Source organism: Mya arenaria, chromosome 11 (genome assembly GCF_026914265.1).
Source record: "Mya arenaria isolate MELC-2E11 chromosome 11, ASM2691426v1".
In the NCBI taxonomy this organism is placed as follows: Eukaryota; Metazoa; Mollusca; class Bivalvia; order Myida; family Myidae; genus Mya; species Mya arenaria.
The window spans coordinates 14,495,011-14,567,099 of record NC_069132.1 but is presented as its reverse complement, the minus strand read 5'-3'; the positions used below and the strand labels follow the sequence as shown (position 1 = coordinate 14,567,099).

At 34.9% G+C, this 72,089-nt stretch overlaps 2 protein-coding genes across 2 annotated transcripts in view; one reads left to right on the top strand and one right to left on the bottom strand.

Annotated features, from left to right (window-relative positions):
- LOC128209612 (uncharacterized) overlaps positions 1–7,635 on the bottom strand; it is a 29,232-nt gene extending 21,597 nt beyond the window's left edge. The window contains exon 1 of the mRNA XM_052913713.1: positions 7,101–7,635. Coding sequence (XP_052769673.1) covers positions 7,101–7,426 — 326 coding nt within the window. The 5' untranslated portion in view covers positions 7,427–7,635. The remainder of the gene's footprint in view (positions 1–7,100) is intronic.
- A 22,896-nt stretch (positions 7,636–30,531) lies between these two features.
- On the top strand, positions 30,532–54,708 carry LOC128207173 (neuroglobin-like). Its single transcript, XM_052909955.1, has 4 exons — positions 30,532–30,705; positions 38,358–39,113; positions 48,567–48,798; positions 52,808–54,708. The coding sequence occupies exons 2-4, from the start codon at positions 38,932–38,934 to the stop codon at positions 52,958–52,960; spliced, it is 567 nt and encodes a 188-aa protein (XP_052765915.1). The 5' UTR covers positions 30,532–30,705; positions 38,358–38,931; the 3' UTR covers positions 52,961–54,708.
- The last annotated feature ends 17,381 nt before the right edge of the window (positions 54,709–72,089 follow it).

Sequence of the window (72,089 nt, the reverse complement as noted above, 5' to 3'; positions counted from 1 at the left end):
AAATATCACATGAGCACGTTATTTTAATTTTTATTTTATCTCTTAAAGTTTCGGTGGTACGCCCTCATCAGTAGATAAATAAACAATCAAAGAAAGGTAAAATCATCGACGTCAAACACTGTTTAATGACGGCACGTCGTTTAGCGGCAAAACCAATGACGATGATAAAAACAGAAATATGTGAGAGACACATGCATATAAACATGACAGTATTTAAAATCACAAGTGATACAATAGCCTTTTAAAAATGCGTAATACATATAGTAATAGGCAAACATAATACAATGTGGAGTCTGACTAGTGTTGGGTTGGAAGTTGACAAGGATCCGTGGTATGAATGAGATTCCGAAAGATGTCAAAGTTAATGCATTACTTTGTCAAGATGTACCATTTACGTTTTTACTTTATTCGGGAATGTTGGGATAAGGGTGAGGTTGTGCACGCAAACTGGTTTAAACCCCAAGTAAATTTACATTTTACTGACTGTTCCAAGGCAGTAACTAACAATCCTTAATAAACACACCTACTTTTTATATAGTATATATGCACTGTGTTGTATGTGGAGTTTTATGTTGTTGTTTCATGTTTCTTGTTTGTGATTTTTTTTTGTTATATGTCTTTGGCGTTTACCCTGTGTCATTAAATGGGGTTTATGTTTAAACTTTTGGCTAGTGAGCTTGTTACTGTAGATTTTCATATAAGTTTTGGACCGAAGAATATAGAAACATATCAAACGCTCAGTTTGAATAACGTAAGAAGCTCTCAAGTTCGGATGCCGTTTTCTGTTTGAAAATTATCATATAGCACCTTTTCTTTAAAGGAAAACACCTATATGCAGCATGTATTGATATGTCCAAATGTTTGCCAGCGTAAATTGAAATGCTATGTGATACAAGGTTTATAAATAACTTGGTTTACTGGGTAAAATGTTAAGGATAATCAAGAACATCAAGAACATCAAGAACATGTATGAAATGGTATTAGTACAGGTCCAGCACTGTAATAGTTACTCTTTTTCTTTGACATAGCGACCGGATTGAAGCAGGGAGAAATATCATCACCCATGTTTACCGAAGCTTTAGAATAACGTTTTCAATCAAGTCCGAACTTATTTTTATTTCTATATGCCGACGACATGGTTATACAAGCAGAACTCTTCAACGAAGTTTGAACAGACTATCTGATTATTGCAATAGTTGTGGTTTACAAGTCAATGTCGGTGAAAGTAAAATCATGGTTTTCAGAAAACGAAAGTTGGACATTTTACGATAAAGTAGTAGAAGTCTTTGAACAATTCACTTACCTAGGAATAGTATAAAAAAATTAAAGGACTATGAATTTAACCCATAGATCCATTTTGACTTTTTTGACGCCTTTGTTGGTTCGATTTTAAGCTAGGTGTGTGAAATTTTGGGATACTCCAATTCTAAAGAGTTAGAAAGAGTAAATTTGAAGTTTTGCAAATGCATGATATGTGTCAAGATTTCAACTATTTAAGAAAAAACAGAGCAGACGTTCTATGGATGTTCATGGAATATTACCATTACATATTATATGACAGACTTGAACGGTGAAATATTGGTTTAAAATCATATATATTAATAACTGTGAAATTAAGACACTTTATGATGCATTTGTTGCTGACAACAAGATTAGATAGTAAGATAACTGGCCGTCAAGGGTAAAGTACCTTCTCTAAAATCAGGAAGTTTCGGGAATGTAGGAGAAATCCATCCACTATAAATCCTGACTGTTTTGCTCAATTATTAAAGCAGCGGCTTGCTGATAATTTAGTCAAGAATGGCACATTTGCCTGCGAAGTAATAGCATATTTTTGTCTTTATAAATATGTTAAACCAAATATTGGATATAAACAGTATTTTGGCGTTATAAACTCAAGGCGTTAACGACATGTGATGATTCAACTACGACTATAATCTCATAAACTCTGAATTGAGACTGGTCGTTACGGGAGAAAATGAGAAGAAAGACATGATCGAATATATGTATTTTGTGATGGCAGGGACCTTGAAGATAAGTTTCACTTCATTCAAGTGCGTTATAAATAATAAATTAACAAAAAGATACTTAAGTCGTTATTATTGGCAGACTCTTAGTATGTTTAAGCTCATAGGTATGTTACAAATTGAAAACAAAAATGAATTAAACAACCTTTTTTGTTGAATTAATTGCGCAATTAAAATGGAAAATAATTTGCTTTAAACCCTAGATAAAATACAGTATCCTTTTACGTTGAATATATATATGTTATAAGAATATTAAAATAAAAGGATAAATGGTTTTGAACTATTTATAAATACCATCCAAATGGATTTTCTTGTATTGTTGATTTTTTGTGTGCATGCGTGCGTGCGTGCGTACGTACATATGTATGTATGCATGTATGTATATGTGTTTATGTATGCATATATATGTATATATATTTGTAGTCTAAATCAAAATAAACGTCTGTTCTGTTTTGCTATATGGAGCAAGTCAATAAAGCCTGGTCAGAGTCAATGTCAATTCCAATTAAGAAAAAAAGACTATAGTGTCTTGAAAAGATTTAAACTTGTTCAATGTCATTTGTTTATTCGCCAGTTATTGTAAAACTACGGTTACTGTTTAAAGAACCATTATAATATATGGCGCGCGTGCATTTTTTTGTTCACCCTTTTTACGCATCTGGCATTATGGGCAAATCTTTGTAAGAACAAGACAAAAGAACTTTATATACTACAACTCCGTTGTAGATGATAATATTATTAAATTATTTATTTAACAAAACAACAACGAATATTCAAATATTGATTTTGACTTTTGAATACCAAACGTTCGATCGAATATTCAAATATTCGTTTGCAGGCCTAGTTTTAAATCATTGTCAAAATGGGGTTTGGAATTGAATTACGTTTTAATTATTAGTTAACTTTACACAATAAAGAATTGTTTCAAATTCACTTTGTATTATACGTAAAGGAACAAAACAGACACACATCAAATTAATCCTTATATGCCAATAGAAGGTAAAACATTGCACCGTCCATGCTATCGTCAGGGGTTTTCTTCCATTCTGTTTGTTATGTACATGAAGGGAATGGGGGGGGGGGGGCTATTGAAATAACTTGGCATAGATATTCTGATCAACACATGTAGCGTTCAAGAGTCGCATACCTAACTCAATGGTCAATGTCACTCCATGATTTTTGGAATGCTGTATGTATGCATATTAAGTGAAGGTCGTCGTGTTCCGACTGTAATTGCCTAGATTTTATCCTTACCTCGAATGTAAAGGCCATTCTTAGATGTCAATTTGTACGCAATGTTGTATATCTGCAAATAGGTTTATGAAACTTTGCACAGGATGTTCAGCATATAAATGCGACATGTGGCGTGCAACCCCGAAGTTTATGGTCGCACTTAAAAGGCTGATTTTATGCATATAGATAACATTAATAAATATAACAAAAACTAAATGCAGTTTATACTTTCTTTATGGCGAAAGTGTCAATACATATCTTCAAATATTAAACATTGTATTGTTACAAGTTTATATGAGGAATTGATAAATCCATACACACAATCATCATTTGTCCTCAGCAGTGTTTAAATATAATGTTAAATGACATTCTTTGTTTAGATTCGACTTCAGCCAAATCTCGTGATGGTCTTTAAAACCAATACTTTGAAGGATCTGACTATTCACAAGGATGAAAATGGAAACGAATATGTATCTTTTTCGGAATTGAAAATCAAAACGAATCGATATTGCCAAAACTTCTAGACAAGGGTTGTCTGAAACAGATGGAACAATAGAGTATGATTTAGATGCTGACTTTATTATTAAAGCCGCACTCTCACAGATTGAACGTTTTGACAACTTTTTTTATGTTTTGTATTAGAACGAGCCATTTTTTTGCGAAAATGCATGGAAACCATTTTATAAGACTGCTGACAAAAAAATTGATTGCAGATTTTTATATCTAAGTTCGAAAATTGATGTGTTATGCATTTTTCTTAAATCGTTAGTAACGGTTTAAGCCATAAAACATAAATTTTCGAACGGAAATATGAAAATCTGATCTTTTGTCAGCAATCTTTTATCATTGGTTTGCAGATAATTACGCAAGATGTTGCTCTTTCCAAGACATAAAAATAACGGTCTGTGAGAGTGCCGCTTTAAAGATATCCAAGAAGCTTTTCAAACAAGTAGAGAAATACCCATAAAGCTTAAACGTCACTCAAAAACAGAAAACAAGACGAGACGCCACATATAGTGGAAGAAATTTGAAATCAAAGGCATGAACGGGATTTATGTTTCTGCTTTCGACTACTGGACTTGTTTCTGTAGGCAAAACATCCCATGGACAAAACCTCCTACACCATTTTAACAGGGTTGACGAAACAGTCCATATTATTTTGAAACTTAAGGCCCATTTACAGTTAGGTAACAATCAATGACATTTATAAATCATTTAATAATTTGTGAAAAAAAACATCTTTGTTCTTTTGTTCATACTGACAAACATTTATGGACTCTTATATCCAGGATAGGGTATTGTGTCCATCATGTCAAAATGATCTGGGGTATATTGTTCAGCTTATCGAAATAATGTGGGATGTTTTGTCCTCCTTATCGAAATAATGTGGGAGGTTTTGTCCTCCTTATCGAAATAATGTGGGAGGTTTTGTCCATCTAGTCAAAATGACATTGGCATTGACATTTTGTACATGAGAGGTTTTGTCCTGTTTTTGTAGTGTTTCATATAAATGTCCGTCAACATAAAAGTAAGATTGGTGTTTATTGAATCATATACAAACTCTACTAATTATATCTATGTTATGCATGTACTTTGAATATTAATCCGTCAACTTCTGCATTGTAGTGCGGGAAATGGCATTCGGCTCACTAGCAGCCCAGGTTAAGCAGGTATGTCTTGTTTGTTATTTTTCTACCGGTAAGAGTGTGTGATAAATAAAAATCTGACACTCGTTCTTAATTAATGCAAAATTTTATTCGATTCGTCCAAGAAATAGGGTCGCTTACTAACTAATTTTCTGAACTCATTGAATAAAAGTGTGTATTAAATGACAACTTAAATCAGATCAATTATATTAATTATCACGACTTATAAACAATTCAGAACACAACTCCGTTAAACCAAAGGCTCGCTTACTTAAACATTTTCGGAACTCGTTGAATAAAAATTATGACGGCTTGTAACCGATCCTACACTTATATGAACTTCAGTACCATGACAAAATATACAAAGAATTTATAGGACATATTAACGCTGTAAAACAGCTTTATTGAACATCCATCTATTAATATAGCTTGGCATTTATAAACATTCAAGAAATATTACACACCACTGAGGGTCATATGACATTATAAGGATCACACAGTCAGCCCCCGAAGTTGTATATGGACCGAGGCGTTAGCCGAGGTCCATTCACCTTCGGTGGCTGACTGGCCGGTCCTTTTAATGCCATATTGCCCGAAGTGGTGTGTTTATTATACCGAACACTTTTTTACCACCTAATCGTTTTAAAGTGCCTTTGGTGTGTTTTATTGAACAACTCTAATAATGTTTACTTGCGAAATAAAATGTCGTTGTGAAAATTACTAGCAACACTCACCAGTTTTATGACGTCAGCGGTCCATATTGTATGACGTCAGCGGTCCATATTGTTTTTTGGCAAGGTCTGGACCGGCCAAAAACATATATGGACCACTGACGTCATAAAATTTTTATTAAAATACATTGGTATACGGACCGATCAACTTCATATAATCAAAGAAGGAACACATTTGTGTAAGGTATAATATAACTCAAATATTCTGAAAGTAAATGGATATGTTTTACATTATGAACGATCAGGCCGTCGTCCTTCTATATCTGAACGCCTTCTGTTAATCGGTGTCAGTCTGTTTGATTTGAAAATCTATCAGAACAACGTCCGTGTCACTGTTAGGACTTTCATAATTTTGGACGATTTCAGCTTTCGATTACTGTTATACTGCCGGCAGCAATGAGCACGGTCGGCACATCATTTATGTAACACTGTCGGTAAAGATGGGTTATGTAATACTGCCGGCAGAGGGTAGTTATCAAACAGCAGATACATAATACTGCCGAGAGAGGGCATTGCCGGCATATATCAGTTAAGAAACAATGTCGGCACGCAGTTGTACAATACAGCCGTCTTGCATTGGTGTATAAAAATGGAAGCTTTGAAAAGAGGGGAGGATGGGTGCTATAAATGTATCTTTTTGGTGAAACTGCCAAGATAAGTTCTCATATTGATAATTAATTAGGGATTTGTGTCTTGGTGTTTCAAGTGTGTTAATAAATATAATACATGTAGTAGAAGAAAATTATATTGTGTTTATTTCTTTATGTTTGTGAAGTTCTCTAAGTAAACCGCTAGTGATTTATCTTAAGAAATATTTGTGTCTGCGAACTACTTGAGCGAACAAGGAATCATGAAAGGGATCTCTGCTCCCAGATTGGTTCTTGTTGTAGCAGAGGCCGATTTTGTAACAGGATGTCAAATAATATATGACGCATATGATGTCTGCCTACGATGATCTGTAAAGCTATGGATTGTGAAAATAGGAATACGACTTGCAATGGACATAATTGGCAACTCCGCTCACCATGTTACAGCTTGGTGAATCCTGCGTAAACAGAAATAAATACGAAACCCCAAAACATGTAATACCACAGGCATTGCCTCTGTATCATGTTTTTATATTTGTATTAGGATAAAAAAGTTTCTCGTTTAGCATGGTCTTAAAGTCGTGTTTGTTTGCCGTAAATAGCTTTCTGTGGTATCTTTATCACAGTCAGTGCAATAACGACGACAAGTGGAAGGCTTAAAGTCAAAACAACATTTTAACAAGAAGCAAGAACACTCACATATCTAAAACATCGCATACTATCATTTCATTATATCCTCAGCCTTTTTTATGAAGCTCTAGCCTTTAATCTTTTGTGTTTCATTCAAGAGTTGTATGATCAGCAGTCCAACTATTAGAAACCACATATGGCATATTACCGGGTGTAAAGATTTTATAAGATAACGCTGACACTTACTTTGTATCCCGTAGGATGTTGCCAAGCAACACTGCGGTGAAAGCTTTCGTTAGGGATCCTATGCCGAACAGTGTGCTGATTGTCACGTGACGATTGGTATCTAGGTTGGCCAGCCCGAAACCTTTTGTCCACATCTCGCCGTTTTTGACCACTGCCAGTGTCAAACCAGGATTGTCTCGGCAACCCATAACATTACTTATAAAGTCGGTTATATCAGTTTCTTGTTCAAATGTAAAAAATGCCACGCTATATTTTTGACTGAAATTCATTGTCGTGAATATTACCACTATTAATAAATGTAGACATCTTGCTATTCTAGCCATCATTTTGTGATATTTTCCCCCATAAGATATCGCTTGTGCACAAAGATTGTCCGGTTTGCCTATTTATGAAATTTAATCCATTTTTTATGATTTGTGATATAATCACTTAATGTTTATATGTAATGATATATAATCTGATAATAATCCGACACTACATCAATTTCAAATGCATCTTAGCTCGCAATTAAACATAAATAAAGAAAGATCGTGATACAAGAGCCAGGTATAAACATTCTGTAGGAGCAATTATGTCTGGGTACCTGTCTGCCTATAAGAGCCATAGAGGTTGTTATTCATAGCCTCACGTTTTCAGGTGTTATTAGAAAGTTCATGATCAGAACAGAACAGAACATACGATTATTGAGACAAAAACTATACTTATAGTTTTGCTCTATGAAGGCATGTGCTATGAAGTAAGCAAAAAGTGAAATATACACAAACAAAAATCGAAGGTAATTACAAGGGGATATTTCAGAAATTTGCGATTGACAGACATGGATTCGAACTCGGGTTTTCTCACGTGCTAGTCCAGCGTCTAACCACTAGACTTACTATCAACCTTTTAACTATCAACCCTTCAACTATCAACCCAAGAGTGGATATACATTATTGCATAAAAATGTTAATGGTACTCGAAGAGTAAGATAAAATTCGTTTTACAAAAGGGATCGTTTTAACAGGGATTAAATTTTCACTTCCGCTTCCCTTCAAGATGTAATTTAAATACTAAATAGTTGTAATAGCATTAACAACAAAACGGCATCTTTTGTTCATTATAATTTCAATTAGTGTTTTATTATTACTATTAAAACTCGAAATAAATGCAAACAGATGATTGAGTTGAAAACAGTAATGGCATTTGTATAACATTCCTCTAGGAATACTAAACATGGTATGACCTCAACATTAAATGGACATAAAAGCAATTTTGCACTTTCTTTAGCAATTCCATATATTATATATACTATATTTCTATATAAACTATTACAATAATATTAGTTATATAACATAATTCATCATCGATGACCAATACTGCCACCTTTGCTAACACTTTTAATATTACACAGCTAGATTTTTACTTTAAGTATGTCCAGTTTTAATGGTTGAGTTCTTGGCAGTTAAGGACACAATGAGGCAGTCCTCAAGCTAAATTGGCTCTGCTATCACTTAATACTACGGTTTTCAGTTGTAATATAAAATGCGGTGCTCCAAACTTTACAAAAAAGACAAATCAATAATAGACGATGTTAACGAGTATTCTGGTTGCGAACTCTTCAATAATCAAATACTTACGAAACAAGTTACATTGACTGAAGTTCAAGAAGCACAGAAATCTCCTGGGGTTGACAATATCCCGAACGAGCACGTACTCAAGGGAGGACAAATCATCCAGGAAGCGCTAGTACGGTTATTTAACGCAATACTATTCCATGAAAATGTACCGGGAACTTGGAAAACAAGCATTTTAGTACCACTCTTCAAGGGAAAGGGAAAAGAAAAAAACAGATACAAGCAGCTATCGGCCGATTTCATTAATTCCGTGTTTTTGTAAATTGATTGAAAAGATGCTTCTTTCAAGGATAAATACAAACACCAATGTGCATAGTCAAAAATTTCCATCAGCTCAGCAGCAAGGCTTCCAAAAAGATCTCAGTTGCATAACTACCTCGTTTAACCTTCAAGAGACGATCTACCATCAAATTGAAAGTGGAAGCAATGTCTACGTTGCCTGCTAGGACCAGAAAGCTGCCTTTGATTCCGTTTGGCACATGGGACTCTTCTTCAAGTTAGGCAAATTGGGGTACACTGGGAAATTTCTGAGACTCTTAATAAGCTCGTACAAGGACCTGAAATGTGTAATAAGAGTGCAAGGACTTAAATCAGAGCCGTTTGACGGTCTGCGTTCTGTTAGGCAAGGAGGGGTCCTGTCAACATTTTTGTATTTGGTTTACGTCGACCAACTTCTCGTCGACCTTGAACGAAGTATGGTTATGTCAGTCAAGGGAGGTAATCCATCGTTTGCGGATGATATCTCACTAGTATCAGTCACTCCCCTTAATCTACAACGCCTAGTAGACATTGTATACACATATTGCCAGAGCTGGAAAATTGAAGTCAATGTCAAGAAATCAAACACGGTTGTCTTTACAAAACGACGAACTGCACCACCAATTGGAATACTTTATGGAAACATGTACATTGAAGAATCAAGCTACGTAATTCACCTTGGTATAAGGCAGGACTATAATTTAAGATAAACCACTCGCATTGAAGAGAGATTACAGAAGGCGAGAAACGCATTTTATTCCATGGCTGCGCAGGGAGTTAGTCCCCATGGAATCTACCCACTGATCTCTATAGATCTATATAAGAAAATTGTCAAACCAATAGCATTATATGGTTGTGAGCTTTGGTGTAACATGTCTACGACAAATGCTTACTTAGTCAATAGATTTCAACACTTTATTGTAAAAAAGATACTGGGGTTTACGATATTGACTAGATCTGATATGTGTGAAGCGATAGTTGGCTTGCATAAGCTTAGTTGCGACATTGAAATTAGAAAGCTTCTGTTTTTGCACAAACTCCTGAGCTTAAATGTCCACTGCATTAGCAGAAATCTGTTTATTCGTAGGTATCTATTATATTTATCACAAGTTGGAACTCACATGTATGGCTTTGTACCTGATATATGTTTTATCCTATGCAAATATGGTTAACAGTCAACTGTTACGATGTGATTGTTAATCCATCAAAGCTGCCATGCAAATCAAATTGGAAGAGCCACGTTAAGACCTTAGTTTACCAGTTTGAAGAGAGCAAGTGGAACTCGCGTGTGCTTTGTGATGACAGTTTTCAATATTTTAGGGTTCTTCACCCAAACGTCCGTCCATGTATTGTATACAAAGCGTGTTTTCACAGCGGATACAGATGTATAATGAACACTATTTCAAGACATTGGTGCCGCAGCGTCAAACTCCAGCATAATATGTGCGATCAATGTTCTTTTCCAATGACAGATGTGCTAGTACATAGTGTACATGTATGCGTTGCGACATCGACATTACGCACGTCATTTATTGTGTGACATTCATGTTTTTGGGACGCAATTCCTAGCAGACTTATTGCATCTAGATGGAACTTTCTTTTTACTAAGACTCCTCGGTGCTCCTATCTTACCACTGTTGAATGAAGAGGAAAACCTTGTTTTCCTCAAACGATCATTTAAGTTCATCTTCGACTGTGTTAAAGTTCCCCATTAGGGAAGGTAATGCGTAGGGCACGCAAGACATGTTGCTGACGTTTATAGAAATATATACATGTATACATATGTAAATGCATGTACCTGACCGACACGCAAAAGCTGTACACATATTGTGTTAACTACATGTATGCTGCATTGTACATCACCATGTTGTTTTTTCTGTGTGTTTTTTTATTATTTAAACATTATGTAACCCTTCCATTTATAATATGTTTATTGTAATAATTTGTACATAACTTGTATATCTTCAGTAATGGAGGAAATAAAGAAGAAGATTCAATCCACGTTGTACTCGTTTAATCCCAATCTACGTTATTCTCGTTAAGATTCAATCCACGTTATTCTCGTTAAGATTCAATCCACGTTATTCTCGTTTAGATTCAATCCACTTTATACTCGTTTAAACTCAATTAACGGTATACTCGTTTAAACTCAATCAACGTTATACGCATTTAAAATCAATTAACGTTTTACTCGTTTAAACCCAGTCTACGGTATACGCGTTTAAACCTAATGTATATTTTATCTGTTTAACTCAATCAACTTTATACTCGTTGAAACCCAATCCACGTTAAACTCGTTTAAAACCAATCAGCGTTATATTCGTTTAAACCCGGTCCAAGTTTTAACCGTTTAAACATAATTTATGTTGAACTCGTTTAAGCTCAATCACCGTTATACCCGTTGAAACCAAATCCACGTTAAACTCGTTTAAACCCAATCAGCGTTATACGCGTTGAAACCAAATCCACGTTAAACTCGTTTAAACCCAATCAACTTTATACCCGTTGAAACCAAATCCACGTTAAACTCGTTTAAACCCAATTAGCGGTATACCCGTTGAAACCAAATCCACGTTGAACTCGTTTAAGCTCAATCACCGTTAAACCCGTTGAAACCAAATCCACGTTAAACTCGTTTAAACCCAATCAACTTTATACCCGTTGAAACCAAATCCACGTTGAACTCGTTTAAGCTCAATCAGCGTTATACGCGTTGAAACCAAATCCACGTTAAACTCGTTTAAACCCAATCAACTTTATACCCGTTGAAACCAAATCCACGTTAAACTCGTTTAAACCCAATTAGCGTTATACCCGTTGAAACCAAATCCACGTTAAACTCGTTTAAAACCAATCAGCGTTATACCCGTTTAACCAGTCGTTTAACCAGTTCACGTTTCACCTGTATAAATGGAACCCATGTTATACCCGATCCACATTTTACAGGATAAACACAATTCATGTTATACATAATCTACGTTTTACCGTTAAAACCAATCCATCGTTATACCAAATTCATGTTTTACCCGTTAAAATTATTCTACTTTTTACCCGTTTAAACCCAGTCCACTTTATACCCAATTCACGTTACACCCGTTACAACCCGATACACGCTATACGCAATCCACGTTTTACCCGTTTAAAGTTAAATCCAATCCACGTTATACCCATTCCACGTTTACCCGTTTAAACAAAATCCATGTTTTACCCATTCCACGTTTACCCGTTAAACCAAATCCATGTTATACAGGGAGTCACCAATGTTTTTGTAACCAATAGATAATTTTCCCGAACATGCATATGTTGTTTTATAATTATTTTACTCTTTGATACCGAAATTCCAGAATGATATACAATTAAAGTATAAAATAAAATGTATTTAGTGGGGAGCGAACCCAAAACTGAACATTTACCACTCAGCTACAAGGACTGATAAAATTTGTGATGGATATTTTTTATTTTTTTTTGTAACATTGCGTGATAATATGATCAACCAATCACGCAATAACGTTTTAGCAAATCACGTAGCAAACGTTGTTAAAATTGTGGTCTTAAAAGATATCATTTGAGCAAATATAAAAATTTGATGACGTGTTCCAGCTGTCACTTATGTTTGAACAGACTATCCGATTATTACAATTGTTGGGGTTTACAAGTTAATGTCGGCAAACGTAAAATCATGGTAGACAGAAAAAGAACAATTCACTTACCTAGGAGTGTTATTTATTGATTATAACCCGTTTTAGAATGATATTGATATTTCTAGTCCATTAACATAAAACATTGAGGAGTGTTGTGTTATCAAGTCAAAATGTCATGTCATGTTATTGAAATTTGAAGTTACGTATTTTATATGCAGATTGGTATTTTTTGTCATATATCTCGAAATTTAAGAGTCGTTCATTAGCAATTTGCAATTAAAACTTGCATAAAAGAATTGAGTTGTGATGAGAAAAGTGTTAGTCATTAAATCTAGTCATGTTTACTTTAAAAATGTTTGAAATGTATTTTTTTTTACAAAGTAACGTATTCTACATGCACATTCATCAGCATATGTGATTGGTTTGCTGAATAATGTTTGTGGTTTGCCTTTGTGCCACGAAGAAGGATCATTCTATAGAAAGGTTTGCAAAATATCAACAATTGCTCACTGTACGCATTATTTGTTTAATATTTATAAACATGCAGCATAATTATGATGATACGTAATATATATAACTGAAGTTAAATGTTTAATTAGAGTTTGCTCCACAAATCGATGCAGATTTTTAATGCTTGTTTTTCATCATAAAATATTCAATATTATATTGCAAGTTTTGAAATAACGTAACAGTGTTGTTAGAATTGTTAGATGAAAAAAGATTGGTGTGTTTTATTACGTCATATAGTATTGAATTAAATCAGTTTTCTATACAGTTTCTCTTTTTAAATGGTAGTATTTTACAAGTGTAAACTATGTTCGAAAGTTGAAAATGATTTGTGAACGAAGTTTAAAATGGTGTTGTTTCCAAACGCCTCCAATGGCCAAGGCGTAAACATGTCTGAAAATGTGTATGATACAATTTCATAAAATCATAGTCTAGACCATTTCCACCTCATACTACAGAAATTTAAAGGACTTTGATTTCAAACCAAAGATTCACGCAGTGTGACCTTTTTGACGCCTTTGTTGGTTCAATTTTAAGCTACGGCTGTGAATTTTAGGAATACCTAAAGCTTAAAAATATGATTAGAGTAAATCTGAAGTTTCGCAAGTGTATGCTTTGTGTAAAGCTTTCAGCAAGTAATATATGTGTCCATGGTGAATTAGGACGCGACCCATAACATATGATGGTGAATATTGGTTTAAAGTCATAGATACTTATAACTGTGTAATCAAGACACTTAATGACGCATTCGTTGCTAACAACAAGATTTGAGACTTAGATAAGTGGTCGTCAAATGTAACGAACCTACTCTACCCTTACGGTTTCGGGAATGTATGGGAAATCCATCCACGAAAAATCCTGGCTGCTTTGCACAATTGTTTAAGTAGCGGCTTGTTGATAATTTAAGTCAATAATGGCACATTTCCCAACAAAATAATAAAGTACTTACTGTATGTTAAAACAATAAAACAATTATTGCATACCAGCAGTATCTTGACGTTATAAACTTAAAGCGTTATCGACATGTGATGATACAACTATGACTATCATCTCATAAACTCTGAATTGAGACTGTTCGTTATGGGAAAAAATGAGAAGAAAGACATGATCGAATATGTGTATTTTGTGATGGCAGGGACATGAGTATCACTTCATTTACAAGTGCGGTATATATATATAAAACTTAAGAAAACGATATATTATTCGGCATTACTGACAGAATCCTAGTACAGTTGTTTGGGGTATTCCGGATCTTGGTTAGTTCCGGAGCAAAGCAGGTGAAAACAATCAATTATGAAAATTGTAATAAAAATTGTCCTAAACAGTTAGTTGATATTGGAAGAGTAACCTTTTTAAAGAATTCAAACGATTATTTTTTTACAAATTGCGACTTTCATGACCTATTTTTTGGGGTCAGACTTTCGGACATGCGCACTCGCTCTTTAAAAAGTACGGGAAAATTATGGCGTTTCAATGAAAACATCGGAGACTTACCAGTAAGTATTGTTTAAATGCATCATATTTATACATCAAAATGTTCACAAATATGTCCTTTATGACCCAAAATAAGCCAATATTATATCGGCTGCCTGTGTAAATTGCCACATGTTATGATATGATATTGATCGTTCAGGTAGTTACGGATCACGTGACTCCCAAATTGATACTCAAAGGGGGATTTTCTCAAATGTATTTTGAGCTGTCAAACAGCTTTTATGTGTTGTATTTTTCAAAAGAAATTCAATATTTATGCTTATTTTCATGTTCAAGTGAATTATTTGAATGATCATTTTGACATATCCAGAATATATCTATGATAGTTTTGTTTAATGGAACTTTGGATTGAAAATTTTAAGCTTTAAAAAACAACTTATTTACTTGAACTAAGTATTGTGTCTTGAAATACATGTAATTTAGTTGAATTGTTATTTTCAGAAATGGGAAAACCAAAACATCAAAGCCCAGCTGTGAAGAGAGCTAAATGTATTAAAAAGAAATACCAAAGTGGATCCCCCGGGAAAGCCCTGAGATGTAGGCGAGCCATTATCGCAATCGAAAAAAAGAGATAAAGTCTATAAGAAAAGCTTCAGAACATTATGGTGTATCCTATGGTTATTTACCCAGACGGCTTTCTGGAGAAGTTGATTTAGTTGATGTTTCTAATAATTACCAGTACATCTTGCACATTATATTTTGTTCATCTGTAACTGCCTTGAAATTGATATACATGTACATTTGTAAATATAGTGAATCTTAAAAACAAATACACTTATCCTGTTTTGTGATATTCAAATTCAATTTCCTACTAAAACATAAAATTTAGTGAATATACCTAATTTAATATTGATCAATTAAATACTTTCTGTTTCAGGTAAAAACCAGTGAGCCAGTTCCTGGTCCTTCAGGCACAACTGATGCTACTCTGTTGAAGACCATTGTGTTGGAGAAAAGTGTTATTAAGGGATACCACGTCTACAAGACGAGACGCTACAAAAAGGGGAAGATAATTGAAATAAAAGGCTTCAACGGATGTTATGTTTAAATTTTCGATTACTGGACTTGTTTCTGTAGGACAACACATCCAATATCCAATGGACAAAACCTCACATGTCATTTTTGACCATGTGGACAAAACATTCCAGATCATTTTGACTATTGAAGTAACTAATTCATGGTTTGTAAATGCACTTTTTTAATAACGAAATAAAGTGTGGCAATAAAAGAAGTATTAAAACAAAAAACACAAAGCTAGAACCCTTCAGCAAATGCTGATAATTACTCAATTATCGTCTCTGAAAACAACATTTTTCAATCGCGTTAGTAACAGGTTAACTGTACAGAAGAAGAAGAAGAAGAAGAAGAAGAAGAAGAAGAAGAAGAAGAAGATTTTATTAACTATAAGTTTACAGCCCATCAGTTACATATAATATAAACATGTACAGTATATAAACATTTCCGATAGAACAACTTTCAAAATCAATCATAATGTATAAACAAAGTAAAGTTATATCACATTTGCTTTAAATACTGAAAAATAGTTAGTGGAGAAAAGTGTCTAATGTCTAAACTGACGCATTTCAAAGCCCTTATAGACAAAACAACATAGTTTTCTAATAGTAGTTACATTTTCGCTCGAAATCAGTTCGACAAATTTAGGAATATTTGGATTGCGCCAATAATATCGCTTGATGTATAAGATTCTTAATTCATGATATAAAGGACATTCTAAGAGAAAATGGAATTCATCTTCAAGTGTATTACAAAGTTGGCATTTTCGTTCATTTCTTGGAATTATCTGGGGCTTGTGCCATCTGCCCATTTCTATTTCTAATCTGTGTGATGCTACTCTTAGTCGTGTTAAAGCTGTTCTGAATTTATTGTTTTTTATGGTGTCTAAATATGACTGATAATTAAAATTTGCAAATAGTATGTATGTTGACGCTCTTGATGACTCTCGTAATTCTTCATTCCATTTTTGCATGAAACAGTCTCTAGCCCTCATCTTAAAGGTGTGTATAAAATATTTTGTATTTACAACCCCTTGGTTGAGCCAAACTTCAGCGAATCCCATAGATTCTAACAGATTTTTAACTTTAATTGCCCAATTTATTTCCGTTGCGTTGTTTTGTATATCAGTTAACATCGAGTTATATGTAAGTCGGATGAATTTTCTTTCATCCGTCATTGTTATTTTCAACCAAAAGCGGATGATTGATGTCAATCTATGGACATACAATGGGACTCTACCTAATTCTCCATATATAAAGTTGTTTTGCGTTGAAAGTCTAACGCCTAATAGTGTTTTTAAAAAATGGAGGTGGATTTTTTCAAGTCCATTTGCTTTCGAAAAACCCCATACTTCTGAACCATAATTAAGTATTGGAGTTATTAATTTATCGAATAATGATAAGACGTGGCTTACTTTCAAATTTGTAAATGTTGATAAGTATTTTTTAAGTTTAAATATGGCTTTGAGCGCTTGACCTCCAAGGGCTTCAAACGTTTTATTAAATGAGCCCCCAGTGGAAAAAGTTATTCCAAGGTATGTAAACTGATTTACTATTTCTATTTCTTTATTATCATAAAAGAATTTTAAATTATTTCTTTATCTGCCCCCTTTCCGAAACACCATAATCTTTGTGTTTTCAATATTAACAACTAATTTCCATTTCTGACAATAATTTTGTAAAATATTCAAGCCATTTTGTAGGTCTTCCTCTGAACTGGAAAATATAACGATATCATCGGCATACAATAATAGCAGTAGTTTGAGTGTGTTAATATTAAGACCTTGGAACCCTTTTAGTAAGAATTCTTCTTCTAAGTCATTAATATACATAGAAAATATAAATGGAGACAAGTAGTACACCGCGTCTCCCGCCATAAACAATCAAGCCGTGCAATTTCCTGCCATCTTACAAATTCATTTAATGTATCTATTAACTATCAGTTGAATAAGTTATGAAATAAATATTGGTGAATTTCAGTTGTCATAATGTTTATTAACCTTACCAATAGAACCGGTTCTCGCGCACACCTGATGCGAAGTGTGTGCTGGTCCCGTTTCTTATACTGTGTGTCCATCGATAACTGTATTTTCCCCTGCAACTTCTATATCATAAAGTAAAATAATGATAAAATAAGTGTTTTGAGATGCATTACTAGGAAAATTTTGGTCCAAAACATGAACGAGTCACTTAAAAGCCCATTTACAGTTATTATATAAAAATCATTTACATTAAGAAATAATTTGATAATTTGTGAAAAACCAACTTTGTCCTTGTGTTAAGTGTGTATACTGACGAACATTAATGGAATCCAATATCCAGGAAAGGATATTTTGTCCACCATGTCAAAATGATCTGTGATGTTTTGTCTACCTTATGTAAATCATGTTGGAGCTTTTGTCCACCTAGTCAAAATGACATGAGAGGTTTTGTACATGGAAGGTTTTGTCCTGTTTCTGTAGGTTCTCACATATATAGTCTTCGAACCAAAAGTAGGATTAATATTTATTGAATCATATAATCAAACTCAACTTATTATATTTATATTTTGCATGTACTTTGTTATTTTTTTACATTCCATGAATGCATGTAGCGCGAGAAATGACATTCGGCTAACTAGCAGCCCAGGTTAAGCAGGTATGTTTTGTTTGTCAGTTTTTACCGGGAAAAGTCCGTGAAAAAAATCTGGCACTCATTGAATAAAAGTGTGTAATACATGACGACTTATAAAAGATCCTATAAGTATATAAGTTATCACGATTACCAAACAATTCAGAACACAACATTGTGAAACCAAAGGCTCCCTTATTTACACATTTTCGGAACTCGTTAAAAAAAATGTGTGTTAGATGACGGCTTGTAACCGTCCTACACTCATATGAATTCCAGTACCATTTCAAATTTTTCAAACAAATCAGGACATATTAATGCTGCAAAACAGCTTGATTGAATTTGCATTTGTAATCTATAGAATATGGCAAACATAAAAGTAACTAAATAATGCATATATTAAAAGTATATGATGTATATTTTGAACGCTTAGGCTGTTGCTCTAATATATTTGAGCGCCTTCTGTAAATCGTTGTTAATCTGTTTGAATTACGAATTATCAGAAAAACGTTTGTGTTACTCTTAGGACTTCCATCATTTTGGACGATTTCAGCTTTCCGTTCCGTTAATGATACCGATAAATAGTTGTTCATTAAAAGTACATCTACACAAATATATTTTTTTTCTCAGCCATAAATACCATGTTATCACCTCTTGAAGTATTCGCTGAAACAATAACCATATCGCGAAATTAAAGACAAAAAATAAACATCTGTACTTTTTTCATTTATCTATAAAGTGCGCTGGTCCACTTGATCTGCGAATAACATTGCTCATAGGTGACAGCACTAAAAACATCTTCGTTTATTTTTTGTTTTGTTTTGTTATAAAATTGTTACGACATACTTTCGTGAAATACTTCCAGATTTTAAAAGCCCGAAAACTCATGTTCCACACGTTTTGTCCTTTGTCTATAGTATATATAACAAAATATTTACCAGTCGCACTCAAATTTGACGAGCCACCGCTGGTCGGGCAAACGGATTCGGCGCAGTCTGACGGCTTGGAACGGCGTTAAAAATGCAACGGAGGGACGTTTAAGATCTGAAGCTTTATTCGCAAAACAAATCTTGTTTACTGGCAAAAAAAAATCAACACTTTAAATAAGATTGTGTGACCTTGTCCTCTTATCACGAACTACGAAATAAGCATAACAAAGTAATGAGATGCCTATGCGAAATCATTTTGAATCTCCGATAGTATCATATATGTATGTATTCATATCATCAAATCCAGTCTCATTCATCTGAGGTTTGACAATGATTAATAACGCATAGCATCATCGCTCTGGTGTATGAGCATGAGCAAACTGTTACAGACTTCTCGAGTTGCTGCTAATATGATACAATGGAAGTTCCTTTCTTCCTGTTTTTTGTTGTAAATAAAGGAACGTGAGTTGCAATAACATAATTAGCAACTGTGCTCGCCATGTTACAGCTGGCTGAATCCTACGTAAACAGATTTTTTTTTTTTAAAACCCAAAGCACGTTACAGCACATGCATTGCCCCTGAATCAAATGTTTTGTATACTTGTATTGCTATCACACTTGATATTCCCTTTATCAACTGTTGTGCTTATAAGGAAAGGTTTCTCTTGAAAGAAAATGGTTATTACGTCGCGTTTTTATGCAGTAATAAGTTTTATTGAGTATCTTCATCTCAGACAATGCGATAACGACGACAGGCGGAAGGCATAACATCAAAACAACAAGTGAAAAAAGAAGCCAGAACACTCAAATATCTAGAGCAATGCCAGGTGCGTAGCTGCCAATATGCGAGTACGCGGCTGAATCCACATGATTCTGACAAAAACATCAAACAGTTGCAGTATGTGTACTTGGTTCCATGATTCTTACACTGTCCATTTTCCAGTACTAAATAAAGCACACCACAACGCCAAGATTGCACCATGGTTTTGTTTTTTTTCGATGGGGCATGCCCCCGGAACCCCTAGCACAATTATGAATCCACATGAATAAAGGGATAGCTACACCCGTGATCACGCATACTTACTTTTCATTATATCATCAGCCTTTTTATTAAGCTCTTGCCTTTGTATTGTATGTTTCATTCAAGATTTGTATGACCAGCCATCCAAAAATACTCTGATACTTACTTTGTATCCCGTAAGATGTTGCCAAGCAAAACTGTGGTGAAAGCTTTCGTTAAGGATCCTATGCCGAACAGTGTGCTGTTTTTCACGTGACGATTGGTATCTAGGTTGGCCAGCCCGAAACCCTTTGTCCACATTTCTCCGTTCTTGACCACTGACAGGGTCAAACCAGGATTGTCTCGGCAATCTATAACATTACTAATAAATTCGGTTATATCAGTTTCCTGTTCAAATGTAAAAAATGCCACACTATATTTTTGACTGAAGTTCATTGTCGCGAATATTACCACTATTAATAAATGTTGACATCTTGCTAATCTAGCCATCATTTTGTGTTATTATCCCTATACGATATCGCTTGTGCACAAAGGTTGTCCGGTAAGCCTATTGTTTGAAGTTGAACCATTTTTGATATGATTCGTGATGGAATAAATCACTTAATGCACATTTGATCATAATGTGTCAACGTATTATAATTGCGTGCGAACAGACTGACATTTTCCTATGAATGAGAACAATCTGACACTACTTTACTTTCTGATAATGTAGCTTAATTAACTCGCAATTAAACATAACTAGAGAAAGAGTGTGATACAAGAGCCATGTGAAACATTCTGAAGCAGAATAATGTTTGGGTACCTGTCTCGGCTTACAAATGCCATAGAGGTTATTATTCATAGCCTCACGTTTTCATGTCTTATTTAAACATTAAAGCTCTATTTGAATGTGTAATACCATTTCCATTTGTCTTAACATAAAAACAAATTATAGGTCAAAACTCAGATTAAGCAGCTGTTGCTGAAAAATTCACATTAACACGTTGCTTTGTTAATTTTTTTTATATCTAATAGCTTCGGTGTTAAGCCTTCATAACTTAACAATCAAAGAAGGGAAGAAACGCCAACGTCATAAACTGTTTAAAGACGGCACGTCGTTACCGGCAAAAACAATGACGTTGATAGAAACAGGAATATAGTATATACTCCTGCATATACACATAAAAGTATTATGGATCACACGTGACACAATAGCCTATTAGAAAGTGTGTAATAAAAACAGAGTAATAGGCAAACATAGTTATTTATGAGAAATATGTGAATCTTTAAATTGCATATACAAATGTAGATAGTTATTATATAGACCATTAAAGCCATGAGGACTTAATAATTGAGAAGATGCTAATGAGGAGTCTGATAAATGTTGTCAGTTTGACAAGGAACCGTGGTATGAATCAGATTCAAAGAGCTTTCTTGATTCTGTCACGGCCTGCAACCTCTGACATAAATGAAGCAATGCATGTATAGTAGTGTAATGTATTCTACAAGTGAACAGCACACGGCGACCACAACAGCAAACTTTGCTTCTACGTCTAGTCAATATTTGGACATGCTATTGATCTTGGAATATAACTAAAGTGGGTACAATAGGGATATGGCCAAACAGATGGTGAAATGTGCGTGTCCTACATCCAGTTTTTTGAGTACAATTTTGATAATGTTACTTTAGTGATTGAAGGACGTGGCCTTAGTACGAAAGATAATTTTTATGCACAAAGAAATACGGGAATCGTTACCACAGAAGTAGGGTTTACTGACACCGCTAAATTTTGTGTAATATAACGCAATTGAAATTGTACAAAAAGCAATTATTATAGTATCGGCGAGTTACAGAACGTTATAAAAAGCAGAATCCGCAAATAGTTTCAAAATGAACGCGTACTGAATCAAATAAATACATGTATTATATACCTGTGTTTAGATTTTGCTTTGGCCGACGACCGATAATATCTACATGTACATTGTAGTTAAGAATATAATGTGGGTCATCGCATTCGGACAGGTTTATTCCCCGGAAATAAACTCTGAGAAGGTGTTAAAACCCGGAATCATATGGATCGTATTATGATGCAATTAAATGCTAATTAGGCGTAAAATATCACTTCATATTGTTTTAAATGAAATTATAATACTTCATTTTATCCCACAATTAATTTTTGGGTGATAGTAGTTCATTCATAAGTATATTTTTAAATTGCCTAAATCGGCTAATACTTGACATTTTTTATTGCGATTGTTAGTTTTTACTTGTGTTTGTAAAATGTGTGTCGCATAAAACCACTCTCTTGTGTAAGTACATAATAACAACCTTTTAACCATTACTTAATGAATATTACATACTTTAATCATTCAAACCAAATCGCGTAAAGCGTTGACAGGCTATCGACCTTCTACAATTTGTGCCATAGTCATGTATGCCGAATGAAACGGAAAGTATGTGAATATTTCTCAGTTTGTCTCAGTAATTTCAGTCCAATATCTTGAGCATGTAGCATAATGCATATGCATATTTAAAAAACAACTGATATAAATCTGTTCATTTTGTCCACGAGGGACATACGCTGAGGGCATTATTAAGATACATGTACATCAAACATACAGGGAATAAATAGTATATGGGTGGTTCGATCCAGAGGTATTTGGTGTTGTAGAAAGAAACCTTAAACATAAACCTAATCAATATTGTCCAATGCATTTGGTTTAGCTGGCATACCCTGGTAGTAAATTTAATACGCCCAAGTCAAGGGGAGATTTTACTAAAAAATCCTTAATGCTTTATACGTGGCAGTGCATTGTTTATGAAACCAAAGCTCCAGATAAAGTTTTATATGATATTTAGAATTACTCCATAACTTATAAGTAACTATTTGGCGTATTCCACATTTCAAGTGACTTAAACTTCATCATCTCATTGAGAATTAACGTTAAACTCTAAACATTTTCGCGAAGGAAATTATGAGCGAGCATATACTATCTTTAGATGTGTATGTTAATAATTATGTTTTACAATTACATGACTATACTCACAAAACGTTGCAAGCCGAAAGCCATTCAACGCTTTAAGCGCTTTGATTTCTTATTGTCCACACATCTGTTCGGTGCTCCTTTTCAAGACGAACTGCGCTTTTAGTAGATGATAATGATCTTTTTGTTTTGTTGTGCCAGTCGACGTTCAGCCCAGACTGAAAATGAACCAAGAAACATCCTGTTGGGACATTCACAGATTGCAAAAACACTTTTATGAAGATGTGAGTAATGTCTATTTATATTTTCACTAAGTCAAAAGCTTATGGTTTTGGCAAAGTGATCGCACTGAAGTTCTTTGAAAAGAAGAAGCATTTTTGGCAAGCAGCATTTGGTGTGTTTTTCTCAGTCTAGATATGTATTGTAAAGAGTACATAATTCAGTCAAAGGAATAACCATTAGTTTGCATTTATGAAGTGGAGCAAGGGCAAAGTTTGATCATTGTATGCCTTTCTAAGTGTTCTGAAATGGTTGCAAAGACATTAATTTACGTTGACATAAATCAACTAATTCCGATGTCTGCTGCTGCTATGTACCACAGTTTGCGGTAATTTCTTCAACCTGCTACAATGGAGTTGGGAACTAGTGAGTAACAAGCTATATCCAGTGACAACTAAGAGCACCAGCCCTTGTTCACATTATGAAAGTTGTACAGCGCACTTGTCAAACTGGCTGCTGTACATTAATATTCAGCTGCAAGAAGGTTGGATTTAAATGTTGTTCGTCCTGCTCCAAATGCAAAGGAGTCAGTTGTGAAATTGCCTTGAGCCCAGACTTCGTAATTGACTTAACTTTATGCATATATTATGCTACGTCGAGGCACTGACATAGCTTCTCTAATAAACTAAATACGTACGTTTTTTAACCAATAATGCGTTTGTTACAATATATAAAATGTTTAAGTCCCTTCTTTTGAAAAAAAAAAAATGTATGTACAACTTCACTTTTATTATAGAACATGAAACATAAAAAAGTTACATATTTAGGGCTTGTATTAATTGTTTTTTATCAAAAGTTATGTGAAAACTGCAGAAACAAGCTCAGTAGCCAAAAGTAAAAACATGTAAACTAAAGACTACCGTTCTCAGTCTCTGTAAAATTATGACAACAATAAATGTCAGCGCGGGGCGACTTTTAAAACTCCGAACTCTGTTTACCTCAAAACCACATTTCTTGCTGATCTCATACCATTATGTTTCGTTGCGCAATTACATGCAGCTTATGTCATTTCTGTGACCCAAATTGTTCTATTTTTTATTTATTTATGTTTTGATGTTGTTTGTGATATTTATCGTTACATTCAGCAACAAAAGCTGTTTTTGTACTTTGCTTAATTTATCTTGCAATTAATCATACAATTAAAGTAACTTTTGTGAAAATTGTGTATGTAAATTGTACAGGATATTGGCAGATGCCATTTTTTTCAAATCTTTTTCTTTCTCAATTCTTTGATATTTTTTTGTTATGTTTTACCCAAAAATTCACATTTCACACACTAAGATGTTTCTTACCTTTAGGTAAGCTATACTGTAATATTATATCTATGAAATATATAAGTTCTGGTAATTTGATTGCAGTATTTGCAATTGGCAGCGTTATTGGCAAATCGCAGAAATTCACAATTTCCTTTAAATTTCCAAACATTTTACCTCAAGAATTAAATTTTGCTGCGTGTGATTGAACTATAAGTGTTATAAATGTGGTGCCTGAAATTACACGATTCCACCGAATTACCTTTGTGAGTTTTTCCCCCTTTTTTACTTTTCACGGGACTGTAATAATTGTTATAATACAATGTCCTTATTTGTACCTACTTCAATCAAAAGTAAGGGCGAGTCAGTAGAGTATTCATTTCTGCCGATACAAATGGTAGAGTGGATCTCGCTAAATATTTACTAACTAATTTAAATGGTCTCGGGAATGATTTAAACTCAGAAATCAACGATCGGCTTGCTTTAAATACGCTATTTCTAACATGCATTTGTTTTTTCAATACTAGTTTTCCGATGTATAAATGAGGACCAGTCTATCTCTAATATTTTAATTGGCATAGCTAAGATATATTGCTTTACATAGTTGTTTCCATTCATATAATAAATGCTTAAGCAAAGTGCTAATGCGTATGACGATCTCACATATGCTCTATTTGGCTTCAAGTATATTCATGGATTCAAAATGAAGTTTTAAAGAAACGGTAAATTGTTGCTTGTGGGACTTTAAAAAGGCGTATGACAGTGACAGGAGTAAACTATAGTGTAAGTTAATAAAACCAAGGGTAGTATTTATCGATGGTAAATTTCTGGCTCGTCTATTCAATGCTAATAAGTCAATGAATGGTTTACTTTCTATATTATAAGATACAGTTATTCCAGTTCAAGTGATGTTTAAACTTATGATGCAAATGTTATGTCTTGATGTATTAGAGGTTTGGATATCTGAAAAGTATGAGTGATTGTATTCAATATTGGCTCATATTGTTAACAAACAAAACTGATAATGTGTAGTGATAAACTGTATTCTAAGGACTATTCTAAGGACCATTGTCTGCAAAGAATTATGAGTAAAGGAAATTAATCCTGCCGCTAGAAATTGGGCCTCATAGGTTCGAAATGTTTTGCAATTTTTAGGATTTCAAAGTGTATGGTTAATTATTCACAGAATCGGTGTACATTTCTTCATTTGTACCTCTGCTGAGAAACAGATTAAGAAAGATTCATATTTAAGACAGGGAAGTGGAGTTCTATATAAGTGGAGTTTTATATCCTCGTAAGATGTCCATTGTGTGCTGAAGTTAGTAGAAATAATCAATTAAAAATCTAATACTCGTGATTGTAGACCTATAATAAACCACTTATTGTTAAACTAGAACTAGATTGTTTAAAAACCTTTAAAATAAGAAATGATTCTCTTAAAATTTGCTTTAGGTATGTATTTGTATCCAAGCTTATATAGAATGGAGATTTATATATTCATAAATGAATATGTCCTTTATAGTTACGCCATTGACTTTTTTATAGTGTCATTTCATAATGAGTTAATTGAATACTCTCATTTACATATACATTTTATTAAGGCATTATGCACGTTTTCTGTGTTTGTTTGTCCTATAAACATATATAGGTAAATGGGAAAAACTTTTTTATTGTTATATATTCTCATGTTTAACTTATTTGACTTATGTGGTTAAAACCTAAATAAGCATATGAATTAGGTACAGATTAAAAGATATTATGCTTTATTAATGTTTTTTAATAGATACGTAGCCATAAATTCCCCAGTTAAAAAGCGCCAAAATATTGCTAATATGTTCTACTTGTCATAATGCATGTACTTATCATGTTTATTATGTAAGCGCGCTTGTGTGTGTTCGTGCGTGTGTTCGGGCGTGTGTCCGGGCGTCTGTTTGTGCGTGCGTGTGTTCGTGCGTGCGTAACCGTGTTCGTGCCAACGTGCGTGTATTTTGCAGTTCAAGAACTGTGACGATGACCTATTTATGCTTGTGTTAAGATTGTTTTATTATGTCGATGGATGAACCGTGGACGGCAAGGCGAAAGAAGCAGACGTCTGTTGAGCAGTAGAGATTCAGCATTCCGTTAAATGTTTCACTAAAGTGTTGTCGTCAGAGTCGGAATATTCCTGCATTAAATATGAATAAATTATTATATCATACATACCTTCTTACATTCACACACACACACACGCGCACATATACACGCACACTCGCACTCGCACGAAAACGCATACGCGTGTCTGTGTGAGTATGCATGTGCATGTTAGTAGCAGAAAATATTCACATATATTTTCATGGTATGCAAAAAAAACATAGCTGATCTTATTAATTTCTGATTCGTCGTCAGACGTGTTGGTCAAAGGCTCTTACTGTCTCTGCATCACACCTTTGTTCTGTAAGTAACAGGTGACAATTGGAAGACCTCTTTACTTTAGGACAAGCACCGCTTTCCGCTGACTTGCGTGCTTCGAATTCGAGTTCTTCCAAATGTTCTTTAGTTTAAAGTGCCTGGGAGAACACCATGACTACAATTTGTAAATATATTGCAATTTATCATATTACCTGTAATAGGCTTCCAAATGTAACTCAAGTAATGATGAATGGGTATAACACATGGAATAATAAAAGTGAAAGCATAGTTTATGAATTATTATTGAAGGCCTCTATATGTAGAATTTGAATGGTCTGTTTACTCATAATTTAATGTTGAGGATATTTCCCTAGGGTACACGCATACATCTTTGAACGTATATACATATGTATGTGAATTACATATTTTAATTGACGAGACAAGTACACTGCTGTATTAAAAATCCTTATGATTGGTTTCGCTAACATTCGCCAGATTTTTTACGAAGAACAACCTGAAATACCAAGAACACTTGTATGAAATGATTTGAGGAATTCATCAATCTATTTATGTATACAATACATACACTTACAAGCATTCCATTGTCAGCATCATCGATATAAGTAGCTAAGTATAGTGCATGTCACAAGAGTATCAAATGGCTTAAGTTTTGGTTTATTGAAAAGTAGATATCAGTGAAATGTCTGGTTTATGATATTTTTGATATTATAAAATATAATATTATACTTAACCGTGCATTAAACAATGTCGTTACCTTCGTCCAACCCTTTTCTCTTTTTCGGAACGGTTCCGGCATCTGTTCTTTATTCCCTATACAATTTTCATATTCATCAACGATTTCTAAGCTGACTTTTTTCTCAAATGTAGGGAAATGTTTACAATTTCGTTCCATATCAATAGAAAACCGTAATGTATTCAGATGTACCGCAAATGATACATTTTACCCGTGCAATGTTACAATTTTAAGGTTTAATGCTCTGATGAAAATAACCAAGCGTAAATCTCGTATTTTTAAATCGTAAAACTTCGCCACTGTGTTAATACCATAAAAAGGGCCTCGTTTACCAACGTCAATATTTAAAACAAATCCATGTGTATATAGAGGATTTGTTGATGTATCACAATATGTTATATATACCTAAGCATCGATATTTTTTTTCTTAATTATAACCTGAACCTAAATCGGATTAAGACCCCACTTATAAACAATGACATTGTTTAACAAAATACCACGTTAACTTATTGTAATGTGACCCGTTGAAGTCATTTTTTATAAATGTTTGACTATGTACTTTATTGGTACACGTCTAATGAAAATAAGTTATCACTTGACTTGATTTGTTAAAAAAATGAAATTGTATATTCTTTATACTGATGATCGTTAAAGTAAGTACACTTCCTCAAAATATTGACTAAAGATAGTGATGATAAATTACAGAGGAGATCACTGCGATTGGAATTGGAGATGGCGATCGTGCGGATCACTTCTCTACTGGACTTGTCCCACTGGCACCGGATTTTCAAACTCAATCATTTTTTTTTTAAATAAAAAAACAACTAATAATTCCTTACTAAAAATTATAATCCCGAATATGTAAAAAAATATTGAAAAATATTTTTTTTTTCAAATATGCACTTTGTACTGTATAATATACTAAAATGGTATTGAACGTTTCTCTACCCGGGTCACGTAATCATCTTATTACTCAGTTCAAAAGAACTTCTGCAGATTGACAGTCATCGCAATCTAAGGACATGATATCCATCTTCAAAATACTCAACCTTAACCCGCGAAAAAATTCGCCGGTCATACGATTTTTTTTTACTTTATTCCCATTTTTCTGTTTTCCTGGATTTTCTACCACCCTTGACTTCCGGTTTGTTGTTGTTTTCGCTCAGTTTGTAACATGTGATTTGATTGGTCGAATGAAAAGGCGGCGTATTTAAAATCTCAAATCGTTAACAAATTGAAACTCTTACATTTTGGCCATTCTTCTCCGTTATCAAGCAAATCATGAATGAAAGTCCACATGAAATATGAATTTGCAATGATTCAATGCAATTGTTATACAGATTAAGGCATATTTATAACAGAAAACAACGATCACTCTGCACGCAACATAACAATACATTTCTTATTTACGAGTTCACTGTATTGCTAAATTCTTACTGTTCGAAACGAAGTAAAATCGATAAATATAATGAAGAAACTTTGTTGTTCTTGGTATTTGAGTTACTAACCACTAACAGCTATAGGGGACGCACCTGGCGCACCCCCCCCCCCCCAACCCCCAACCCCCCAAAAAATAAAATAAATGAAAATATTTTTATTTTTTTTAAACTATAATAAAATAATAAATGAAATTTAAATAAGTACATATTCCTATAATTGGATACATTTTTTCTAGAGGTTCATCTTCTGATAACGTTTCCAAGGTACTAGTAAAGAAGGGTGAGAGACTGGTTTGGTGGAATAAGATGTCTGCCTCCAATCCAAGAGTTATTTGGTTATATCCAACCTGGTGACAAATGGAACATTGTGGTGAGGCTCTTGAACGTACACAGTACTGATTTCCAGGGGCGTTGCTAGCCCTCTATTCATGTGGATTCATGATTGTGCTCGGGGGGGGGGGGGGGTATGAACATTTTGAAAACAATGGAGCAATCTGGTGTATTTGGGGCGTTCTTAGGTCCTTTAGTACTTGTAAATTGACAGTTTAAGGATAATAAATCAACAAATTTATTTTCTCGGCAGATCTTGTCTACAAAATATCAAACAAATAAGTTTTGATAATGTGAAAAACACTCAGATTGTCTTACAGAAGTCTAATTGTCTGTCCTTTTTGCCATTGAACTGTATAATTACATACTCGATGAAAATGTCCATGTGTCTGTTACATGTACTCAAAAAAACATAGTGATTCTGTAGCTTTGGCTAAACTGTTTTATTTTTTGTCAGAATCATGTGGATTCAGCCCTGTATTTCGCTTATAGGCAGCTACGCACCTGGTTTCTACCTAAAATTAAAAATGTTTTTTCATACATGAGCTTTTCTGATTTAAATGTTCGTTTCTTTTCAAATACCATGCGGTGTTTACTTCGAGTATGCTAGTTTGTGCACTATTTGACTCAAGGGTCAAAATCAGATCAATTTGTTAAAAAGGAAGTGTATTAATTAAAGACGTTGCATTTAATACTACCACTGTCTCCACTAAGGATATAAATATTGTAGAAAGAAAAAGGATACGATGATTGTCAATTAATTATAATTAATAATTAATTTATCTCCGGAACAATCACATTTTGTCATTAAAGTAAGCCATATGACGTTTTTACTATTTATTTATTGGCGTATACTATTTTAAAACCGTCTAATGCGAATTGATCCGAACATAGAGTCAGCTCAAGTGCCTGGATAGGAAGACACCATGATGTTACAGTCTTATGTTTAAATGAAAGTGCTTACTTCCGTTTTTCATCAAACAATGTCTACAACTACTGGGTTATACAGTACGAAGTGTAAAGTATGCAAGGTGAAATATTAAATGAGATACTGTTGTATCGTACAGTTTAGTGTGAAAGGAGATACAATTTATTCGTTCATTGTTATCCAAGTAAGTTCATTTCATTCAATAACTTTTGCAATTAATATTTGTTATGCATATGATTTAAAATCATATTATAAACAATGCGTTCCTACTTTGGTGCATTTTTTGCCTTTGAAATAATATATACATATATATAAAATAGTTATGGGCTATCATTGACAACGTGTATTGATTTCATCAAGTTACACAGTTTCAATACTGCAATCTAAAAACTACAGGGAAAGGCCCAGCAGTCAAACCTGACAGTTCAAACACCAACTGTCAAAGGTCAAAGTCACGCAGACAATCACAATCGAATAAGAACAAGACACATACGATTCACTTAGTATATGAAAATATCGTTTAACCATAAATGTGTTGTTTTCAAACAATGCTCTGTCACCCATTCGTCCGGAAAGACACATGTAAAAGTTCAATAGAAAATACAAATCATCATGTCTTTTTACGATCTTCTACCGGCGATACCCACATTAAGGCAATTGATATTTAGATGGAACAAATGAGTAATACAGTGTGTCATTGAAGAGAAAACATGTGGCATAGATTCAAGCTGTGTCGTTTGATTTCCTTTTTTCCTTGGTTCTAGATAGATATCATCTTCCCCATCGTCGATTAGTTGTTGAAGTCATTCTCAGCTTGCATTGTAGGTTATACAAAAAATAGTGCTTTGATTAGGTCAGTGACGCTTGCAAACCGAAGGTGGCGAATATCGTGACAGTGGTGTTCCACTAATGAACATACTCCATCAAATTAAGACTATTTTCATTTAAGACTCGGTAGAATATAAATGTTACACTATTAATAGCGAATGTGTATAGGATATGCATAAACCATACCACATACGAGATTCGCCTCTAACTGTGTAATTTATCGTATACATGTGCATCGCAAATACGTTACTAGTGTAAACAATTGCTAGCTAGCATGTGCATTTAAAAACAAAATATAATTCAACTATTTAAATAATTGCTAAAGAGATTGCAATACAGTAAAAAGTAACATACAAACAGATCTGTGATGGTATCTGTCACCATTCAAGAGATATGTTCAGTCATTACTGCTTGAGACCGGGATTGAGAATATCGCGAGGACATCCGTTCATCTTTTTGTTTCCCCGTCACTCGACGCTTAAAGGCTCCACCTTTTATTTACGAACAATGAATATAGTGATGCATATTGTGTTGTTCTAAATGTTTTCTGACAGTAAACAATATAGGAGTATCAACGACCGTATCGTACAATCTATTTATTCTTAGAATAGTAATTCTAAGAATGAGACCTTGAGACAAAGATTATTTGAATTTGCAAGTAAAACTTTCAATTAAAATTGGGATAACACCATAATACAACCAGTATCGCTTATCAAAATAAGGAATTAATTCGACAGCTGCAATGCTACACTACTTGGTTTCACTTTACCAACAACAACAGCAATAGCTATATGTTATATTTTGCATACTACTGATCTCTTGCTGATAAAGAGTCTTGAGAGTAGAAATACGTTAGAGAGAATAAGGTTGTGCATTATAGGATCTAAGTTGCCAGTACACAGTACTCTCCCTTGGCTAATGGATAAATATTACTGTACGACAAAATAATTTTTGAAAAACTTAAATTATGCAGAATGCATTTAGAAGACAGCTTAACATTGCAAATTATGTATTGTGATTGATTATATGTAACTAGCAGTGTTATTTCGATGTTGTTTCTTCATAAAGCATTACAGTATTGTCAACAATACTAACAGGATAGGCTGTAGTATCTCCAACATGTAGAACCCAATACAGAGGTAACTTAACAATTGTAAAGAAGGAACAACGAACAAGTTGTGGGGTGAAACTGAAATATTTATTTTGAAAAAAAAAAAAAAAAGCAGAAATATCAGATCAAAAATGGCGTATTAGAAATGAACAGGATGTAAATGTTGAACACGCGAGGTATTGCAACGTGGGACATAATTAAAACGTAATTGGTCATGTCCAGAGGTAATAATAAACACTTACGTTCTTAGAATTACTATCATGTATTACCATGTCGAATATTACACACATTACCATATTACTGTATAATTAAATAAAAATGATCGAACGCGGAATGCTGATATATATATATATATATATATATATATATATATATATATATATATATATATATATATATATATTTACAGAAATATTCAACTTAAGTCATTAACGTTTTTTTTAAACGATGATTTATTACCTTATAGATTGTGACAAGTTGTGTTTCAGAATGTAGGAAAACAAACCGAAACAGAAAAGCTAGATGTCTATCAACATGTTAAACATCACAGCATATGTTTAAGTAAATTAAAATATTTAGACATGATGTATAGAAGTAAATATTATTCTGGACAAAATCACTCATTCCTTTATCTCATAGATGCATGTGGATTATACCGAATGTCTTGAATGGTGTCTTCTGTGTTGAGTGTATAATTCGTTTTTTTTTCTCATTCTGACAGTACAGTATACAGTCTTCATTGAACGGCGAAAAGTCTGGTTACATCATTGTTGCCGCACTTAAAATATGCCAGCAAAGCAACAAGTGTCTTGCATTACATTGCATGCCATTATTAGTATTGAGTAATGCATTTCAAAATTTGGTTTATGAGGTCATTTGTTAAGACATCACATAGTCATTGGTAAATAACAAGTACCGTATTGTTACGTCAATATTCCTGATGCAGGCAAACATAGCCGATGTATGGCGGAAATACAATTTGGGTTGGTGGATACGCCATGCCATTTATCTTTAAATCAAGGCATCAATTTGTGAAATAATCGCAATCATGAAAGTATTGATTGAAAATTTAACATTAAAAAAGGAAAGAACACACAACCACCAATGAATCATCTATCTGCCATATATCCGCTATGTTCGCGATCTGACCATAACGGTTTTAAGGTTTCAAGAAGTCTTTTTATAGAACTCGGGCACTACATCGTATCATACAATTGCGTTCATCAATCGATGAACGCAACATCTTCGGATGTGTTCGGATCGCAATTCATCGCATAACAATATACATGAAAACTATTGATCTTGTTATTATTGTTTGTATTGTGTCAGCAGATCCCGTAAAATATAAATCAACATTTTAGAAACTGTTGATTTATTATATTTTAAATGTATTGTTGCCATAAGTGTTTCAATTTTACTTTTAAAAGTGGTTTCAAGTGGTTGATATTTTCCCGCGTTATTGTGACGTCATTTGAAAAAAATGTTTCCGGTTACAGTCGGGTCGTTCTATTTACAGAAAGGGTAAGAACGGATTACTGAGAGGTTTTCTTAAATGAAATGAAGCATTTTTTTAACAATTTTTGAATGAAATAATGAACTATGGGTGTAAATATAAGTAATGAATTGCTGGGTTGATGTCATTATCGGGGATATGAACGCAATTGAGCTGATCAAAGTACGCGTGGAGTCCATCGGACTCCACACACTTTGACCAGCCCAATTGCGTTCATACCCCGATAATGACATCAATCCCGCAATTCATTCCTTAATTAAGGCTGTTTGCTGACTGTACTTCCTTATACATTGTTGTCAACGGCCAAATATCAGCTTACATCACCACAACCCTGACCTGCAGAACATAAAAAATTGGCCATAAGTTGTCTTGTTACCTTCAACTTGTCTTAAACTGAAACACTTCTAGTCTCGCGCAAGCATAAAAGATCATCCACTTATTTTTATAAACTACTTCTTAATCCAGGAAGTCGAACATATTAAACATTTCGGAGTCACCTTGTCTTCAGCAGCCACTTTGCATGAGTACATAAACCTCATTAAACAGAGTCTATATCGTGAGTCTTTGGAAAGTATGTAAAACATATTTGTCAGACCTTTTCTGGAATATGCTGTCATCTCTGAGACATCATAACTCAACGTGAACAGGTTCAAGCTTATATATAAAGTACAAAACGCTTTAAGCGTGAAATCCAGACCGAACAAGGAATATCCCACCGGCTCTGTTTACTATGAGTAACTGCAAACTATCTTCCCACTCTCATTCTCACGTTTGCTCTCTCTCTCTCTCGGTCTCCCACTCTATCTCGCGAGCAATTGTCTCATATCTTGTACATACATTTATTTATACATTATACATTAAACAAATAATCCACATTCTTTTGACTTAAAAAAACACATCTAATTTTTTGTAAGACAACTCTGTTTTTGCTTATGACGATTCAATGAAAACAGTAGAGAGACTCTAAAAAACAATTGTTCTGGTTACATCTGAATTCTGTTACAATATACTATCGGTAGCATTGTTTTTTATTATATGTGAATTCACTATATATTATTTTCTTTTGTGATTTACCATTTCAAATGCTCATGATTTATAGATTATTATAAGGAAAATGCCAATAGATCTAGTTTAATGATTGGAAGAATACAAAACACTGTTTAAATGGTTTGTAGAAATGCACGGTATGGCTCGACAGTGAATAATGCAAGGTATCTCTTTGAATGATATTAAAGATATGATTATACATAAAACGAAAGAACCCACTGTCTGCAGTATGCTTGAACGGCGCCCGAGGTTTGAGAAGAAACATGATTTTTTACTATGCCTCCGTAATATATTTGGGGGTAACTTCTCATGTTTTTATCTTAAAAATTATGTTTAATATGTTTCATGATATAGGCCTAGATTTAATTCAAAGCCTATAGTGACTGAAAATCCGAAATACACGTGGAGATGAAATTCATTTTTCAAGAGGATTAGTTATCATTAAAAACCAGTTGAAGAAAATACAGTTTATTTTGTTTTATTGTAAAAAATAACAGAAATAACATTTCTAACATAGCTGGCGTATTTATGTTTCTATGCCCCTTAGCAACACTTACTAAGGTAAGGAACTCTCAGATTTATAACACATACTTTAATGCACAGTTCTCCCCCATGCAGGATCACTTACCTCTGTTTATACCATTAAAAAGGTGTGGCATGACCAAAAGTCTATAAATGTAATGCTGACTCAAACAAAGCTATGGTGTCACTTTATAGTTAGATTCGGTGTGATAACAGTTTAGATTATACACTATTTGTTAAATCGCATATATTAATGTTAATCGCATTTTTGCACAATCAAAAGCAAAGGAAGAATTGTTTTGTTATCATTAGTATCAATAATGTCTTTGTCGTCAGAAGTACAATAATTATCGTGAAAATCATTAAGTCAATAGCTCATCATGTGTTTACGATCTTACGAAGAATGTATCACAACGATTGACGAAGTAACTTACGGATAATTCGGTTTACATTTATAACAAAAAAAAACTTAAACAAATGCAAATGGTAAAACTGTGGTTAATTTTGCTGACGCCTTTAAATATGATATTATAATATTAATTTACTGGCAAGAATAAAGCGGCAATAGTTTAAATCAGGATCTCCTCAATTGAACATGATGTGCTATACACTATGTTATTTATTCCAGTTATAGGTCATGATAAAAAAATGTAATGATGCTTTTTAACAATATGTATTTTTGCGGTACCGATATGTGTTTGATTATTATTTGCATCACCTCTTTTAGAATCAGACGTGTGTTATGTTTGTTTATAATATGATGCCTATGTTTTGTGTTATCTTTTTTAAATACAGTTGTTGTTATTATTATTATTATTATTATTATCATCATCATCGTGCGATTCTAAAGGTTTTCGACTTTTTGAAATGTATTTTACACTACGAGAGTAGTGCATTTACAATGGGTATTTAGTAGGTAATACTACTTATGCCAATGAAGTAATACCATCGTACATGTAGAGCAATTTTGAGCATTCAAATCACTGACTGACAGTAACATATACACATATATAATTCCACTGTCGGAAGTAATTGTATTGAGAAATAAAAAGAGTATTCAAATGTATTTTTGTTCTCCACTTTTCAAACCTTTACTGGGTAAAGATGGCGTTCAGAACTCAATTATAATACTCAATATGACTAGCTGTATTTACTAAGAAACAGTTTAGTGTTATATATCAGAGGTAGCTGTTTTTTAACAGCCTTTAACAGTTAGTCCCTGTTTTGAAACTTATTTTGACAATAACATTTCAGGTGCAAACTTCAAAATAAATAAATTGTTTAAACTTGGTTTTTTTAATCTCGTTGCCATAGGAAAGGATGGTGGTTTAAAACGCTTTTGTTTTTGATTTAAACAAAAGTGTTCAAAAACGGTTTGATTTCAGCCAGTATATTTAATAACAAACTCCAAAAATCTATAATATATGACATGTCAAACTTGAAAAAATAAACATGTCAGAATATATATCCATCATATTTTGAGTGTTTCAACTGTAAGATGAATGTCTTAATTTCCAGCCATAATTATTGCAGTGGTATTTAGATGGGTATAGAGGGAACCAGCAAACGCCTCAAATCGCCATTGTTTTAATGTGGCATATGACAAATGAAATATTAATATAACATGAGATTTAGTTGCATTTTATACTGATTAATCATGCTTCTTTTAGATGAATACATCACTTTTAGTACAATACATGTATACGAGACTAAAATACTAAAAATACCACATTGTCAAACACGCATGCATGTTCCTTTTGTTTGCCATCGAAAATATAATGTATCATCATAAGCACATGACTATGGTTTATTGGAGAGTAAATATGAACGGTGATAGTGCACTTTACATTGACCTCACCCTGTACAAACAACCCAAACGCTGGTTTTGGTGAAGCTTGCAATCAATGATAATGTGCATTATGGATAATGTTACATTAATATGGAGGAGGAAGAGAATGAAAACGTTTCTTATCATCATTTAAATCAATTTTACTTTATCAACTTCCTGAAATCGATTCATTTAAAAAAAACGCTGGATCTATTGTATATGCCATTATTATATCTGATGTCTGTATGCTGATTGTCATATACACGAAGTGATGATGTGGTTGGTGATATAAATCAGGATCATGATGATTAATACATTTTATGATTGATGATGATGATGATGCTGATGATGAAGACGACGACATAAACGACGACGATGCTGCTGCTGCTGCTGCTGCTCGTGCTGCTGCTGCTGCTGCTGCTGCTGATGATGATGATGATGATGGTGATGATGATGATGATGATGGTGATGATTGTGATGGTGATGGTGACGCCGACGACGACGAAAATCACGACGACGACGATGATGATGATGTTTATAACATTTACTATTTATATTGTATGATAAACCAACCCCAAAAACAGAAGTCACAATTTTAAAACCATTGTTGATTTAAAAAGCTTTCATGTCACGCGTAATGTTAAAATGCTGACAACAATACTCGTACAATTAAAGAAGACGTAAGTTTCAAATCCTTCAGTCCACGATAAAATGGCAGAGACTACATAAGGAAATGAGAAAATGAATGTATCTTAACGCAATCGAAGTGTGATTTGAAATAAAATTGGTTTGAAGATAGAACAGATATATGGTTAATTAAAGAAACTCTTTACTCGAACATGCTGAATGAAATTAGTAGAAGATTGCACATGTAGTTAAGTGGGCAAACAATCAAAGCATGTATATAAAGCATATTGATCCTGTTCAAAGTGCAAATGACTTCAATGATACATCAACGCAACACAGTGTCTATTATATATATTTCAGGCTGTAATTACTGTAATTACTGATCAAAGCAAAAGGAGGGGCCACTTCGAACGAGTTGTTTCCTTCATTTTCTCCGTCAGCATGAAGGCTATCCATTACAATTGTCGGATTTACAAACATCGACTCATCAAATCTGGTCAGCTTTTTATTTAACATTTTGCCGGAGAATGTCAGTTTGAATTGTGGAGACCAATCATGCTACCAATTATGTTTTGTGTGTATTAGATGACAGTTATATGGAAGGCAAGCCATCTCGACGCGTTGCTGCTCTCGTAACAGATTTCCAATAGTCCTTGGCTGTGATCAGAACACAATCCCAGAATGCTTAGTTTTGAGAGCTATCTCGGGCATAGACAAACCGTATCTTCCGATACTAGCTGCTGGTTGTAGCTTTACCGGAATATTTCTAATCAATATTGGTTAAGAATTCTTTCGGAAAAACGGAAATTGAGGGAAGTGTTGGAGTGCTATTGAATTCGTAAACGGCTAGCCACGAGCGTCTCCGATAAGTGACGGATATCTACGATTGGTCGGGAGTGAGGCTCGTCGATATCGACTGAGTGTTTACAAAATTATGCACGAACGTGCGGTGGGCAATGGTGGCGCAATGGCTGATGGCTCCCTGCCCGACCCTGCCCCTCCGGCTCCCACTGACCCCCGCTTGCCCCTTAATGCTAGACAGGTGTTCAAGCTTAAAAAATCGTGGAAAGGAATAAAACGGAATATGTCACAGACGGGAGTGGAAATGTTTGTAAGGTAAGTGCATTTCTTTAAATATTTTACTTTCAGTTTCATTATGCAACGTTCAAAAATTCAAAACAATTTGACATAGAGACGGACTTATAATATGCTAGATTTACTCTACATATTTACTTGGTATATCTTTGGTCAAACCAATTCGTTTGAATAATTTACAGAAAGAATAAGAATGCGTGTTGTTGTAGTTTTCATTTCGATGCGGAATACAGAAGAAATAGTGGCACGAAATTGCACTCGGAACAAGTTCAAATCATCGCAATTCCTTTTTGCACTTAATCAAAACAAACATATTCAGTTTAAGCTGACCTTTTATTCGTTTGACATTTGACATTTGAAATGTCAGATAATATCATGTTATTGAAATATGGGAGTAGGTCATTTGGTCATCAGTCCTTGTTAGTTAAAATACTCAAAATTGCTTGGCAAGATTCTCTTCTATTTTTCTTCTCTTCGTTTCATTACAAAAGTCTTCCTCAGGTCAACTCTTGTGAATCATTAAATGCTGTCATTAGCCACTAAGTATCCCTCCGTAGAATCTTGTATTGATCTCAATCTAACAGACAGCTTGGTTAGCATGGGGAAAAAACATGTATGGAAGACTTTGCTGAATTGGTATTGATTCTGTTTACGCCATAAACATTGGTGCATCAATATTTCATACAAATGGCGACAGATAGTTGATTCCATACAACTATTTGATATTATTCTCACCTAATGAAATAAGAGGCCGCATGATGAAAAATATGTTATGAGAATTTATCGACAGTATGTCAATATCTAAAAGTGGCCTTGAGCTAATGGAAATTTTCAAGATCGCTTAATTTTTTTAAATTTCTGTCGAAGCTTTAAGGTTTTAGGCTTTAGTTTGTTTTGCAATAAAGAAATCATACCCGCAAATTTGTTTAATTTGGGCTCTTGGCCCCTTCTTATCACCACGCATAAACAAATAGCAGGAGCATGTTAATGGAGCTTTCAGTGGAGAAAGAATTAACTTATTTGTGGGTCGGACTCAGAGAACTAGCTTTTTTGTGGGTCGGACTCCTTAATGGAGCGAGCAAAGAACCTGCGCATTTGTGGGTCGGATTCCTTTATGGAACTTTCAGGGAACAAGCTGATTCTTGGGTCGTCCTCCTTAATGGAACTTTCAGAGATCTAGCTTATTTGTGGGTCGGACTCCTTAATAGAGCTTTCAGAGAACTAGCTTATTTGTGGGTCGGACACCTTAATGGAACTTTCAGGGAACAAGCTGATTCTTGGGTCGTCTTCCTTAATGGAACTTTCAGAGACTAGCTTATTCTTGGGTCGCCCACCTTTATCAAACTTTCAGAGAGCTAGCTTATTTGTGGGTCGGACTCCTTAATGGAACTTTCAGAGAGCTAGCTTATTTGTGGGTCGGACTCTTCAATGGAACTTTCAGAGAACAAGCTTCTTCTTGGGTCGCCCTCCTTAATGGAGCTTTCAGAGATCTAGCTTATTTGTGGGTCGGACTCCTTAATGGAACTTTCAGAGATCTAGCTTATTTGTGGGTCGGACTCCTTAATGGAACTTTCAGAGATCTAGCTTATTTGTGGGTCGGACTCCTTAATGGAACTTTCAGAGAACAAGCTTATTCTTGGGTCGCCCTACTGATTGAACTTTTCGAGAGCTAGCTTATTTGTGGGTCGGACTCCTTAATGGAACTTTCAAAGAGCTAGCTTATTTGTGGGTCGGACTCCTTAATGGAGCTTTCAGAGAAATAGCTTGTTTGTTGGTCGGACACCTTACGCACCATTTCTGATTTTCTCGTTAAATACTTTCATGTTATGTTCGTCAGAAGCCTTTTATACTCCACACTTTACTCCCAAACACGTTCTGACTTTTTGAGTTCCCATGATCAATATCTGTAATGAGGTTTCCAGGCTTCAAACAGTTTTATATTGAGAAAAAAACGCTAGTTATTCTATATTTCATAAACTTGGTAGTTTGCAGTTGTGGTGCGTGTCATACTATTTGTTGGCTAATGTTGTGTTCAAGCATATATCTTTACAGGTAATTGTTTATCAAGTTATTCCATTCCAGAAAAATAAAACCTTTGTAGCATACGACCGTGCCAGCAATCTTTTCATGTGATTCTCACTGTACGGAATATTAATAAATATAAGGCCAAAAAAGTTCTTTGTTTGCACTGACATCTCAAATTAATATGGTAGGTAGGTAGGCATTACGTTTTACATTTTTTTTTTAAAACGGGACTCTGAGGCTAACCGACCTTTATCAGGGTATAACACTAGTCATATTAACATGTTCACTCGAAAAATGCAAACTTTTAGGAAAATACTAAAAAGAATCCACACTACGGCAACAATGTTTAGGGCCGGGAGGAAAAAATAGGGGCGGTCGGGTTTGCGGAAACAAACAAAAATTTTTACGCCTAATGAGTAATTTTCTTCCAAGAGAAAAACAACACACACACACTGCTGTGAAAATTACGCACGATGATTATCTTCATTCAGAGACCTGTAATGTATCAATTGTAAATACTTTGCTCCCACGTTGTTTTATCACGAAACTCCCTGCCAACATGTTACCGCTAATAAAGACCATTATCATTGATAAAATACATAGAAATACCGTAGTTTAAACAATTAAGATGTATTAGACTTGAAAGAGCAATTTTGACTAGTTAAAGGTTTGTGAAAGTAAAGTTGGAAGCTATCCTGATAATTGGCTGGTTAGGCGATGGCTACACAGATGGTCTTCACATTGTGGGCATCAAGTAATGAGAATTTACTTTCAAGATGTATTACCCATGTTAATGATGTGTTGGGCTGTTTCAAATCTTTCAGGGTTGTTTCCATTGCGTTATTGTATCATAAGCAATCCGTTGCTGTTTTGTGCCACGCAATTGGCAAAGTTATAAAGTATATGACATTGCATGACGATAAATATTATTATTGATAATTGTATAATAATATGAGAAAGACGCATATTTTAAATGATTAGTGGATGCAGTTGTATTAAATGAAGTGTGAATCAATACATAGCAGGTGAACACAAGTATCTTAAGTCATATTAACGAGTGTATCGTTGATATAGTTGGCTAAAATAAAGTATTGAATATAATTTTTTGTTTTAATATCAGAATAATTTCGTTATGTTCCTTGCTCGTAAGGCTTTGAAGAAATGTTCCTGTACATATATAACGGTTGGGGTGATTAAAAAGGGGATGGCAGTATTATTCAAATAATTCGACTTTTAAATATTGATCGACTTTTTACTGGCACGTAAGCGTCATACTTCTATAACAGCCCTGTTTGAAAAACGCGGTTAATTGCCATCATACGGAAGTGTTTGGATTGCACTATTTTTTAGTCTGCAAAATTAATTATGATGTGAACTGACTTTCCATAGATTAAATATAAGCATGAACCACCTGTGATAAAAAAATGGGCTTTGCATGCAGATGATAACGCTTGTCGGTTATTGAAAGAAAACACGTCGACAGATGGTTTTAATTAAGTAAGATAACTTATACGTTATTGTTTTGTTTTGTTAGTATTTAAGATTCGTATTAAGTTAAAGCCTTAAAATGTTTTAATGGCGAACATGTGACGAGTTTCTATGACGATTACAACGTCACTACGCCGTCATGCATATAAGATATACCTTTGGACAACAGCGCAATTAGTCCGCCCCGTTAGCTCTGCCCAGGAAAGGTGTGCGGTGTTTGAACTGTCACTCTGGGACCATTCAATGTGCTCACGCCGGGACCCGGAGTACAAACTATTAACACCACCACCAACAGCGCAATTAAGAAACGATTCCAAATTATAGCATATTCAAACCCAATATAAAAATGAAAAGATATGTTAATACCAAATATGATAAAATGACAAAAAAAAATAAAAATAATATATATTTTCTCTCCATGGTTATGGTCGAAAAATAACGTTTGTTATGGCAGTGCTGTAACAGTATAGTTTAGGTCTTTATCATCATTGAACAATTCGCTTTATTTATAATCAAAGATTTACACCTGAACTTCCATTCCTTAAATGAACGGCCTTTCGGCAATTGCGATTATTATCCGATGAACGCAACATCTTCGGATATGCTCGGATCGCGTATAAATATACATGTTCATTGAAAATTGATAATCTTGTTATTGATTAAATTGTGCCAGCAGGCCACGAAAAACTTCAATTAACATGTTGAAATGTTTAAAGTTAAGATTTGTTATAATATTTTTGTCACTAGCGTATCAATTTTACGTTAAAAATCATCTATTTACCGTATGGTGGAGAAAGAATTACTGAAAGGTTTTCTTAAATGATCCTTCGGTCTCCACAATCTTTAACCAGCCCAACTGCGTTCATACCCCGATAATGTAATGAACAACGCAATCCATTTCTTAAATAAATTATGTGCTTATTGCGACATGCTTAATGTTTTGTACAAGATTATGGTATTATGACTGTTGTTAGAAGTGGTGCATTAAAATTCACTAGGAAATGTCTAATACATGTATTCAATCCAGAGAAATCTATAAACTGATGTATCTGATTAAGAAGAAATGAATACAAAATCTCAGGTAACAGTAGTTCTAAGTTTCCTTGCATCCATATATTAATAAACAGAATTCACAAGCAAAGTTTTGTAGCGAAATGAATGGAACAAGATCGCATCATATCCAGTGTATGAACACCTCTCTTAATGTTTTCTTTAAAGATGGAACTGTAGTTCGAGACACTATCGATATACAATGTTGCAGTATGCACTATGTGTTAGTACATGTATTTCTCGTTTGGATGGACTTCCAGAAACCTTCCGAGACAGAATGACACAGGGACCTTGACGAATTGATTGCAAGCTAACCTTGACATGTATGGTGATCATTTGTTCTGGAGACTTCCTTCTAGTCTGCTCCATTGTCCATTATTGGAATAGTTTATGACGTTTAGATAGCCAATCCCGCGATTTAGGCAAACTTCTTGAAGTTTGTGCTCACAAACATTTCTCGGATTTAAGCAGAGACAATATATATTATGCTCAAAAACATTATTTAACCACAATGAGTTATGCTGAATGTTCCTGAGTGTGTGCGTATGTTATCTCATATGTTCTTGACTTTGTTCGTATGTTATCTTATATTTTCCTTAGTGCGTGCGTATGTTATCTTATATCTTCTTGAGTTCGTGCGTATCATATCTTATATCTTCTTGAGTGCGTGCGTATGTTATCTTATATAGTATTGAGTATGTGCGTATGTTATCTTCTATACTATTGAGTGAGTGCGTAAGTTATCTTATATCTTCTTGAGTGCGAGCGTGTGTTTTCTCCCACCTCAGATAAGTAGATCCAATAATTTAAGCATGCTAGAAATTCTTATCTTGCCCACGTGCGAAAATAAAATGCCCGTATGGAACTCCTTGTTAATGGTCATAACATTGTAATTACCTCCCTTGTTGAAGGCTGTCGTCTGAAGCATCATGAAAACCTTGTCTTGTGGCAATATTAAGAATGCTAGTTAACTATTTCTCGCTTCAAATGTCACCATAAAACAGTTTTCACGCACCATTCAAGAAATAATGCTTCATTCTCCTTAGAACTATTTAAAAAGACCGATTTGACTATTAACATTAAGTGGATCATTGCACGCATATCTATGACAACCAAGTGCTATCGCATATTCATGCGCAATTATTTTCACTAAGCACAAAAGAGGTCCAGCAAAAAATACATTTTTACTTAATTTTGTTTAACTGAGGTGGGAGAAAAAGCATCTACCATAGCCGCTCATGTAAGATAGGTTCATCCCGACCCTCGCGCAGGGTGTTTTGTGGAAACTCGGTAAACCTCGTTTCCGCAAAACAACTTACGCTCGGGTCGGAATGAACCTATCTTACACTTTCGGCCATGGAAGATACTTATAATCTTATATATTCTCCAGTGTGTACGTACGCTATCTTATATCTTCTTGAGTGCGTGCGTATGTTATCTTATATCTTATATGATATCTTATATATTATTGAGTGTGTGCGTATGTTATCTTGTAGGTTTTTGAGTATGTGCGTATGTTATCTTGTATGTTCTTGAGTGTGCTCGCATGTTATCTTATATATTATTGAGTGTGTGCGTATCTTATCTCATATAGTGTTGAGTGTGTGCGTACGTCATCGTATATGTTCTTGAGTGTGTGCGTACGTCATCGTATATGTTCTTGAGTGTGTGCGTACGTCATCGTATATGTTCTTGAGTGTGTGCGTACGTCATCGTATATGTTCTTGAGTGTGTGCGTACGTCATCGTATATGTTCTTGAGTGTGTGCGTACGTCATCGTATATGTTCTTGAGTGTGTGCGTACGTCATCGTATATGTTCTAGAGTGTGTGCGTATATTATCTTTTATGTTCTAGAGTTTGTGTATGTTATCTTGTATGTTCTTGAGTGTGCGAATGTTATCTTTTATGTTCTGGAGTTTGTGAATGCTGTTAGTCTATTGACCTTTGTCCCATCATTACATGTATATTGTCGGCTCCTGTAGCTGCCCTTCTCAAATCAGCCAAATCGACTGATAGGATATCTATACTCTGAAGAATTGCACGAATTAACAACATTTTAAAATAATGGGATTGACTTAGAAATTCATACAAATTCTGTTTTGAAAATGCTATTTTGTAGTTTAACTTATATGTTTCATGAAGAACATTCAATTAACATAATTATAGTTGCTTAAGAACAAGGTTTGATATTCAGTTGCACAATCTGCTTCTTAATCTACATGCAATATATTCTTTAACTTGCACTTGAAATTATAAAACCCGGGCCATAGCAAGCTGTTGCTATAAAACCGCGTGTTGCCTGCAGCCAGTAATCGGTTATTTTTTATTATGAGATAATTGATTCAATAAGTACAGCAATGGTATGACTTCCGATGTTCTTTGATGGGAAGAGCCACCCATGCAATTTCTAAACTGATTTCTTCTACTTGTCCTTGCTCTTCCTGAATAAAGCAACCATCTCGGCCACTTCTGGAAGTGACTATTTGTGTTAAGAGTCCTATTGTTTAACAATGAATAAACGCGCGCCATTACTCTGTTTATTTTATAATTCAGTCACTGTGTCATTTTATTATCCTTTTGACCTTTCGTCAACCCTATGGTTATTGCTGATGTACGATTCCTTCTGTAGAGAAAGTCATAAAAATAGTTACCACCTGCATTCATTCCTACCTGGCTGATATTCTCCGGGGTCTACATCAATGAAAAGTTTACAACTCATTGTTACTTTTCATCCTTTTAAATTCAAAAAAGATATTTGTGAAAATATGACCATATTTCGTGAAATCAAGTACGTAAAACTGAGAAAAACTCATTTATTTGAATGTATTTCCTTCAATTAGTGTAAACATTTGTCTGTGACGCACTTTGTATTTCTTTTAAAGTCAGTGTGCGTTTTTCTGATTGCATGTTCTATATAAGGAAGCTTTGATGAAATAATCACACTTACAACTTACAGTTCTCACAGCCATTTGATGTATACAATTTGATGCGTATGGCCTCACTATAATAACGGTAAACATTGTAGGGATGGCTTCTATTTATGGCATCTTGAACGGCATCAAATTACCCATTATGTTTGAATGACGAATTAACAACAATTTACTTATGATTGAAGATTCAATGGAAAATACAGGGAAAGTCCCAGTTTCCAAATGCGTACTTTGATCATGTTTAATGACACAAAAAACTAAATGCCACGCAAAAACAGATAGTCAACAAGAGACACACAAAACGACCTTGTATTTTAATGATGCAATCGTTGGCCAAATTTTCAGCGTTGCATCGTTCAACAAAATTCCGTCAAGTTTAAATTTTTACCAAGGATTGCATCATTAAAATATTTCACACGTGATAAAAGCAGAAAAATGCAGTCTTTTAAAGACTAAGAAATATTTCAAATATTTTCTACCTCAAAAGTTCTTTAGAAATTAACGTCACTTACCCTTTTGTTTACATCAGCAGCAGTGACCTTTGGTGGCCCATGTGAGAAACCCTTTGAAGTCACGTGATTCCTAAACCTGCAACGGTGCGATGAGGTTAAATCGATTTTCCAGAAATCATTGTCACGCATATTACAAAAGTTTGCAATTAAAAAAGAATGAGACCCGTAAGCTTCATCGCACTTGAGTTTATCTGCTCGTATGAACGATTGAGATATTTGACATTTGTTACTTGGCGTGCAGATCATGTTGTTCATTCATTACAATATAACGCATGACATAATTGTTTTCTCAATATTGTTGTATGTTCCAAACACGTTTCTGTTGATTTTTCAAAACAATGTTTGTCAAATGTCACAAGACTCAAAATGGACGAAGGGTGGAGAATGTTTTGTTGCCAAACATAATTATATGTAACAGGAAAATACAAAGTGTATAAACTAGCAGCTTATTGACAGCAATGGAAACTGCAACACTGTCAATGCCCAGCTTTAAACCATAAAAAAGTTGACCTGGATTTAAAGTGAAGCCAATACAATACGTTGTGCAGTTCCCTGGTAAATGGCCGTTAATTAAACTTAATTGCTATGTATTTAAGCTTAATGTGAATTATTAATTTCCACAATTACGTCAAATCAATACTTGGTATCGAGCCAATACTGAAAACAGTGTGCGATGAAAGGATTTTTACTGACACCTAGCATTTTTCTTAATGTTTACGATGTATTAAGTTATAGGCATACAGACAATATTGCTTTCTTATTCATAATTGATGTCTGTCACTTTAGCTTTCAAGATTATTCCTGTATCTCATGAATACAAAAATACCGGTCTTACATTTTCTCTGGAAACCTTTACAATATAAGGCCACTGCTTTCAATCGATGTTTCGAACATAATCGGAACGCTGTTTTTGTGAAAATAAGTGTACATTAGTGTTGCACACTCATGTGAATTGCGTCAATGTAATAAAAAGTTTAAGCAGTGAACAGGCGGTCATACAGTTTTATATCGATTTCTCGTGTTCGTAGTAAATCATTTGATAGAGATTGTCAATCATAGTGCATTCAAACATTGGTTATTTAAACATTATTTAGAACATTCTGCAAAAATGCATCATTTTAAGTATCATTATCGTATTTTTGTCGTATTAAGTCAATGAAACTCAGCTTTGTCCCATAGTTCATTAATAATTAATTCGTGTGTTTTTTGCTATAGTTGTCATTGTTAACACTTGTTAAATACAGAGATAGTTGTGGTGTGTCCAGGTATCGCAAGTAATGACGTTATTCCCGACTTCAACAACCTTGGTCTTTTCTAAATTTGGTAATATATATATATATACCAGATCAACTTTATTCTTACCCAAAACAGTTGATAAATCATACTAGCTTCACGAACTCCGGTACACATCAGGAAGTATTATTACTCTTATAATATGCCTAAATTAGTGTTTAATTATCCTTTTCAGAATGTTTCGTGGCAGCGAAGATACAAAAGTGCTATTTCAAAAGTTCCGTGACATTCACTCGGAAGACGAACTGAGAACTAATGACAATCTAGAGGCACATGGAACTAAAGTGTTAGAAGTGATCGATGACATTATAACAAACATTGATAACGTAGACGACGTGTTAGATTTGTTAAAAATGTCCGGAAAGATGCACAAGAAATTCCAAGGATTTACCCCATCAATGTTCTGGGTAAGTCACATAGCTTCCACATGTATAAAAAGTGATGCTTATCAGAAAAGAAGGAATTCGCTTCCATCTCATATATTTTTTTATTACAATCGACGATGAAATTCAGAATACTAAACAGCTTTATTATTAAGGAATTGCTTTTACTCCGGTGGCTTTTTTCAGATGCACAAAGAACATTGGTAGGTCAAGCATTAAAAGCAATTTTTAAAATAAACAAACATTTGTATAAGTTCACTGATGTTACTGGAAAACATAGGTTAGAATTGTATGATAAACTTCTCACGCCAATTTTAAATTATGGCAGTGAAGTATGGGGCTTTGGTAAAGGAAAGCCATAGATCGGGTGCATATGCAATTTTGTAAAATATCATAAGGTGTAAAAAAGAAGTACACAAAATGAGTTTATATATGGTGAGCTCAGACGTGTCAATTATCAGACATTAAAGGGCCTCACTCATGTTCTGGGACTAATTGTTTTTTTCCTGGTAATACATCGGAAAACACTTATAATATAACTATTTTACTCGTTGATACCGAAATTGCATATGCATGTAATACAAAACATAATCTGCATTAAGTGGGGTGCCGGAAACCGGTACAGTCAAGGGGAAAAACTGATGACAAAACCACACACTCAAAATCAATCATCATAAATTAAGGATAACTTACTTTTTAGACATTTTCTTGAATCACGTTACGAACGATGTGCCAAATCGTAGCCTTTAAAGACACTATTAGAGCATATAAAAATATCAACTTCTGTTATTGGGTTCCAACCGCAAGTATCTTTTTTGAACACTCCTAACGAGTTGCCACACTTTCATCATACAAAGAAAACATTTTACAAAATTATGAGCGAGTGGAAGATGAGCAAAACCACTCCCTATACCTACTTATCAGATAATTTGTAACGAATACCAAGTCTAAGTATACGAATGCAATTTTGTTTTAGGACGTAACTTTTATTTCGATATACAAGGTAAATTTAAGTTTATCCAAATAGCTACATCTAACAAGAAAGATATGTTAATAAAACCTATTCTTATATGCCTATAAATATCCTTTTCCATACCTAATAGTGAAAATACAGCTCGTCGTATTGAACAATCCGTATCCCAATACTGTCGTTCTCTGATTCCATACCCTGCTAGTACGGTGTGTAGTCTAGGAACTACTTTCGCGTCGCTACAAAAGCGTGTCAAAAATAACTGTAGAAACCTGTCAAACTTAAGAAACATAACATACCTAAATTTACTCACGCCACCAGTAGCATGTAAATATTCAGGAACATGGTATGCAAAACAAACATGAGGATAAGCACGAAGCAGAGAACACGCATCCTATCTATCTAGACAAGTAGTTGTTTGCCAAGTCAAATATCATAAAATCTAGCATTATCATAAACATGAGCAGCTTGTCACTATAATGAAGAAGGCGAATTCGAGTCATCGATAGTAATAGCGATTGACTCACGAACGTCCCTCAGTTATCCATATAATTATCGCCAACACATCTTACGAACATTCACCTTAGTTCAAATGGCCGCAGTACGTCTTCAGGAAATGACGATTTGTTTATGCTCGTAAAATAAGTACGGTTTATGTTTGTTATTTTTTGGGGGCTGTGGCATTTAATAATTTGTTTTTGTATTAGAAAATTTGATTACTTTGCTGAGATATAAAAACATCTTCTTTTGATCAATAAAGTGAATTCTGTAACTTCTGACTTGTGTCGCTGGAGTAGCCTCCCTTGACTTCAAAATCAGGCCTTTTTAATGAGATACGTTATGCTGCGTTATGCTGCGTTATATGCTGTTGTGTGTTTAGCCATATATTTGCATAAGTAAGCTATTAGATTACTCACTTTCATATTTTTTAATAATTATTCTCTATTAATGCTCATTACAATCTCGTTTTCGTATAGATGGGATCATAGTTATAGGGATAAATCGATATTTGTGAATTTTTATATTCATCATCAATAAAGTTATTTAACGATGGATTCATTATCAGTTATTTACATTATATAATGTTTGGAAACTCTTGCCCGGAAAATGTTTGTTCACATGTGCCATGGCTTTCTGGATAATGTGCAAATACAACTTTACAGTACATTTTAAATACATTTCGCAAGAAAATGTTGCCAATATAGGTTTATTGGTCCCAAATTTACAAAAATAAATAAATAATGATCCTGATATGACACGTGCAATGTTCCATTACCGCTACTGAGTTAAGCATATACCAACATCAAACTTCATAGCACAAACAATTATTTTTAGATGCCATAATACCGTTTACAAATGTTTCGATTTATAATTGAATGCATCTGTTTCTTAACATTACAATGTTCTTAAGTTAGAAAGGTTATAGGTTACTGCAGTGTTAGGTATTGACATAAATCAGCCATATTTGGTGTACTATCGATCTGTAGATTGTTTTTATTACGATTCTACATTTCTTTTAGTGCATCCAAAACATGATCAGTAGATGCGAATATTCGTCAGTTGTACACAGTTCCTTTGGAAGCACACATATGAAGTAGTGGAGCTGTATGTTAGATTCTCACACGTTATATTGCCTGATTTCCATACCTGGGAAGCGCGACATTAACATATCATGTAACTGAGATAAACAAATGAGACCTGATGTTACATGAGATCGACTGTAGACACGGTGACAGAAATTAAGATAATGGTGTGACATGCCGACGACACTCTGCGTAATTATTCTCCAGTATACCAAGGGATGGCTGCGTCACCAATATGTAATGCATATAAATACACTATTGTTGCTAAGCCGGCTTAAGAGTACATCTATAACTTTACCTAGTATTTCTGAGTGCGCTGTCTCTATTGAAATCATCTACCAAGTGTCTGTAGAGATCGTCGGTTGTAATTCTGTGAACGGTATTAGCTATGCGATCATCAATTATGGTACATAAGATTCTGAGAAGATGACAATTTCATTCCAGTAATTACATGTCATTTTTTACATTGACCCATGGGAAACAAGATCTAAGCTTTCCGTACAGCAATCTTCTAAAACTTCTAGTATTAGTCGTAGTTTCGATACCATTTATATGGTGTTATAGCAGCGTATATTTAATGATCTTGTTGAATATGCAACAACCTACCAAAATAATTAGTGTTTACTTTTCTGTTGATTAATTTTGTCTTCCAGTTTTGTGCAATGATTAATTGTTAACCGAGTAGATATTTGACTGTTGACCTTAGTTTTTATTGTTTAATTGTCTTTGAACGTATTGTATACATATGTATTGAAAGTATTTCCTATATTAACTGATATGTAATTGTTTCAACTAGCTTTTCGCCCGGTGCCCCCACCCACCCACCTTTTAATTTCAAAATAGGAGAAATTTAACTAATAAAATACGCCAAAAATGCACTATTTTTGACCAGAAATTGTAATAAATTAGTAGGGGGGTACCACCAAATCATCATGCCAACACTATAATCAGAATACATTTGGTTTCTGGGGGAGGGGCGCAAGGAAAAAAGTTACGCGCCGTCGCCCTCTCACGTCAAATCCTGGTCCCGCCCCTGACTGACATTTTATTACACATGACAGTAGCCTCAGCCTTTAGGAGGCATCGAAGTCAAATCCCTTATCAAGTATAATACGAATTTTATTGAGAGGATATCGGCGCTAACGCTTATTACAATCAATAAATTCAGTTGATGTAGTTTTGTATCTTGTTACTAAGATTTATTGGCCTTTTTATAAGTCAGGTCAGCGACAAAGGATATAAACAGTGCATTATGCAACCATAAATTTTAGCACACAATTTATCGGATTTCTATTTCCCATTGATTTCGCCCCCTTAATGCGTTTGTCGCTGACAATGGTACATGTTATTTCAATTTTTTCAAACAAGTCGTAAGATCATTTATGCACTAGCGCCACAACCCTTCCTTACCATTGCAATCATTCAGCCTTTAGTACAATTTACACTCCCTTTTCACTGCTCTTGTATTCATCTTTTCTAGCGGATCGAGGAGCCGTTCATCAAGGCTGTGATGATTACCTTGGGGGACCGGTATACGGACAATATGGACGTTATCTACAAACTCCTCATCAAGTTCGTGCTTGAGAACCTCGATAAAGCCCTCGTCGAAGAGCTGGCCTCCTCGGCATCATGATGCTAGACGTACCTCCACACACAACTCATATACTAACACTGATAGGGCCTCTTACTTTGTCGCAAAGCTGTGCAATAGTCGATTGACAGGATTTGATAGTAAGGACATAATTTTGGAATGAACGGGAGATCGTGTTTGCATTTTAGGTTTGTGCGATCTTAGGACGTGTTTGCGTCTGTCACAGGCGATGTGGCATAAGGGATAACGGATATTGTCGGGCCCATCCCGTGTATTGACATTTGAGACCCATGGGGATTCAACTTTAAGGAGGAAGCATTCAAAATTAGTTCTCCTGATTTATAGATTTCTCAGAACATAACGTCTAGCGCATTATACGGGACAGTGTTCATATTTGTCCTCAAAAGTCTAACTTGTGCACTTAATAAGCATTCTATATAGATTGTCGAAACGTGTATTCTTCTTCAACGATCATTTCCATATCAAATGTGTAGAATAACTGTTAATGATTATTTTGCGGGTTTCAGTCTATTGAGTATGATACATTTTGCAATAATTTTAAGAGAAATAATCTGTTTGCATGTTTTTCCATGAGGGCGAAATATGAATGGTGTGTTTTGATTGTGGCAGACAACGACATCAAGCGTATTTTATGATGTGCAAGGAAAACATCAATTTTAGAAAGCCATGATTATGTTTAGCTTTGTTATCAGATTGTGATTTTTGCATGGCTACTCGTTGGTAATTTGAAATGTAAATATTTGTCATAGTTTACTTATTTTAGTTTTGGTGAAGACAAGTGCAATATGAACCGGAAAATAAAGTTTCGATCATAAAACATCGAAGAATATGTTAATTTAGAAAAAAAACAACAGAAGTAGCACTCATGTTATTTTAACAAGATTTTTGCGAGCCTTTGGTTAAGCTTTTTTATAGACCATAAAAACTATAAACTGAACAATATAATACAATCTTCCATGCATGGTTGTCCAAAATAATACACGGTGTGTACTCTATACGTTCAAAATACACATTTTAACAATCCTACCATGCATGGTTTTCCAAAATGCTCGGTCAGTGTTCTCACGGATCTATAAACCATGGATCCATGGTGTTCCGTGCGTTCAAAGTACACATTTTAACAGTCCTACCGCACAGAGTTTCAAATAATGCACTGTCAGTGTTCCGTGCGTTCATAGTACACATTTCAACAGTCCTACCGCGTATGGTTTCCAATAATGCACGGTCAGTGTTCTGATCGTTCATAGTACACATTTTAACAATCCTACCGCGCATGGTTTTCCTTAATGCTCGGTCAGTGTTCTCACGGATCTATTTACCATGGGTCCATGTGTGTTTTGTTCGTTTATAGTACACATTTTAACAATCCTACCGTGCTGGGTTTCCGATAATGCTCGGTCAGTGTTCCATATATTCTTAGTACACAGTGGTTGTAAAATAATGCATGGTCACCGCTCTTTCTGTTCATTGTACACATGTTTACATCCTACCTTGCGTGGTTGTCCAATGACGCACGGTGAGTGTTCCATATGTTAATTCTACATATTTCAACAATCGTACCATGCATGGTTGCCCAATAATACACAGTCAATTTTCTTTATGCTCAAAGTACATATTTCGTTAGCCATGATATTAATCACGAATAGTTGAAACGGAATAATTCATATGTTGCGATAAGTTAGACTAAGTGTAGACCGTTGCAGTATGTTTTCTTTTATCATTCGGATTGTATATCTTTGATCATTTTAATAAAAGGTATAGCAATATAATTGACTTTTGATTCTGTTTGTAAGGCATATACTCAAGGGATTATCGTAAACGCAATAAACGATTTACCTCGTGAACAATTTCAGTCTGTTAATGATAAAAATTAACAGTCAACTCTGAGTTGTACTGCAAGAGAACAAATTGGCAAATAAATCATTAAAATTGGAATTGATATGTGTGATTATTACTCCACGGTAAACATGGATACAGTTCCACGGTATACATGGATACAGATCCACGGTAAACATGGATACAGTTCCACGGTATACATGGATACAGATCCACGGTATACATGGATACAGTTCCAAGGTTAATAGGGATACAGCGGCGTTTGAAATCTCGACAAACGTTCTCCATCCAGCTTACAGGGCATACTATTAACTGACAATGTGTCTTGCAGCACATGATTGGTTTGCTGTCTTTGTCAAATGCTTGTTAAAGTTTAATCAGTTTCAAAAGCAATTCTTTAGTTAGATGTTTGTAAAAGTTTTTCTTATCATTATGAGTGTAGATAAAACATTAATAAAAACATGATCAGCATTTCTTTTAAATCAGTGCAATATCATGAAGGTAAATCATATTCGCTCATTAATGCCAATGCAGGCTGGTGTGTGTGCGTGCGGTCGTTAAGTGCTTATACTTTTTTGTGAGATAATACGTCAGAAATGCGAAACATGAGGCATGCCACGTATCTTCAGCGAGCCAGAAAACACCACCATTTGTAAACACTTTAAATCTGCTATTTATTTCAATTATCCACTATTGCAGTTATTAACAACTTTTGATATCTGTGTTCGCGTTTGTATGAAAACAAATGATTTAGAAAAAATATTTTGTTGGAGGAATATTTTGACAAAAGTTTCACCAAGAAATCTTGTGTAAACACTGTTTATTATGAGGCCATATTTAATTCAACATTACATTTTCATGTTCAAGATATGCTCAGATTGAGCACATTTAAAGGATTTACTATGGTAATAATATGGAAAGTATAGACACTTGATATACTCACAAAACAATAACATTACCACATACTTAAAAAGCAAGCAACGAACCTTATACAATGTCTCGCCTCTGTAACCCCTTGTGCAGCATAGCAGAGATAAAAGGATCATTATGCTTGAAGTCGTTAAGGGATGAATTTATATATAGAAATGTTGTAGCAGTGAATTAAAAAGGTCAACGAGAGATGGTAAAAAGATGAATGCTGTCTTGGTAACTGCCTAGCATTCATTTCTAGAAATGTTGTAGTATTTGACAGTAAATTTTAATGGCCTATAAGAGATTGAAGAAAGCTGGAAGTTGTCCTGGTAACTGCCTACCATTTCCTTCTAGAAATGTTGTAGTATTTGACAGTGAATTTAAATTGCCTATAAGACATTGAAGAAAGCTGAAAGCTGTCCTGGTAACTGCCTAGCAAAGCAATGGGCAACAAATGACAGATGGACTTCACATTGAGGTAAACAAGAACCCTGAAACGGCCCATTACCCACTAGGATGGATTTGGGGAATCTCAAATGCTAACTATAGGCTCGTTGAAGATATGAAGACGCCAAAGTTTCTAGAATATGCATGGAATTGCATGACGAAAAGAATCATTTATGGCATTTGGAGCAGATCGTTAAAATAAATATCTTTTTCATGTTAATGTGGCTTATCAATATACAGGCGAAACGCATTAAAAGTAACGATAAGAGGAGGCATTTAAAAGCATGGAGGTGCGGGTACATAGCAGGTTATAATGCAGGTTATATCCCCTTTAGGAGTAAATCACTTACACAGTTTATTGATGCAATGATGATGTCATAGTTTTGATATCAGAAAACAAATCCAAACTCTTTAAGCTGATCATACGGTGGCACAGAGGTGACATCCGCAACACTTTATTAATAGTTGTTTGAGGCCACGACTTTGATACTCGTGGCCGCAACTTAGTAACTTGTAGCCAGGACTTCATGAGTGGAAGTCTGCTCCATTGTCCAGTAGGGAAGTCTGCTCAATTGTCCAGTATGGAGGTCTGCTCAATTGACCAATCTGGAAGTCTGCTGCATTGTCAACTTTGGAAATCTACTCCATTGTCAAGTATGGAAGTGTGCTCCATTATCCAGTATGAAAGTCTGATACACTGCCCGGTAAAGACATCTGCTCCAGTGTCATGTATGGAGGTCTTCTCCATTTTTCAGTATGGAAGTCTGCTCCATTGTCCCGTATAAACGTCTGCTCCAGTTCCATGTATGAGAATGGACGTCTGCTCCATTGTCTATTATGGAAGTCTGCTCAACTGTCCAGTATGGACGTCTGCTTTCTTGTCGGGTATGGAGCTCTGCTCTATTGTCTATTATGGAAGTCTGCTCCATTGTCTATTTTTAAAGTCTGCTCCATTGTCCAGTATGGGATTCGGTTATTACGGTCAGACACTCATCATTAGCAAATTCTCGATATTCAATTATACTCTTGAGAAAATATGCTTTAAAATTAAAGCAAAGTTATAGAACATTTGTATTAATTGGTCTCGGACAAAATCTACCGTGGTACACACCATGTCCAAAGTGAGCATCACACTTGGCAGCATCATGAAAACTTCTACTAAATATTTCTATGGGCACTGGTCTGAATAAATGAAGTGAGCCTTCCGAGTAAAGCGCTGTATGCTGTCTTGGGCCAATGGTATAGGAACTTGAAAGTACTGCTGGTGAAAATGACTGCTTATACTACTGCCATGTTTATACTACCACCCCAACGTTATAATATCATATTCTGATATTTTGTTATTTTCAACCATTTTAAATAATTTCGCTCATTCAGAAATTTATTCTGTTTTGAGACAGAAAAATGTGATATTACGTTTAACTGACCGGAGTTGTACTTTAATTGTTCATAAGGAACACTAAGATAGCATAAGGAAGTTATGCTATCATGGACTTTGCTCCTGAGTAAAGTTTGTTTTTCAGCTGTATATCCATTTATACATGCAGTTTATTGTCTCATTTGCTACCGGGCGTATATCGAGCTGTTGATAAAAAGCAGGCTTTGAATGCAGCCTGTATTTGTTCATTTTGTTCTATGAGTTAATCGATTGTGCAAGAACAATAAAGATATGACGTCCAAAGTGTAATGTCTGGGATCATTGATCTTTGCACGCCAAAGATAGGTTTGGGATGTTTTTAATCTATTCAGATTAACATTCAAAGCAGTACATAATGCTATGAACATTATTTGGTGTTCGCACTTAATTGTGGGTCAATGACACTTAGAAAAAAAATCAGTCACATATCAATATTAGCTTTTGAATTTACGTCTGCCGTGCGTGCCATCAATGAATAAGTTGAATACCTTTAATAGACAACCTGAAGGTGTAGTCGACGTGTCATGCCATAATGTAAACAACAAACTAGGCTCACATATAGAAATAGCTGTTATCAATGAATAATGGTGTCACAGCCCTTGTAAGTTCAACACTAACACAACCAAACGCCATTCATACACCAATACACTTCACTTAAAACAAAAGTAAACCTCTAAGCCATAAGGAGACATTGACATACCTCAGCCATTCTTAGTGTTCTATCGATTTTTGGATTGTTTTCAGTACGATTCTACATTTCTTTTAGTGCATCTAAAACAGGATCAGATTATGCGAATAATTTGAACTTTTACACATTTTCTGGAAGTAGTGGATCTGTATGTTAGATTCTTTCTTACACATCATATCCCCTGGGTTTTTATCCGGCAACAGCGCCATAAACATCAATTATGTAATTGAGTTAAACAAATGAGACCTGATGCAACATGAGATCGACTCTAATAACGGGGACAGAAATTAAGAAAATGATGTGACATGCCGAAGACACGCTCCGTAATTATTTTCCATATACTATAAGGGGGTTTTGCGTTACCAATATTTAATGCATATACAACTTTAACAGTATCTGTGCGGATTTAAGGTTACATGTATAACTTTCCCTTGTGGATTTGACGCAATTATTTCTGAGTGCGCTGTCCTTATGAAAATCATCTACCAAGTGTCTGTAGAGATCGGTAGTAATTCTGTAAACGGTATAAGCTATGCGATCATCAGTTATGGTACATAAGCTTTGAGAAGATGACATATTTCATTCCAGTAATTACACATCATTCTCTACATTGACCCATGGGAAACAAGATCTAAGCTCTCCGTACAGCAATCTTCTAAATCTTCTAGTATTATTTGTAGTTCCGATACCACTTAAATGCCGTTATAGCAGCGTATATTTAATTTTCCCAGAATACCATTCTATAACCTCCTATAGCAAAACAACAAAATCAATATTTTTAATGGTATTATTTTGGAAGTCTCAGTAAAGCACTTGGGAAACCGATTAACACATACAGCATGAACTAGCAACATGAGCAAAGTATGTCTTGGTAACAACATGTCTGACAAAAATGGAGCTTACAGACGTGGTCGACTGGCCGACCAAGCATAATACGAATTTTATTGAGAAAATATCGGCGCTAACGTTTCTTAGAATCATAAATTAAGTTTATGTAGTTCTTTACCTTGTTACTTAGATTTATTGGCCTTTTAATCTGTCAGGTCAGCGACAAAGGATTTAGAACGCGATTACTGTGAGATCTCTCAATATTCATACGATGTTGTGAAACCATGTCTAATGGCAGACTATTTCTCGGATTTCTATTTCCCTTTGATTTCGGCCCCTAAGCGTTAACCGCTGACGATGGTACTTGTTATTTCAAACAGGTCGTAAGATCATTGATGCACTAGCGCCACAACGCTTGCTAACCATTGCAATTATGCAGCCTGTGGTTCAATCTACACTCCATTTTCACTGCTCATGCATTCATCTTTTCTAGCGGATCGAAGAGCCATTCATTAAGGCTCTGATGATTACCTTGGGGACCGGTATACGGACAATATGGACGTTATCTACAAACTCCTCATCAAGTTTGTGCTTGAGAACCTCGATAAAGCCCTCGTCGAAGAGCTGGCCTCCTCGGCATCATGATGCTAGCCGGACCTCCACACACAACTCATATACTAACACTGATAGGGCCTCTTACATTGTCGCGAAGTTGTACAATAGTCGATTGGCATTTGAGACGCATGGGGATTCAACTTTACGGAGGAAGCATTTCAAAATTAGTTCTCCTGATTTATAGATTTCTCAGAACGTCTAGCGCATTATGCTGGACAGTGTTCATATTTGTCCCCAAAAGTCTAACTTGTGCACTTAATAAGCATCCTAAATAGATTGGCAAAACGTGTATTCTTCTTCAACGATCACCTCCATATCAAATGTGTAAAATACCTGTTAATGTTTATTTTGCGGGTTTTAGTCTATTGGGTACGATATGTTTTGCAATAATTTTAAGAGAAATAATCAGTTTCCATGGATGGAAAAAACATACACGGTTTGTGCTCTTTAAGTTCAAAGTACACATCTCAACACCTCTACCATCCATGGTTTCCAATTATGCACGGTCAGCGTTCTCTTTGTTCATAGAACACATTTTAGCAATTCTACCGTGCGTAGTTTCGATTAATGCACGGTCAGTTCTCTGCTCGTTCATAGTACACATTTCAACAATCTTACCGTGCATGGTTTCCAACAATGCACGGTCAGTATTCTGTTCGTTCTTAGTACACATTTCAACAATCCTACCATGCATTGTTTCCAATAATGCACGGGCAGTCTACTTTTCGTTCATAGTACACATTTCAACAATCCTACCGTGCATAGTTGTCCAATAATGCACTGTCAGCGTTCTCTTTGTTCAAAGTACACATTTTAGCAATTCTACCGTGCGTAGTTTCGATTAATGCACGGTCAGTGCTCTGCTCGTTCATAGTACACATTTCAACAATCTTACCGTGCATGGTTTTCAATAATGCACGGTCAGTGTTCTGTTCGTTCATAATAAACACTTCAACAACCCTACCGCGCATAGTTTTAAATAATGCACGGTTAGTGTTCTGCTCGTTCATAGTTCACATTTCAACAATCTTACCGTGCATGGTTTTAAAATAATGCACGGTCAGCGTTCTCTTTGTTAAAAGAACACATTTCAACAATCTTACCGCGCATGATTTTGAGTAATGCACGGTCAGTGTTCTGCTCGTTCATAGTACACATTCCAACAACTTAACGCGCATAGTTTCCAATAATGCACTGTCAGTGTTATGTTCGTTCATAATAAACACTTCAACAACCCTACCGCGCATAGTTTTAAATAATGCACGGTTAGTGTTCTGCTCGTTCATAGTACACATTTCAACAATCCTACCGTACATGGTTTCCAATTATGCACGGTCAGCGTTCTGCTCCTTCATGGTACACATTCCAACAATCTTACCGTGCATGGATTTCGATTAATGCACTGTCAGCGTTCTCTTTGTTCAAAGTACACATTTTAACAATCTTACCGTGCATGGTTTCCAATAATGCACAGTCAGTGTTCTGTTCGTTCATAGTACACATTTGTACAATCCTACCGTGCAAAGTTTCAAATAATGCAATGCCAGTGTTCTCTTTGTTTAAAACACACATTTCAACATTCCTACCGTGCATGGTTTCCAAGAATGCACAGTCAGTGTTCTGTTCGTTCATAGTACACATTTGTACAATCCTACCGTGCATAGTTTCAAATAATGCAATGTCAGCGTTCTCTTTTTTCAAAACACACATTTCAACATTACTACCGTGCATGGTTTCCAATAATGCTCGGTCAGTGTTCTGATCGGTCATAGTACACATTTCAACAATCCTTCCGTGCATGGTTTCCAATAATGCTCGGTCAGTGTTCTGATCGTTCAAAGTACACATTTCAACAATCCTACCGCGCATGGTTTCCAATAATGCACGGTCAGTGTTCTGATCTTTCATAGTACACAATTTAACAGTCCTACCAAATAGGGTTTCCAATAATGCACGGTCAGTGCTATGTTCGTTCATAGTACACATTTCAGCAATCCTACCGTGCATGTTTGTCGAATTATGCACGGTCAGTGTACCATACATTCATTGTACACAGTGGTTGTAGAATAATGCATGGTCACCGCTCTTTCTGTTCATTGTACACATTTTATCATCTCTTCCATGCATGGTTGTCCAATGACGCACGGTGAGTGTTCCATATGTTAATTCTACATATTTCAACAATCGTCCCGTGCATGGTTGCCCACTATTACACAGCAATTTTCTATACGCCCAAAATACATATTTCGTTAGCCATGATATAAAAAACGAATAGTTAAAACGAAATATTTCATAATATGTGGCGATAAGTTAGTATAGACTGTTGCAGTTTGTTTTCTGTTATCATTTGGATTGTATATCTTTGATCATTTTAATAAAAGGTATAGCAAATACAATTGACTTTTGATTCTGTTTGCAAGGCATAAACCCAAAGGATTATAGTAAATGCAATAAACGATTTACCTCGTGAACAATTTGAGTCTGTTAATGATTAAATTAACAGTCAATTCTGAGTTGTACCGCACGAGAACGTATTGGCAAATTAATCATTAGAATTGGAATTGGTGATTATTATTCCACGGTATACATGGATACAGTTTCACGGTATAAAGGGATACAGATTAACAGTATACATTGGTACAGTTCCACGGTATACATGTATACAGTTCCACGGTATATAGGGATACAGCGGCGTTTGAAATCTGAACAAACGTTCTCCAGCCAGCTAATAGGGCATACTATTCACTGGACAATGTGTCTTGCAGCACATGATTTAGTTGTTCTCATTGTCAACTGTTTGTTAAATCATAATCAGTTTCAAAGGCAATTATTTAGTTAGATGTTAAATATAATTCTTAACAGTATGGGTGTAGATAAAACATTAATAAAAACATGATCAGCATTTCTTTTAAATCAGTGCAATATCATGGAGGTAAATCATATTGGCTCATTAACGCCAATGCAGGCTGGTGTGTGTGGTCATTAAGTGCTTATACGTTTTTGTGAGATAATACGGCAGAAATGCAAAACATGAGGCATGCCACGTATCTTCAGTGAGTCAGAGAACACATCCGTTTGTAAACACTTTAAATCTGCTATTTATTTCAATTATCCACTATTGCAGTTATTAACATCTTTTGAAATTTCTGTTCGCGTTTGTATGGAAACAAATTATTTAGAAAGTATTTTGAAGGAGGAATAATATGGAAAGTATAGACACTTGATATACTCACAAAACAAAAACATCACCACATACTTGAAAAGCAAGCAACGAACCTTATACAATGTCTCGCCTCTATAACCCCTTGTGTAGCATAGCAGGGATAAAGGGACCATTATGCTTCAAGCCGTTAAGGGATGAATTTATATATACAGAAATGTTGTAGCAATTGACAGTGAATTTAAAAGGCCAACGAGAGATTGTAGAAAGCTGAAAGCTGTCCAGGTAACTGTCTAGCAAAGCAATGAGCTACAAATGACAAATTGAATTCACATTGAGGTAAAAAAGAACCATGAAACGGCCAACTACAAACATTGATGGACTTGAGGATTATCATATGCTAACTATAGACTTTTTCTAGAATACGCATGGAATTTCATGTCGAAAAGAATCATTTATGGCATTGGGGACAGATCGTTAAAACAAACATCATTTTCATGCTAATTTGGCTTGCCGACATAGAGGCGAAACGCATTAAAAGTAACGAGAAGATGAGGCATTTAAATTCATGGAGGTCCTAATACATAGCAGGTTAAAATGTATCTTTATATCCCCTTTAGGAGTAAATAAAACTAAATTAAACACAGAGGTGACATCCGCAACACTTTATTTATATTGTGGCCACAACTTAGTAAGTTGATGAAACGACTTAGATACTTGTGGCCACGACTTAGTAAGTTTAGGTCACATCTTAGTAAGTCCGTATCGACGTCCGCTCAATTGTCACGAATGGAATTCTGCTCATTGTACAGAATTGAAGTCTGCTTTATTGTTCAGTATTGAAGTCCGCTCCAATGACCAGTATGAAAGTCTGCCCCATCGCGCAGTATGAAAGTCTGCCCAATTGTCAGTTATGGAAGTCTGCGTCATTGTCCAGTATGAAAGTCTTCTCAATTGTCCAATCTAGAAGTCTGCTGCATTGTCAACTATGGACGTCTGCTCCATTGCCCAGTATGAGTATGGACGTATGCTTTATTGTCGAGTATGGACGTCTGCTCCATTGTCCAGTATGGACAATTGCTCCGTTGTCACGATTGGAAGTCTGCTCATTGTACAGTATTGAAGACTGCTTTATTGTTCAGTATGGAAGTCTGCTCGAATGACCAGTATGAAAGTCTGCCCCATCGCGCATTATGAAAGTCTGCCCAATTGTCTGGTATGGAAGTCTGCTCCATTATCAACTATGGACGTCTGCTCCATTGCCCAGTAAGGACGTGTGCTCCATTGCCCAGTATGGACGTCTGCTCCATTGTCCAGTATTGACGTCTGTATATAGTCCAGTATGGAAGTCTGCTTAATTGTCCAGTATGGAAGTCTGCTCATTTGTCCAGTTTGGACGTCTGCTCCATTGTCCAGTATGGAAGTCTGCTTCATGGTCCAGTTTTGAAGTCTGCTCTATTGTCCGGTATTGGATTTGGTCAGACACTCATCATTAGCAAATTCTCGGGATTCAATTGGTCTTTTCAGAAAATATGCGTTTAAAGCAGATATAAAACATTTGTATTAATTGGTCTCTGGCAAAATCTTCTGTGGTACACATCATGTCCAAAGTGAGTATCACACTGGCAAGCATCATGAATACTTCTACTTGTTTTTTTTTAATCTATGGCACCGTTCTGAAGAAATGAAATGAGCCTTCCTACTAAAGCGCTGTATGCTGTCTTGGGCCAATGTTATAGGAACTTGAAAGTACTGCTGGTGAAAATGGCTGCTTATACTACAACCATGTTTATACTACCACCCCAATGTTATAATATCGTATTCTCATACTTTGTAATTTCCAACCATTTAAAATAAGTTGGCTCATTCAGAAATTTACTCTGTTTTGAGGCAGAAAATGTGATATCACGTTTATCTGACCGGAATTGTACTTTAATTGTTCATAAGGAACACTTAGATAGCATAAGGAAGTTATGCTCTCATGGAGTTTGCTTCTGAGTAAAGTTTGTTTTTCAGCTGTATATCCATTTATACATGCAGTATATTGTCTCATTTGCAACCGGGCGTATATCAAGCTGTTGATAAAAAGCAGGCTTTGAATGCAGCCGGTATTTATTTATTTTGTATTATGAGTTAATCGATTGTGCAAGGACAATAAAGTTATGACGTCCAAAGTGTAATGATCCTTGCACGCCAAAGATAGGTTTGTGATGATTTTGATCTATTCAGATTAGCATTCAAAGCAGTACATAATGATAAGAACATTATTTGATGTTCGCACTAAATTGTGGGTCTATGACACTTTAGTCAATTTTTCATTTTTCCGTCACTTAATCAATTTTGACTTTTGAATTTGCGTCTGATGTGCCATATGTGCATTAGTTGAATACCTTTAATAAACAAGAGATGATGCGTCCAACAACGGCCATATTGGTAAAATGCCATGATGTACTTCCATACTGGACAATGGAGCAGACGTCCAAACTGGACAAATGAGCAGACTTCCATACTGGACAATTCCCTGCTTTAGATGCACTGAAAGATATGTAGAATCGTAATGAAAACAATCAAATAATCGTTAGTATACTAAATATGGCCGAGGTATGTCAATGTATGTCCCTATGTCTGAGTGGTTAACTTTTGTATAAAGTGATGTATTGGTACATGTATTTGAATAGCGTTTGGTTGTGTTAGTGTTGACCTTACAAGGGCGGTAACACCATCAATCATTGACAACAGCTATTTCTATATGTGGACCTAGTTTGTTGTCTTGTGTCGCACACAGTATGCTCTTGGCCAATTGGCTTAGACCTGTTATTCGTTTTTCAATTCTTATTACAGAGTGGTCAAATCTTGAATCTGCTGCATTGTTAAGTTTACTCTATTGTCCATTACGGACGTCTTCTCCATTGTCCAGTATGGAAGTCTGCTCCATTGTCCAGTTTTAAAGTCTGCTCAATTGTCCAGTTTTGAAGTCTGCTTCATTGGTCCAGTTTTGAAGTCTGCTCCATTGTCCAGTTGTGAAGTCTGCTCCATTGTCCAGTATGGAAGTCTGCTACATTGTCCAGTTTTGAAGTCTGCTACATTGTCCAGTTTTGAAGTCTGATCCATTGTCCAGTAAGGGAATCTGCTTCGTTGTCCAGTTTTGAAGTTTGGTCCATTGTACAGTATGGAAGTCTGCGCCATAGTCCAGTTTTAAAGTCTGCTCCATTGGCCAGTATTTAAGCCAGCTCCGTTGTCCAGTTTTGAAGACTGCTCTATTGTTCAGTTTTGAAATCCGCTTCATTGTTCATTATTGGATTCGGTTATTGAGGTCATCAGCAATATCTAGAGATTTAATAATACTTTCCAGAAAATATGCGTTTAAAATTAAAGCAAGGATTTAAAACATTTGTATTATTTGATCTAGGATTAAATCTACTGTGGTACACAGCATGTCCAAAGTGAGCATCACAGTGACCAGCATCATGAATACTTCTACTATTATATACTTTAATTCTATGGCACCGGTCTGAATGAATGAAATTAGCCTTCCGAGAAAAGCGCTCCATAAAAGCTGTCTAGGGCCAACGTTATAGGAACTTGAAAGTATTGCTGGTGAAAATGGCTATATACTTCCACCATGTGTATACTACCTACTTAACGTTCCAATACCACATGCTTATCTTTTGTAATTTTCATCCATTCAAAATAATGTGGCTCATTTAGAAATTCATTTGGTTTGAGACAGAAAATGTGATATTATGTTTATCTAAAAGGAATTATACTTTAATTGTTCATAAGGAACTCTAAACTAGCATAAGGAAGTTATGACATCTTGGACTTTGCTTCTAAATAAAGTTTGTTTTCCAGCTGCATATCCTACTTAGTAGTTTATACATGCAGTATATTGTCTAATTTGCAACCGGTAGTATATCGAGCTGTTGATATAAAGCAGGGTTTAAATGCAGCCCGCATTTGTTTATTTTGTATTATGAGATAATCGATTGAGAAAGAACAATACCGGTATGACGTCCGATGTGCAAGTTCTGGGATAATTGATCCTTGCTCTATTACCTTAGTACGCCCATGATAGATTTGTTTTCTTAAATCTTTTCAGATAAGCATTAAAAGCAGTACATAATAACCAACTAATGATTACAACATCATTTGGTGTTCGTACTTATTTGTGGGTCAATGACTATTTTCAATTTCCCATCGCTTAATTCTAAGTAGATCATTTTCATACGTTTGCTGTGCCCTGTGCTGAATACCTATAATTGAGGACTGATGATACGTTGAACAACGGCCAAAGTGGTTTAATGACATGTACCTCAACGTGAAGTCGATGTCTCATGCCATTATGTCATCCCGACGTGTCAAGGGTCGAACCAAAAACGCATAAGGAACTACATAGCTAACCCGGAGGTCAAGATTATACTTTGTAACACACAATAAAACAAACTAAGTCCACATATTGATATACTAAGCTGTTATCAATAAATGATGGGGTTACCGCCCATGTATAGATTACTCTAACAAAATATGCGACGTTGGGACGTTGATTATCCAATTTTCGACAACCAAACGCCATTCTTACCCCAATATACATTACTAAAAACTTCTCAACAAAGAAGAATTTCTTAAAAAATTAAGTATGATACTTACGAAAGATTGAGAGTTTTCACTATGTCACTCCATGTGCGTATTGCTGAACATCATGGTCATCTCATAGAATATGAACTGAGGTGTATATTGATTTTTGATAAGTCATCGTTAAATGAAAGTAAGCCAACTGATTGTAAAAACTTGTCATACTTGTCATATGATATTGTAAAAACTTGTCATATCATACATACCAAACATGATATCTTATTGGAAATTGCATTCTGGAAAGGAGATCTTTTCAAAGCAGAATCTACATACCAAGTATGAAAGCTTTCTGAACAGTATACTACTGCAAGTATTTTAAAAAAAGTTTAAATGCGACATGTTTACATCAAAGTAATTTCTAACCAAGCACCGTGTATAATGAAGGTAAAGAATGTTCAAAATGGTCTGCAGGAAATATGTTAGTAAAGGCCACCTATGTTTTTGTTCACAGAAATTTGTAGCAGTAGTATTTTGTGACATCTGAATATTAACCATGTTTTCCGTTGTTGGCAAGACGACAGACTATTGGCTCGACATTTGTTATTGATGCAAGTCAATTTATTCGAGAAGATATATTCCCTAAATCCCTTTTCTGTCTCCCTCATAAAGACAATTCATGCACGACGCTATCTATCTTACTCCTTGACAGGAAACCTAATAAGGTTAGAACCATCTTTTTCTACTTATCTTTCGAGCAGAATATTAACGTTGTGCTTAGCAACAAATACTTAGAACTTGCGCATACATTTAATGCACTGATCATTTTTTATTCGAGGGAGTAGTGGTACACCTAGGGATTATAGACAAACTATCCCAAACATGTCGAAGCTATCAGCAAAGAGTTCCTTACGACTCTGAGTGCCATTCTGCAGCCCTTATTGTCCACGATCTCAAACGCGAGGTACAGATGAAGATCAGGGAGGAAATCGCCACTACTATTGATAACCCGATATAAACCCCTGATAAACGAGATCGAATCTCTTAAGTTGGAGAACACTGGTCTCAAAAGGGAACTGCTGGTAACTCGCACGGAACACGACGAACTAGCCCAGTATGGTAGGCGAATATGTTTATATATATATGTTGCATTCTGGGCGACAACGGTTCACCAGAGAAACCATTCGAAAAGAAAATTCACGACTATTGTAATAAAGCTGGTGTTTCACTGACGTCAGCCGATATAGATAAATGCCGTCGTAAAGGTAAATTTAAACAAGGGTTCACTCACCCAAGAATAGTCATTGTCAAGTTTAATAAATCTAAAGCAAGACAACGAATATATGGCAATCGTATGGCTTTTTGTGACCATGTGTTCGTCCAGGAAATCTTAGTTTCGAGGCCCGCAAGTTAAAGCGAGCAGGAGTTATTGACAATACATGGATTTCCGGTCATCAGTTCCTTAGAAAAGTTCGAGGCTATCAGCGATGGACGTCCGCTACCAGACGCACCGATTGTCACCCAACGTCTTGACGCCCAGTGAGCTAGAACCGCCAATCTGAGTATAAGGACTTTACAAACTTTACGAACTGCCATTGCTGTGCTCTATTTATATATCTAGGTTAATAAAATATTGATTGGCCCTGTTGATAACCTAGTTTAAGTAATATATACGTCAAACGTTTTCAGTATCGGATTATTAATTTACTGATCGCACGTGCAGTCATGCGAATAAAAAAAATGACTGTAGGTTTAAAGTAGCCATAGTAATTCCCATGATGCATGATGATAGGGTGTTAGCTATCAATGGAATTGGTCGATTTATAATGAGTGTATTGTACAGTATAGTACGCTTATTATAAATCGACCAATATAATATAACGATATTGAAAACGTTTGACGCAAGTCCATTGTTATTCTGTTTTATCACAACAATATTTGAACGCTACTGAGATCACTTTAATTTTGATTAAACTGATACATTCATGTCCCTTCTTTATAATCTTCATACAGGATTATTTACTAAATGCAACGTTCCTCAATTTATTTATTCGACCAATTATCAGTTTTATTATTAAGCTTTGAAAACAGGTACATTGAATGTTCCACAAAATTATACGATATATAAGTATACGTTTTCTCGACAAATTTTAAGGTTCCTTTTGATATCTGAATTCACTCCTGTTAACTGTTTTACGCTTCAGTTTGTGCTTATTCCTATGGCAACCGAGTTTGATTGTTGATGTAATTTAGTAGTAACATGGGATGTGAAATAACTTCTTATATAAGATTGCCATAGGGTTATTTAAAGTGACACTCTTATTCAAAATCAATACATATACATGTATAATAAACATACATTTTGACTGATAAACATTTTAATACTTTATAAATAAAGCATTCATGGAAAATATTAATTACTGATAACAAGATTGTAGCCGTGTTTTAATAACTGAAACGCAAAAAGTATTAAATGATTGGTGAATGCTAAAATATTAGCTGTGGTCCACTATATTCTCACCATGTTTTATGCTCATTTCTTTCAAATTAAACTGAGTGTCCTTCATAAGAACCATTGTTTCGACATTTATTTATCCTTTTTGGAATTTTAAAACAATATCATTAATTGTGGTCAATCTAATCTGGTAGTAAGTGTGCATCTTTAACGCACGTCTCTGTAGAGCTTTTAAAATATGTTCGATCAGTTTAAGCCCATTAACATTCATACTCGCTAACATTCGCTATATGTTACGTGGATCTTACTTGTGTTTTTTCATATTTATGCCAATATTATTGATTTTGTCCGGTGATGTAGAATCAAACTCTGGACCGGACTCCAAATAATTGCTTTTCAATTTTAAACTAAAATATTCGTAGTATCAGATCCCAAACTTTATAAAAAGCAATTTTATGGATTTTGACGTTTTGTGTTTTACAGAAACACATCTATCAAATGAAGTCAGCAAAGATTGTTTGTTTAGTGATATTCATGAATTCATGTTTAGAAGAGATTACTTGTCCCATTCTGGTGTTTTTTTAATTGATGTTTCGGCATACTTCAGACCGATACGCTTGATTGTTATAAAAATATCTACCCGAATCATTATGAGTAGAATTGAAATACAAAAATGAAACCTTTTTAATTGGGACGTTATATCGTAATCCCCACTTAACAGTCGATTTTTTTGGATGGAGTTAATGTTTGCCTTGATAAGGCAAATGATTTAGGCAAAAATATAATAATTGTCGGATATATAAACGAGGATCAGCTTAATCCATTCAGTTGGAGGTTTCGGAATATTATGGCAACCAACAATTTACGAAATGTAATCTATTCTCCGACCAGAATAACGAACTCCCTGCGGACATTGTTAGACCCGATTGCAGTTTCACAGAACATTAAGGTTCAGGCATTTTTGAAACTCCTCGAAATGTAAGTGATCATTATTGTGCTAATGCATTGCTTTTATAACATGTATTCGATAATGGAGCCCTGGAATTGGAGAACAAAGTTGCAGATTTGTGTACGGAAATATTTTTTTACAAAATGGCAGTATAAACCAGCAGTAATCTGTAAAAGACGTTAACATTTTAATAATGTTCCCAATATTGTTTGTATATTTCTTTATAAAAACTGCATTATGTATTCAGAAAGCGACTATGTTTTAGAGTTTACAGGTTACTATTACAGAACATGAGACCACAGGCTCTAATCATTGTCTTACATTTATTATTGTATACATGTGTAAATAAACACAAAGAAAGATATCAATTTCTTTACAATACTCAGTCATGAACAAGTACAACAAGCAGTTGAATATTCTATATATTGTATATATTCTGTTAACAGGAACAGTTTCTTTCAGAAAACTGAGAAAACTAAATTCTTACATGGTTAGAAGTAAACGGTAATATGTTTTAAAAATCACTTTTAAACCACAAACATGAGAGATTGAGAACCAATCCTTTAGCAGATAAATTACAAAGAAAATTTGTAATAATGTACTGTAGTGACTTATTGTCTTGATAAGATAATAGTAAGACCTAAACATCTCAACATAAACTAGCATTAACCAACAATAAGTAAATAAGTCGGTAGCGGTTACGTCCCTTGTTTCTACTGGTCAGGCCAAACCTTCAAGTCAAGTTTGATGACCATACGTCCAGGAATTGTTGAGTTATCACTCGGACAAGCTTTGGTCTACCGACGGACCGACCGACAGACATGTGCAAAGCAATATACCCCTCTTCTTCGAAGGGGGGGCATAATTAAGAAGGTTGAATGGTTGGGAGCCTGTGTATTAAGTTTCAATGCAAAACATGATATATTCGCTGAGGTATTGACTTAAAAGTGCAAAACCTTAACCAAAATTTCTATGTCGAATAAAAAAGGGCCATTATTTGAATTTAATGAAAACTAGAGTTATCTTACACATGTACTTGTTTTTAGTACAGTAAACCCCCTCTATTGAGACCACCTATGGGACTTTGAGAAAATGGTCTTAATAGCGGGGTGTTCTCATTACTGAGTTTGTGCGGATAAGGTAAGTGAATTGTCACTAAGTGGTGGAAATCATTAGATTTCTACATGTACATGTACAGGTATTACTGGGTATACAAATATGGGGCTATTAGCGAAATACTATTCAAGGAGAGAAAATAAATAAAAAGCTATGTC

What these genes read in the sequence shown, in the direction of transcription:
- LOC128207173 (XM_052909955.1), top strand. Translation starts at nt 38,932, where the DNA reads ATGCACGAACGTGCGGTGGGCAATGGTGGCGCAATGGCTGATGGCTCC. An exon ending in GGAGTGGAAATGTTTGTAAG is followed by an intron (nt 39,114 to 48,566) that starts GTAAGTGCATTT and finishes TATCCTTTTCAG; the next exon opens with AATGTTTCGTGGCAGCGAAG. An exon ending in TTACCCCATCAATGTTCTGG is followed by an intron (nt 48,799 to 52,807) that starts GTAAGTCACATA and finishes CATCTTTTCTAG; the next exon opens with CGGATCGAGGAGCCGTTCAT.